We start from the raw sequence: 72089 nt of genomic DNA, 5'->3' as shown, positions 1-72089 counted from the left end.
TATACTGCAAAATGGACAAGTGCTGAAATCGCATGGTTACATACGTTGTGCAACCGCAAACTCAGTACTGGAGTATCAGCGTTTTCCACTGTATAATAAAGCTTGTACTGAAAAAAAATATTTTTTATCGAAAAGTCATATTCTGCAAAATGGACAAGTGCTGAAAGCGCATAGTTACATACGTTGTGCAACCGCAAACTCAGTACTGGAGTATCAGCGTTTTCCACTGTATAATAAAGCTTGTACTGAAAAAAAATATTTTTTATCGAAAAGTCATATACTGCAAAATGGCCAAGTGCTGAAAGCGCATAGTTACATACGTTGTGCAACCGCAAACTCAGTACTGGAGTATCAGCGTTTTCCACTGTATAATAAAGCTTGTGCAGAAAAAAAACTATTTTTTATCGAAAAGTCATATACTGCAAAATGGACAAGTGCTGAAATCGCATAGTTACATACGTTGTGCAACCGCAAAAGCAATACTGGAGTATCAGCGTTTTCCACTGTATAATAAAGTTTGTTCCAAAAAAAATATTTTTTACCGAAAAGTCATATACTGCAAAATGGACAAGTGCTGAAATCGCATGGTTACATACGTTGTGCAACCGCAAACTCAGTACTGGAGTATCAGCGTTTTCCACGGTATAATAAAGCTTGTACTGAAAATAATTATTTTTTATCGAAAAGTCATATACTGCAAAATGGACAAGTGCTGAAAGCGCATAGTTACATACGTTGTGCAACCGCAAACGCAAAACTGGAGTATCAGCGTTTTCCACTGTATAATAAAGCTTGTACTGAAAAAAAATATTTTTTACCGAAAAGTCGTATACTGCAAAATGGACAAGTGCTGAAATCGCATGGTTACATACGTTGTGCAACCGCAAACTCAGTACTGGAGTATCAGCGTTTTCCACTGTATAATAAAGCTTGTACTGAAAAAAAATATTTTTTATCGAAAAGTCATATACTGCAAAATGGACAAGTGCTGAAAGCGCATAGTTACATACGTTGTGCAACCGCAAACTCAGTACTGGAGTATCAGCGTTTTCCACTGTATAATAAAGCTTGTACAGAAAAAAAACTATTTTTTATCGAAAAGTCATATACTGCAAAATGGACAAGTGCTGAAATCGCATAGTTACATACGTTGTGCAACCGCAAAAGCAATACTGGAGTACCAGCGTTTTCCACTGTATAATAAAGTTTGTTCTAAAAAAAAATATTTTTTACCGAAAAGTCGTATTCTGCAAAATGGACAAGTGCTGAAATCGCATGGTTACATACGTTGTGCAACCGCAAACTCAGTACTGGAGTATCAGCGTTTTCCACTGTATAATAAAGCTCGTACTGAAAAAAAATATTTTTTATCGAAAAGTCATATACTGCAAAATGGACAAGTGCTGAAATCGCATAGTTACATACGTTGTGCAACCGCAAACTCAGTACTGGAGTATCAGCGTTTTCCACTGCATAATAAAGCTTGTACTGAAAAAAAATATTTTTTATCGAAAAGTCGTATACTGCAAAATGGACAAGTGCTGAAATCGCATAGTTACATACATTGTGCAACCGCAAACTCAGTACTGGAGTATCAGCGTTTTCCACTGTATAATAAAGCTTGTGCTGAAAAAAAATATTTTTTATCGAAAAGTCATATACTGCAAAATGGACAAGTGCTGAAATCGCATGGTTACATACGTTGTGCAACCGCAAACTCAGTACTGGAGTATCAGCGTTTTCCACTGTATAATAAAGCTTGTACTGAAAAAAAATATTTTTTATCGAAAAGTCATATTCTGCAAAATGGACAAGTGCTGAAAGCGCATAGTTACATACGTTGTGCAACCGCAAACTCAGTACTGGAGTATCAGCGTTTTCCACTGTATAATAAAGCTTGTACTGAAAAAAAATATTTTTTATCGAAAAGTCATATACTGCAAAATGGACAAGTGCTGAAATCGCATGGTTACATACGTTGTGCAACCGCAAACTCAGTACTGGAGTATCAGCGTTTTCCACGGTATAATAAAGCTTGTACTGAAAAAAAATATTTTTTATCGAAAAGTCATATACTGCAAAATGGACAAGTGCTGAAAGCGCATAGTTACATACGTTGTGCAACCGCAAACGCAAAACTGGAGTATCAGCGTTTTCCACTGCATAATAAAGCTTGTACTGAAAAAAAATATTTTTTACCGAAAAGTCGTATACTGCAAAATGGACAAGTGCTGAAATCGCATGGTTACATACGTTGTGCAACCGCAAACTCAGTACTGGAGTATCAGCGTTTTCCACTGTATAATAAAGCTTGCACTGAAAAAAAATATTTTTTATCGAAAAGTCATATACTGCAAAATGGACAAGTGCTGAAAGCGCATAGTTACATACGTTGTGCAACCGCAAACTCAGTACTGGAGTATCAGCGTTTTCCACTGTATAATAAAGTTTGTTCCAAAAAAAAATATTTTTTACCGAAAAGTCATATACTGCAAAATGGACAAGTTCTGAAATCGCATGGTTACATACGTTGTGCAACCGCAAACTCAGTACTGGAGTATCAGCGTTTTCCACTGTATAATAAAGCTCGTACTGAAAAAAAATATTTTTTATCGAAAAGTCATATACTGCAAAATGGACAAGTGCTGAAATCGCATAGTTACATATGTTGTGCAACCGCAAACTCAGTACTGGAGTATCAGCGTTTTCCACTGCATAATAAAGCTTGTACTGAAAAAAAATATTTTTTACCGAAAAGTCATATACTGCAAAATGGACAAGTGCTGAAATCGCATAGTTACATACGTTGTGCAACCGCAAACTCAGTACTGGAGTATCAGCGTTTTCCACTGCATAATAAAGCTTGTACTGAAAAAAAATATTTTTTATCGAAAAGTCATATACTGCAAAATGGACAAGTGCTGAAAGCGCATAGTTACATACGTTGTGCAACCGCAAACGCAAAACTGGAGTATCAGCGTTTTCCACTGTATAATAAAGCTTGTACTGAAATAAATATATTTTTTACCGAAAAGTCGTATACTGCAAAATGGACAAGTGCTGAAATCACATGGTTACATACGTTGTGCAACCGCAAACTCAGTACTGGAGTATCAGCGTTTTCCACTGTATAATAAAGCTTGTACTGAAAAAAAATATTTTTTATCGAAAAGTCATATACTGCAAAATGGACAAGTGCTGAAAGCGCATAGTTACATACGTTGTGCAACCGCAAACTCCGTACTGGAGTATCAGCGTTTTCCACTGTATAATAAAGCTTGTACTTAAAAAAAAATATTTTTTACCGAAAAGTCGTATACTGCAAAATGGACAAGTGCTGAAATCGCATGGTTACATACGTTGTGCAACCGCAAACTCAGTACTGGAGTATCAGCGTTTTCCACTGTATAATAAAGCTTGTACTGAAAAAAAATATTTTTTATCGAAAAGTCCTATACTGCAAAATGGACAAGTGCTGAAATCGCATGGTTACATACGTTGTGCAACCGCAAACGCAATACTGGAGTATCAGCCTTTTCCACTGCATAATAAAGCTTGTAATGAAAAAAAATATTTTTTATCGAAAAGTCATATACTGCAAAATGGACAAGTGCTGAAATCGCATAGTTACATACGTTGTGCAACCGCAAACTCAGTACTGGAGTATCTGCGTTTTCCACTGTATAATAAAGCTTGTACAGAAAAAAAACTATTTTTTGTCGAAAAGTCATATACTGCAAAATGGACAAGTGCTGAAAGCGCATAGTTACATACGTTGTGCAACCGCAAAAGCAATACTGGAGTACCAGCGTTTTCCACTGTATAATAAAGCTTGTACTGAAAAAAAATATTTTTTACCGAAAAGTCGTATACTGCAAAATGGACAAGTGCTGAAATCGCATGGTTACATACGTTGTGCAACTGCAAACTCATTACTGGAGTATCAGCGTTTTCCACTGTATACTAAAGCTTGTACTGAAAAAAATATTTTTTATCGAAAAGTCATATACTGCAAAATGGACAAGTGCTGAAATCGCATAGTTACATACGTTGTGCAACCGCAAACTCAGTACTGGAGTATCAGCGTTTTCCACTGTATAATAAAGCTTGTACAGAAAAAAAAACTATTTTTTATCGAAAAGTCATATACTGCAAAATGGACAAGTGCTGAAATCGCATAGTTACATACGTTGTGCAACCGCAAAAGCAATACTGGAGTACCAGCGTTTTCCACTGTATAATAAAGCTTGTACTAAAAATAAATATTTTTTACCGAAAAGTCGTATACTGCAAAATGAACAAGTATTGAAATCGCATGGTTACTTACGTTGTGCAAACGCAAACTCAGTACTGGAGTATCAGCGTTTTCCACTGTATAATAAAGCTTGTACTTAAAAAAAAATATTTTTTACCGAAAAGTCGTATACTGCAAAATGGACAAGTGCTGAAATCGCATGGTTACATACGTTGTGCAACCGCAAACTCAGTACTGGAGTATCAGCGTTTTCCACTGTATAATAAAGCTTGTACTGAAAAAAAATATTTTTTATCGAAAAGTCCTATACTGCAAAATGGACAAGTGCTGAAATCGCATGGTTACATACGTTGTGCAACCGCAAACGCAATACTGGAGTATCAGCCTTTTCCACTGCATAATAAAGCTTGTAATGAAAAAAAATATTTTTCATCGAAAAGTCATATACTGCAAAATGGACAAGTGCTGAAATCGCATAGTTACATACGTTGTGCAACCGCAAACTCAGTACTGGAGTATCTGCGTTTTCCACTGTATAATAAAGCTTGTACAGAAAAAAAACTATTTTTTGTCGAAAAGTCGTATACTGCAAAATGGACAAGTGCTGAAAGCGCATAGTTACATACGTTGTGCAACCGCAAAAGCAATACTGGAGTACCAGCGTTTTCCACTGTATAATAAAGCTTGTACTGAAAAAAAATATTTTTTACCGAAAAGTCGTATACTGCAAAATGGACAAGTGCTGAAATCGCATGGTTACATACGTTGTGCAACCGCAAACTCATTACTGGAGTATCAGCGTTTTCCACTGTATACTAAAGCTTGTACTGAAAAAAATATTTTTTATCGAAAAGTCATATACTGCAAAATGGACAAGTGCTGAAATCGCATAGTTACATACGTTGTGCAACCGCAAACTCAGTACTGGAGTATCAGCGTTTTCCACTGTATAATAAAGCTTGTACAGAAAAAAAACTATTTTTTATCGAAAAGTCATTTACTCCAAAATGGACAAGTGCTGAAATCGCATAGTTACATACGTTGTGCAACCGCAAAAGCAATACTGGAGTACCAGCGTTTTCCACTGTATAATAAAGCTTGTACTAAAAATAAATATTTTTTACCGAAAAGTCGTATACTGCAAAATGAACAAGTATTGAAATCGCATGGTTACTTACGTTGTGCAAACGCAAACTCAGTACTGGAGTATCAGCGTTTTCCACTGTATAATAAAGCTTGTACTGAAAAAAAATATTTTTTATCGAAAAGTCGTATACTGCAAAATGGACAAGTGCTGAAATCGCATAGTTACATACATTGTGCAACCGCAAACTCAGTACTGGAGTATCAGCGTTTTCCACTGTATAATAAAGCTTGTGCTGAAAAAAAATATTTTTTATCGAAAAGTCATATACTGCAAAATGGACAAGTGCTGAAATCGCATGGTTACATACGTTGTGCAACCGCAAACTCAGTACTGGAGTATCAGCGTTTTCCACTGTATAATAAAGCTTGTACTGAAAAAAAATATTTTTTATCGAAAAGTCATATACTGCAAAATGGACAAGTGCTGAAATCGCATAGTTACATACGTTGTGCAACCGCAAACTCAGTACTGGAGTATCAGAGTTTTCCACTGTATAATAAAGCTTGTACTGAAAAAAAATATTTTTTACCGAATAGTCGTATACTGCAAAATGGACAAGTGCTGAAATCGCATGGTTACATACGTTGTGCAACCGCAAACTCAGTACTGGAGTATCAGCGTTTTCCACTGTATAATAAAGCTTGTACTGAAAAAAAATATTTTTTATCGAAAAGTCATATACTGCAAAATGGACAAGTGCTGAAAGCGCATAGTTACATACGTTGTGCAACCGCAAACTCAGTACTGGAGTATCAGCGTTTTCCACTGTATAATAAAGCTTGTACTGAAAAAAAATATTTTTTATCGAAAAGTCATATACTGCAAAATGGACAAGTGCTGAAATCGCATGGTTACATACGTTGTGCAACCGCAAACTCAGTACTGGAGTATCAGCGTTTTCCACTGTATAATAAAGCTTGTACTGAAAAAAAATATTTTTTATCGAAAAGTCATATTCTGCAAAATGGACAAGTGCTGAAAGCGCATAGTTACATACGTTGTGCAACCGCAAACTCAGTACTGGAGTATCAGCGTTTTCCACTGTATAATAAAGCTTGTACTGAAAAAAAATATTTTTTATCGAAAAGTCATATACTGCAAAATGGCCAAGTGCTGAAAGCGCATAGTTACATACGTTGTGCAACCGCAAACTCAGTACTGGAGTATCAGCGTTTTCCACTGTATAATAAAGCTTGTGCAGAAAAAAAACTATTTTTTATCGAAAAGTCATATACTGCAAAATGGACAAGTGCTGAAATCGCATAGTTACATACGTTGTGCAACCGCAAAAGCAATACTGGAGTATCAGCGTTTTCCACTGTATAATAAAGTTTGTTCCAAAAAAAAATATTTTTTACCGAAAAGTCATATACTGCAAAATGGACAAGTGCTGAAATCGCATGGTTACATACGTTGTGCAACCGCAAACTCAGTACTGGAGTACCAGCGTTTTCCACTGTATAATAAAGCTTGTACTAAAAATAAATATTTTTTACCGAAAAGTCGTATACTGCAAAATGAACAAGTATTGAAATCGCATGGTTACTTACGTTGTGCAAACGCAAATTCAGTACTGGAGTATCAGCGTTTTCCACTGTATAATAAAGCTTGTACTGAAAAAAAATATTTTTTATCGAAAAGTCGTATACTGCAAAATGGACAAGTGCTGAAATCGCATAGTTACATACATTGTGCAACCGCAAACTCAGTACTGGAGTATCAGCGTTTTCCACTGTATAATAAAGCTTGTGCTGAAAAAAAATATTTTTTATCGAAAAGTCATATACTGCAAAATGGACAAGTGCTGAAATCGCATGGTTACATACGTTGTGCAACCGCAAACTCAGTACTGGAGTATCAGCGTTTTCCACTGTATAATAAAGCTTGTACTGAAAAAAAATATTTTTTATCGAAAAGTCATATACTGCAAAATGGACAAGTGCTGAAATCGCATAGTTACATACGTTGTGCAACCGCAAACTCAGTACTGGAGTATCAGAGTTTTCCACTGTATAATAAAGCTTGTACTGAAAAAAAATATTTTTTATCGAAAAGTCATATACTGCAAAATGGACAAGTGCTGAAAGCGTATAGTTACATACGTTGTGCAACCGCAAACGCAATACTGGAGTATCAGCGTTTTCCACTGTATAATAAAGCCCCATATACAACTTTATCAACCAGGCGCAAGGCAAATCCTTGGCTTACCAAAGGTATCCTGAAATCAATAAAACATAAAAATAAACTTTACAAAAAATACATCCAACAAAAAATCAATGCAATGAAATACAAATCATATTCAAGCAAGCTAAAATCAACCATACGAGCAGCAAAGAGAAACTACTACAAAGTCATGTTTGAACACAACAAATCAAGTCCAAAACAAACATGGAAACTTATCAATAAAGTAACTACAAACAACATCAAAGGGAAAACACACATATCACAAATTACTACAACAAATGGTACAGTGACAAATGACCCATTGATCATGGCAAATACGTTCAATACTTTTTTCACCAGCATTGGAAAAGATATGGCGCTTCTTGTCCCCCCAACATCTAAATCACCAGCAGAATACCTCACAAATGGCCCGTCATCATCATTCTTTTTTTACACCATAGAAATAAATGAAGTTTTCAATACTATTGTACAGTTAGATTCAAGTAAATCACCTGGTCCCTATGACATGCCCATAAAACTAGTAAAACTAGCAGCACCAGTCATCTCTCCAATTCTTTGCATGTTGTTTAATTGTTGCATTCAAACAGCAAGTTACCCAAGTTGCCTTAAACTGTCTCAAATATCACCATTGTTCAAGGGCGGGGACCAAAAAAATGTCAACAACTACAGACCGATATCGCTTATACCAGTTTTTGCCAAAATTTTTGAAATAATTATACACAAAAGAGTTACCGAGTACTTAACAAAATTTGACCTTCTGACCAAATTTCAAAATGGATTTAGGCCTGGCCATTCCACAGATTTGACAGTCGCACAAATTTATGAGCATATAGCTAATTCCACAGATCACAAAGAAAAAACATGCGCAATTTTCCTGGATTTATCAAAGGCATTTGATACCGTCAACCACGAAATCATCCTGCAAAAATTGGAGTTTTATGGATTCCGGGGAAAAATTAAAAGCTTTTTTGAAAACTACCTCACTGGCAGGCAACAATACACTAAAATTTGCAATTCCCGCTCCAATGTCTGTAACGTGGAATGTGGTGTGCCCCAGGGATCTCCTCTAGGACCACTTCTGTTTCTCATTTATGTAAATGATTTGCCTTGCGCCTCCTCATTCTGCACAAGATTATTCGCAGATGACACATGTCTCATCAAGTCGTGCAAAAATGTAAGTGATTTAGAAAAGGCTGCAAATATCGAACTAGATAAGGTTAATACATGGCTCAATTCGAACAAACTAACAGTTAACTGCAAAAAAACCACATTCATGCTCTTCGCAAACAGCAAACAGACAAACAATACTGATTTTACCCTTAAGATTAATGACACCACACTAGAGCAAGTCAAGACCACAAAGTACCTTGGTGTACATATTGATGATACACTGTCATGGGCCCCACATGTTAACTCAACCTGCAAAAAAATTGCAAAAAGCGTTGCAATTCTTTACAAGCTGAAGCACATCATAGGACAGTGTACATTACAAACAGTGTATCACGCACTTGTTCATTCGCATTTGTCTTATGGCCTTTTGGCGTGGGGTTTTGTTTGCCCATCATTGTTACATCCAGTGGTGGTCCTGCAAAATAGAGCGCTTCGCATAATAACAAACAGTCCCTTTCGCACCCACACCTATCAACTGTACATTAAAGCACAAATTCTTCCAGTCAATCTACAGCACAAGCTGCAACTTGGTAAATTTGCTTACAATTACAAAAATCATCGTCTACCCGCAGCCTTTAAGGACTACTTTACCCCATTAGCAAACATTCACACCCACATAACACGATGTCAAACCACACATCAATATTATCTCCCACGTGTTTTCACTGAACTAGGTAAAAAAACTATAAAATACCAAGGCGCAGAAGTATGGAATAACATCCCGCAAAACATTAAAAGCTTTAGCTTAAAAGGGTTTCTTAAAGCACTAAAATTACACTTTCTTCACTTATATGCCAATGCTGCACAGCTGTAGAGATGACCACGTGCGATGTAAACACCCGCAGGAATGTTTTGATGCGATAGGGCGCAATTTAGCAAAAAATCACAACGTCACTTCACCGCCGGCCTAATTGGTAATTGCCCTTGACATATGCAAAGGTTAAAATTCACAACGATTCATTCTTATTTATATTGTATCTTTTAGTTTTGTAACATGCGCAATACTTACTGATTGTCTTTTCTTTGTTTCGTGTTATTTTTGTACTTCCTTGTTTATTGTAATGCAGAATGATTGTTAATTAAATGTTCCTTGCCCCATCAATGTCATTGCGTACAACCGCGTAAATTTTTTGCAACCTCGAAACAACCCAGGGGCGGTTTCAAATAACCAATTGAGGTTTCTACCGTCCCTTCATCTAATCCCAACTGGATCATTCATTGTGTTTTACTGTTCCGCATTTTATTTTCGCGGATTATGATGTAAATAAACTGAATTGAATTGAATTGAATTGTACTAAAAAAAAAAAATTTTTTTACCGAATAGTCGTATACTGCAAAATGGACAAGTGCTGAAATCGCATGGTTACATACGTTGTGCAACCGCAAACTCAGTACTGGAGTATCAGCGTTTTCCACTATATAATAAAGCTTGTACTGAAAAAAAATATTTTTTATCGAAAAGTCATATACTGCAAAATGGACAAGTGCTGAAAGCGCATAGTTACATACGTTGTGCAACCGCAAACTCAGTACTGGAGTATCAGCGTTTTCCACTGTATAATAAAGCTTGTACTGAAAAAAAATATTTTTTATCGAAACGTCATATACTGCAAAATGGACAAGTGCTGAAATCGCATGGTTACATACGTTGTGCAACCGCAAACTCAGTACTGGAGTATCAGCGTTTTCCACTGTATAATAAAGCTTGTACTGAAAAAAAATATTTTTTATCGAAAAGTCATATTCTGCAAAATGGACAAGTGCTGAAAGCGCATAGTTACATACGTTGTGCAACCGCAAACTCAGTACTGGAGTATCAGCGTTTTCCACTGTATAATAAAGCTTGTACTGAAAAAAAATATTTTTTATCGAAAAGTCATATACTGCAAAATGGCCAAGTGCTGAAAGCGCATAGTTACATACGTTGTGCAACCGCAAACTCAGTACTGGAGTATCAGCGTTTTCCACTGTATAATAAAGCTTGTGCAGAAAAAAAACTATTTTTTATCGAAAAGTCATATACTGCAAAATGGACAAGTGCTGAAATCGCATAGTTACATACGTTGTGCAACCGCAAAAGCAATACTGGAGTATCAGCGTTTTCCACTGTATAATAAAGTTTGTTCCAAAAAAAAATATTTTTTACCGAAAAGTCATATACTGCAAAATGGACAAGTGCTGAAATCGCATGGTTACATACGTTGTGCAACCGCAAACTCAGTACTGGAGTATCAGCGTTTTCCACGGTATAATAAAGCTTGTACTGAAAAAAATTATTTTTTATCGAAAAGTCATATACTGCAAAATGGACAAGTGCTGAAAGCGCATAGTTACATACGTTGTGCAACCGCAAACGCAAAACTGGAGTATCAGCGTTTTCCACTGTATAATAAAGCTTGTACTGAAAAAAAATATTTTTTACCGAAAAGTCGTATACTGCAAAATGGACAAGTGCTGAAATCGCATGGTTACATACGTTGTGCAACCGCAAACTCAGTACTGGAGTATCAGCGTTTTCCACTGTATAATAAAGCTTGTACTGAAAAAAAATATTTTTTATCGAAAAGTCATATACTGCAAAATGGACAAGTGCTGAAAGCGCATAGTTACATACGTTGTGCAACCGCAAACTCAGTACTGGAGTATCAGCGTTTTCCACTGTATAATAAAGCTTGTACAGAAAAAAAACTATTTTTTATCGAAAAGTCATATACTGCAAAATGGACAAGTGCTGAAATCGCATAGTTACATACGTTGTGCAACCGCAAAAGCAATACTGGAGTACCAGCGTTTTCCACTGTATAATAAAGTTTGTTCTAAAAAAAAATATTTTTTACCGAAAAGTCGTATACTGCAAAATGGACAAGTGCTGAAATCGCATGGTTACATACGTTGTGCAACCGCAAACTCAGTACTGGAGTATCAGCGTTTTCCACTGTATAATAAAGCTCGTACTGAAAAAAAATATTTTTTATCGAAAAGTCATATACTGCAAAATGGACAAGTGCTGAAATCGCATAGTTACATACGTTGTGCAACCGCAAACTCAGTACTGGAGTATCAGCGTTTTCCACTGCATAATAAAGCTTGTACTGAAAAAAAATATTTTTTATCGAAAAGTCATATACTGCAAAATGGACAAGTGCTGAAAGCGCATAGTTACATACGTTGTGCAACCGCAAACGCAAAACTGGAGTATCAGCGTTTTCCACTGTATAATAAAGCTTGTACTGAAAAAAAATATTTTTTATCGAAAAGTCATATACTGCAAAATGGACAAGTGCTGAAATCGCATGGTTACATACGTTGTGCAACCGCAAACTCAGTACTGGAGTATCAGCGTTTTCCACTGCATAATAAAGCTTGTACTGAAAAAAAATATTTTTTATCGAAAAGTCATATACTGCAAAATGGACAAGTGCTGAAATCGCATGGTTACATACGTTGTGCAACCGCAAACTCAGTACTGGAGTATCAGCGTTTTCCACTGCATAATAAAGCTTGTACTGAAAAAAAATATTTTTTATCGAAAAGTCATATACTGCAAAATGGACAAGTGCTGAAATCGCTTAGTTACATACTTTGTGCAACGGCAAAAGCAACACTGGAGTACCAGCGTTTTCCACTGTATAATAAAGCTTGTATTGAAAAAAAATATTTTTTATCCAAAAGTCATATACTGCAAAATGGACAAGCGCCGAAATCACACAGTTACATACGTTGTGCAACCGAAAAAGCAATACCGGAGTACCAGCGTTTTCCAATGTATAATAAACCTTGTTGTAACGCCTACTTCAGTGCTCCTGGTGGGCACAGACGTCCACTCTGGTGCTTCTACGTAGATTCAAATACGCGCCTGCCAGGTCCCAACTACATGCATTCTTCCCACTAACACTCCAACAAAATTCCAACAGTTTATTGTATTAACAAAGCCCTTGTTGGCTTCAATTAGCGGGATGTAGTACTTCACGGGATTAGATTGATAAACTGGCGACGGTTTTCTAAAGGAAATATTAGGCCATAAGCACAATAGAAAAATGCCGGTTTCAACGATATAACATTCTTACCGAAACGTTTTGACCAGGACTTTAAAACAGTTATTTGTTGACGAGCATTCAAGTCAAACTGCAAGTAACAAAAAAAGTACACTTTAAACCAGACATATTGTCACAACAAAAGGTTTAACAATTCAAGACAATGGTTATTGACATAATGTTGACAAAGACACACATGCAAATAAAACAACACTTACCAAAACAACTGGGTCACTAATTACTGTGAGACTTGATGTGCACAGCAATAAAGAACAGGTTACTTAACTTGTTAAGAATAATTAACTTAATTTTCCTGCAAAACAAACGACACAAGATTCGTAGACCCACGAAACTAACTACAGCCGTTGTCAGCAAACTTGCCGAACACGAGGCGCGAAATTTTCCACATGAAGGCGCTGTTTATACAGAAATTTACCATTTGGGGAAACAGTAGACAAAAAACAGTAATTTACGATGTAACATCCTCCCCCACAAATGTACGGCTCAGAAGAGTACGTTTCCAATTCACAAACAAAAAATAACATCGTAAATCACACAAGTTACGGAGACGAAAAATTTGCCAATTTCAATTGGCTAGTTGCAGCAAAGTCTGTATGAATAAACATGCGTGGGTGTTAGCTCAACAGCATAGCGTTCATTTCTTCATGTCTTCCTTCAATTTAGAGCACCACGCTCAACACCAGTAGTGGACGACTAGTTGTCGGAGCCTGTCGAATGCACTTGGGAACCGCTAGCCTCGAAAACAAGGCACAACTTTGCAATTGGCCTTTTGATTATGTTTGATTTCGTTTTGACGTCGACTTGTCTGACAACTCCATGTTTGTCCGGATAGGTATTTATAACTCGACCAAGGTCCCAGCCTCGACGGGGCATAGATTCGTTAACAACGAGAACAATATCGCCGACTTCGATATTTTTTCTTCTGTCTGGCCACTTTTGCCGCAAAGCGATGGTTGGCAAGTACTCATTGGTCCATCGTCTCCAAAATTCGTCAGCTAAGAACGGCACTTGGCGCCAGCGACGGCGGGTGTAGTTGTCCTTTTCGTCACATTGCCCAGGTGCCATAATAGGGCTTGGCTTCTGTAACAGAATGTGATTAGGTGTCAAAGGAACGTCGTTGCTTGGACTAAACGTGACGGGCGTCAACGGTCTGGAGTTGAGTATATTTTCAACTTCCACCATCAACGTACGTAGGGTATCTTCACTAATAATCGGGGACTTGTGTAGCATCGAGTTCAGGATTTTTCGTATGGAACGGATTAATCTCTCCCATATGCCGCCCATGTGACTTGCTGCTGGGGGATTAAACGCCCATTTTATTCCTTTCTGTTGAAGATGAGCTTCCAGCTTCTCCTTGTTCAGCTCCTCCAGGGCTTCGCGTAAAACACGCTCTGCTCCCACAAAATTCGTTCCATTATCGCTATAAATTTCAACTGGCTGTCCTCTTCGGGCAATAAATCTTCTCAAGGCGTTTATGAACGAGTCGGTTGACAAATCTTCGGCAACTTCGATATGCACGGCACGCATCGTCATGCAGGTAAAAATGCAGCCATATCTCTTTACTTCGCTGCGGCCGCGCTTCACTAAAAAGGGACCGAAAAAATCGATTCCGGTGTACGAGAATGGTGGCTCGTTCGGCTTCAAGCGTGCTGGTGGTAGATCTGCCATCAGTTGCTGACTGCGGGGCACGTTGCGTTTGCGGCAAGGTATACAGTGAACGAGAGCACGACGGACAGCTGCACCACCCTTCACAATCCAGTACTTCTGGCGGATCGCCGTCCATGTATGTGCAGTCCCTGAATGACCGCCTTGCTCGTGGTAATGCGTAATAATTAGCTTTGTCAAATGGTGATTACTTGGTAAGATGATGGGATGTCTGGATTCAAAAGGAATGGGTGCGTTGTCCAATCTTCCTTATCAGTTGCGGGTTTAACTTGTTTAAGCACTTCGTTTGGTTAGACTTCTTCAACCAGCGACGACCCTTTTGATCTGTGCCTAAATTCGACAGAGCTTCAAATGCAATTGGAAACGCTGACCTTTGGACATACTTCACCAATTCCAGCTCTGCCTGCAAAAACAGTCAGTTTTCCCTTCTGAACAGTTTTCTTCGAATGCAGGTAGAGTTTGTACCGCAATATCCAGGCTACTGCCTTCTTCAACTTAAACAATGACGAAAACCTGTTTATTAAAGTGTCAACAGGATTGATTGTAGAACAGCAAGTTGCCATTGACTTTGCTATTTCAGTTTCAGGGATCCGGTCCAAAACTGCTTGGCTGTTTGAAATCCACTTTGTGAGACGAAAACCTCCCCTTTGTAGCAATTTACAAAGTTGGAAAACAGTCTTAATTGCTTCCTCTTCAGTTGGTGCAGATGCTAAACAATCATCTACATAAAAATTGTGCTTCACTATTTCAGACACATGTTTGTCAAACTCATGTCCAAATTCCTCAGTGGTGTGCTTCAAACAGAATGTAGCCATACATGGGGATGAGGTGGCTCCAAATATGTGGACTAACATTCGGTGAACTGTTGGCTTCTTTGTGAGATCACCTTCAGGCCACCATAAAAACCTCAGTAAATTGGAATCACTCTTCTTTACTCTAACTTGGTGGAACATAGCTTCCACATCACCAACAATTGCAATTTGATTCTTTCGGAAGCGGGTTAGCACACTGACCAGACTGTTAACAAGGTCAGGACCCTGCATGAGACTATCGTTTAAGGACACACCTTTTTGTGTTGCAGCGCAATCAAAGACGACTCGGACTTTGTCTGGTTTATGTGGGTGATAAACTGGATGGTGAGGAAGGTACCACGTGGGGTCACTTGTTTGTAGTTCTTCAGTTGGCACCTGTTCAGCATATCCTTTGTCTATGTACTCTTGAATTCTTTCCACATATCCTTTGCAAAGTAAGTCATCCTTTTGTAAGCGCCTTTGCAAATACAGCAATCTTTTTTGCGCTGAAACTAAATTGTCTCCAGGTAATTTTACGCTATTCCTCTTGGGTAAAGGTAGGACAAAATGTCCATCCACATGTTTAACTTCTTCCTTCATAAACTTTAAAACCTTTCTGTCTTCCTTAGATGTGGGGAATTGCAAATCTCCAGGTTCTTCACAAAAATCTTGGTACCATGACCTTTGTATTCTTTGATCCAGTTCCAATGTTCTGATTCGATTGGCTTGCACATACCCTTTATCTGGTGATGGACCAATCAACGACCACCCCAGTGGAGTTCTCGCAGCAAATGGCTCCTTTTTCCCTCCAGTTCGAATCTCCAGGGTGCGATGAGCATACGGTGTATCGGTACCAATTAACAGCATAATTTCCTCACTGTCAACCTTTGGCATCTCAAGACCTTTTAGATGAGGGAAGCTCTGTAGATCCTCGTCAGTTGGGTAGGAGTATGGACTTACTGGAATATGATCCACGGACATGGCTTCTTCAATGTTGATGACTTCATTGCCATCCATGGATAACACTTGTAAATCAACACCAATTCCTTCTAGCATCTTTGGCCTCCGCCCAAGTGTATCCATTTGAATGCGTTTAAACTTTCCCTTTTAACCAAGTTTTTCGATTAGCTTTGTATGACAAAACGTAGCATCGGACCCAATGTCAAGAAAGGCATAGGACTCGAATTCTCTGCCATTGGCAACAAACTTTACAGGTAGGACACTCATATATGCACTCCTTCCATTCTTTGATGTGTTGCAACAAACCTTCCCTGTACAAGGCACATCACTTACAGATGAACTTTCATTTCTTGCATCAGGATTTCTTATAGCTGATGCACTTCTTGTGGGCAAATGCAATAATGCATGGTGCTTTCTTCCACAACCTTCTACAGAACAAGTAACAGCTTCTTTGCACTGCTTTGCAATGTGACCAGGATTTAGGCAATTGAAACATAAATACTTCTCACGAAACCAGTTGGCTCTTTCTGAAACAGATTTTTTCTTCAAACTAGGGCAGTCAACAAAGGAGTGACTTTGGCTGCAGAACAAGCACTTCGAAACTGATTTTGTAAACCTGGTCTGTGTGGGCGCTCTATTCGCCTTGTTTACAACTGTGTGAACAGAACTCTTCTTGGGTGGCTTGTCCTGGGGCTTCCTTTCTTCTCTTTTGCGAGGTACCAGCAGTTTTGCAAAAACAGTGTTGGCAACCTCTGCTTCTTCTTCAACAAACTCCACTAAATGTTGGAAATTTGCTTCTTCGCCCTTTTCTCGGAGGATAGTAGCCGCACGACGTTTCCACAAATTCTGTGAGTTGTATGGTAACTTCAATACCAACTCAACCAACCTGTCAGTGGTGTTCAGATCACTAAAATTTCCCAAGCCTTTCAAAATCAAAAGACATTTGCGCAGTGAAGTAGCAAACTGCTGCAAACCATCAGAATCATCTGGTTTGAGATTTGGACCACTTGTAAGTTGGCGAACAAAGGCTCTTGACACTATGTATGGTTTTCCGAAATTGTCATATAGAATGCTTTGAGCTTGAACATATCCCAATTCAGGTGGCATAACTGTACAATGCTCAATTAATGAGTAAGCTTTTCCTTTGCAATAATTCATTAGATAGTTCATCTTTACTCGATCAGAAGGTGCCTTCTTTTCAATAGTGGCTTCGAAACTTCTGATAAATGGCCAATAATCCATTGGTTCTCCATGAAATTTCAGGGAATCTGTTTTTGGTGTAGACATTGCATCACCAACTGCAGCCATTATTCCACGCACAACAGCACTTTCAGGTTGTACAGTTTCTGCTTTAGATGGGTTTGCTGTGTCAGCTTTGTCCAGCGGAGAGGTGTACTTGGGCTTGCAGGGCTTCAACAATAGAACTTCATTTTCTTCAGCAAGACCATTATGAAAAGGTTTTGGAATATCGGTTTCATTTGATCTCATTTTCCCATCATCTGGAGACACATAAGAAGCTGCCTCCCAAATTTTAACTTCTGCTTCAGCTTCTTCAATTTCACACTGTGCTGCTAGTGTTTGCCTTTGAGCTTCAAGTTTTTGTTTTTCATGTTCAATTTGTTGTGTTTTCTCAACATGCCGTGATCTCACTTGAGCCTTTTCAAGACGAACCTTTGCTTCCAACCGCTTTACACTGGATGATGTACTTCCCTGTGTCTTTGTAGAGCTTCTTGAAAAATGGGTAGACTTGGAAGAGCTCGTCCTCGCACTTCGGGCCTGTTGCACAGCCGGAAAAGTACGAACAGCAACTGGAGATGTAAAGAATGACGAAGAACTAACATCAATGTTCTCTCCAACCTGAATTTTGAAATTCGTTTGAAACTGACCAATTCTTGCTTCCATTTCCTTCTTACATTGAATGACTTCCTGTAACTGTAGTTGAAAGTCATCATGCCTTTCACCTGATGGTACCCACTCTAAAAGCTTAAGAGTATGTGTTTATCAAGCGAGTTGAAACTTCTTCAATACGTTTTGAAACAGAATTAACCAATGAAATATCTTTGTACATGATTGCATTTTCAGCAGTCTTATACCAGTCATTCAGTAATTCTTTGTCATGCTTCAGTTGGATCATTGATGGTGCTGCATGTTTTTTCAGCACTACTTGGTGCCTAGATACTGGTGATGAAAAGGATTGACCTCCTTGTGCTTCCAGGCATAGCTTCACTTTAAATCAAAAACGTTTGTTTTGCAAACGTTTCGAAAACTTCGAATGTAACGCCTACTTCAGTGCTCCTGGTGGGCACAGACGTCCACTCTGGTGCTTCTACGTAGATTCAAAAACGCGCCTGCCAGGTCCCAACTACAGGCATTCTTCCCACTAACACTCCAACAAAATTCCAACAGTTTATTGTATTAACAAAGCCCTTGTTGGCTTCAATTAGCGGGATGTAGTACTTCACGGGATTAGATTGATAAACTGGCGGACGGTTTTCTAAAGGAAATATTAGGCCATAAGCACAATAGAAAAATGCCGGTTTCAACGATATAACATTCTTACCGAAACGTTTTGACCAGGACTTTAAAACAGTTATTTGTTGACGAGCATTCAAGTCAAACTGCAAGTAACAAACAAAGTACACTTTAAACCAGACATATTGTAACAACAAAAGGTTTAACAATTCAAGACAATGGTTATTGACATAATGTTGACAAAGACACACATGCAAACAAAACAACACTTACCAAAACAACTGGGTCACTAATTACTGCGAGACTTGATGTGCACAGCAATAAAGAACACGTTACTTAACTTGTTAAGAATAATTAACTTAATTTTCCTGCAAAACAAACGACACAAGATTCGTACACCCACGAAACATAGTTACATACGTTGGGCAACCGAAAAAGCAATACCGGAGTACCAGCGTTTTCCACGGCATAATAAAGCTTGTACTGCAAAAAAATATTTATTGTCGATTAGTCATATACCGCAAAATGGACAAGCGCTGAAATCGCATAGTTACATACGTTGTGCAACCGCAAAAGCAATACCGGAGTACCAGCGTTTTCCAATGTATAATAAACCTTGTACTGAAAAAAAATATTTTTATAGAAAAGTCACATACTGCAAAATGGACAAGTGCTGAAATCGCACAGTTATATACGTTGTGCAACCGCAAAAGCAATACTGGAGTACCAGCGTTTTCCACTGTATAATAAAGCTTGTTCTGAAAAAAAATATTTTTTATCGAAAAGTCATATACTGCAAAATGGACAAGTGCTGAAATCGAACAGTTATATACGTTATGCAACAGCCAAAGCAATACTGGAGGTCCACTGGAAAAAAAAAACTTTGGGGAGAAAAAAATATTTTTATCGAAAAGTCATATACTGCAAAATGGACAAGTACTGAAATCGCACAGTTACATAGGTTGTGCAACCGCCAAAGCAATACTGGAGTACCAGTGTTCTCCACTGCACAAAAAAACCTGTGCTGAAAAAAATGTTTTTATCGAAAAGTCATATACTGCAAAATGGACAAGTGCTGAAATCGCACAGTTACATAGGTTGTGCAACCGCAAATGCAATACTGGAGTACCAGTGTTTTCCACTGAACAAAAAAACCTGTGCTGAAAAAAAATATTTTTATCGAAAAGTCATATACTGCAAAATGGACAAGTACTGAAATCGAACAGTTACATACTTTATGCAACCGCCAAAGCAATACTGGAGTACCAGTGTTTTCCACTGTACAATAAAACTTGTACTGAAAAAAAATATTTTTTATCGAAAAGTCATATACTGCAAAATGGACAAGTGCTGAAATCGCTTAGTTACATACTTTGTGCAACGGCAAAAGCAACACTGGAGTACCAGCGTTTTCCAATGCATAATAAAGCTAATATTGAAAAAAAATATTTTTTATCGAAAAGTCATATACTGCAAAATGGACAAGCGCTGAAATCGAACATTTACATACGTTATGCAACCGCCAAAGCAATACTGGAGTACCACTGATTTCCTCTGCAAAAAAAAAACTTTGGGGAGAAAAAAATATTTTTTATCGAAAAGTCATATACTGCAAAATAGACAAGTGCTGAAATCGAACAGTTACATACGTTATGCAACCGCCAAAGCAATACTGAGTAGCAATGTTTTCCACTGTACAACAAAACTTGTACTGAAAAAAAATATTGTTTTTTTAAATTCGTCTACTGCAAAATGGACAAGTGCTGAAATGGCGCAGTTACATACGTTGTGCAACCGCAAAAGCAATACTGGAGAACCAGTGTTTTCCACTGTACAAAAAAAACATGTGCTGAAAAAAAATCTTTTTATCGAAAAGTCATATACTGCAAAATGGACAAGTGCTGAAATCGCACAGTAACATACGTTGTGCAACCGCAAAAGCAATACTGGAGAACCAGTGTTTTCCACTGTACAAAAAAACCTGTGCTGAAAAAAAATATTTTTATCGAAAAGTCTTATACGGCAAAATGGACAAGTGCTGAAATCGAACAGTTACATACGTTGCACAACCGCAAAAGAAATACTGGAGTACCAGTGTTTTCCATTGAATAATAAAACTTGAATCGGAAAAAAATATTTTTTATCAAAAAGTCATATACTGCAAAATGGAAAAGTGCTGAAATGGCACAGTTACATACGTTGTGCAACCGCAAAAGAAATACTGGAGTACCAGTGTTTTCCATTGTATCATAAAACTTGAATCGGAAAAAAATATTTTTTATCAAAAAGTCATATACTGCAAAATGGAAAAGTGCTGAAATGGCACAGTTACATACGTTGTGCAACCGCAAAAGCAATACTGGAGTACCAGTGTTTTCCACTGTATAATAAAACTTGAACCGCAAAAAATATTTCTTTCATCGAAAAGTCATATACTGCAAAATCGACAAGTGCTGAAATCGCACAGTTACATACGTTGTGCAACCGCAAAAGCAATACTGGAGAACCAGTGTTTTCCACTGAATAATAAAACTTGAACCGGAAAAAAATATTTTTTATCAAAAAGTCATATACTGCAAAATGGAAAAGTGCTGAAATGGCACAGTTACATACGTTGTGCAACCGCAAAAGCAATACTGAGTAGCAATGTTTTCCACTGTATAATAAAACTTGTACAAAAAAAAATATTGTTTTTGAAAATTCGTATACTGCAAAACGGACAAGTGCTGAAATGGCGCAGTTACATACGTTGTGCAACCGCATTAGCAAAACTATGGAATACCAGTGTTTTCCACTCCAAAATAAAACTTGTACCAAAACAATTATTTTCATCGAAAAGTCATATACGGCAAAATGGACAAGAGCTTAAATCGCACAGTTACATACATTGTGCAACTGCAAAAGCAATACTGGAGTACCAATGTCTTCCACTGAATAATAAAACTTGCACCAAAAAAAAATATTTTTATCGATAATTCTTATGCTGCAAATACGTTGTGCAACCGCAAAAGCAATACTGAGTACCAATGTTTTCCACTGTATAATAAAATTTGTACTGAAAAAAAAATATTTTTATCGAAAAGTCATATACGGCAAAATGGACAAGTGCTGAAATCGAACAGTTACATACGTTATGCAACTGCAAAAGCAATACTGGAGTACCAATGTTTTCCACTGTATAATAAAACTTGTTCTAAAAAAAAAATATTTTTGTCGATAATTCTTATGCTGCAAATACGTTGTGCAACCGCAAAAGCAATACTGAGTAGCAATGTTTTCCACTGTATAATAAAACTTGTACTGAAAAAAAAATATTTTTATCGAAAAGTCATATACGGCAAAATGGACAAGTGCTGAAATCGAACAGTTACATACGTTGTGCAACCGCAAAAGCAATACTGGAGTACCAGCGTTTTCCACTGTATAATAAAGCTTGTTCTGAAAAAAAATATTTTTTATCGAAAAGTCATATACTGCAAAATGGACAAGTGCTGAAATCGAACAGTTATATACGTTATGCAACAGCCAAAGCAATACTGGAGGTCCACTGCAAAAAAAAAACTTTGGGGAGAAAAAATTATTTTTATCGAAAAGTCATATACTGCAAAATGGACAAGTGCTGAAATCGCACAGTTACATACGTTGTGCAACCGCCAAAGCAATACTGGAGTACCAGTGTTCTCCACTGCACAAAAAAACCTGTGCTGAAAAATATGTTTTTATCGAAAAGTCATATACTGCAAAATGGACAAGTGCTGAAATCGCACAGTTACATAGGTTGTGCAACCGCAAAAGCAATACTAGAGTACCAGTGTTTTCCACTGTACAAAAAAACCTGTGCTGAAAAAAAATATTTTTATCGAAAAGTCATATACTGCAAAATGGACAAGTACTGAAATCGAACAGTTACATACTTTATGCAACCGCCAAAGCAATACTGCAGTACCAGTGTTTTCCACTGTACAATAAAACTTGTACTGAAAAAAAATATTTTTTATCGAAAAGTCATATACTGCAAAATGGACAAGTGCTGAAATCGCTTAGTTACATACTTTGTGCAACGGCAAAAGCAACACTGGAGTACCAGCGTTTTCCAATGCATAATAAAGCTAATATTGAAAAAAAATATTTTTTATCGAAAAGTCATATACTGCAAAATGGACAAGCGCTGAAATCGAACATTTACATACGTTATGCAACCGCCAAAGCAATACTGGAGTACCACTGATTTCCTCTGTAAAAAAAAAATTTGGGGAGAAAAAAATATTTTTTATCGAAAAGTCATATACTGCAAAATGGACAAGTGCTGAAATCGAAAAGTTACATACGTTATGCAACCGCCAAAGCAATAATGAGTAGCAATGTTTTCCACTGAACAATAAAACTTGTACTTAAAAAAATATTTTTTTTTTGAATTCGTCTACTGCAAAATGGACAAGTGCTGAAATGGAGCAGTTACATACGTTGTGCAACCGCAAAAGCAATACTGGAGAACCAGTGTTTTCCACTGTACAAAAAAACCTGTGCTGAAAAAAAATATTTTATCGAAAAGTCATATACGGCAAAATGGACAAGTGCTGAAATCGAACAGTTACATACGTTGTGCAACCGCAAAAGCAATACTGGAGTACCAGTGTTTTCCACTGTATAATAAAACTTGTACTGAAAAAAAATATTGTTTATCGAAAAGTCATATACTGCAAAATGGACAAGTGCTGAAATCGCACAGTAACATACGTTGTGCAACCGCAAAAGCAATACTGGAGTACCAGTGTTTTCCACTGTACAAAAAAACCTGTGCTGAAAAAAAATATTTTTATCGAAAAGTCTTATACGGCAAAATGGACAAGTGCTGAAATCGCGCAGTTGCATACGTTGTGCAACCGCAAATGCAATACTGGAGAACCAGTGTTTTCCACTGTACAAAAAAACCTGTGCTGAAAAAAAAATATTTTTATCGAAAAGTCATATACGGCAAAATGGACAAGTGCTGAAATCGAACAGTTACATACGTTGTGCAACCGCAAAAGCAATACTGGAGTACCAGCGTTTTCCACTGTATAATAAAGCTTGTTCTGAAAAAAAATATTTTTTATCGAAAAGTCATATACTGCAAAATGGACAAGTGCTGAAATCGAACAGTTATATACGTTATGCAACAGCCAAAGCAATACTGGAGGTCCACTGCAAAAAAAAAACTTTGGGGAGAAAAAATTATTTTTATCGAAAAGTCATATACTGCAAAATGGACAAGTGCTGAAATCGCACAGTTACATACGTTGTGCAACCGCCAAAGCAATACTGGAGTACCAGTGTTCTCCACTGCACAAAAAAACCTGTGCTGAAAAATATGTTTTTATCGAAAAGTCATATACTGCAAAATGGACAAGTGCTGAAATCGCACAGTTACATAGGTTGTGCAACCGCAAAAGCAATACTAGAGTACCAGTGTTTTCCACTGTACAAAAAAACCTGTGCTGAAAAAAAATATTTTTATCGAAAAGTCATATACTGCAAAATGGACAAGTACTGAAATCGAACAGTTACATACTTTATGCAACCGCCAAAGCAATACTGCAGTACCAGTGTTTTCCACTGTACAATAAAACTTGTACTGAAAAAAAATATTTTTTATCGAAAAGTCATATACTGCAAAATGGACAAGTGCTGAAATCGCTTAGTTACATACTTTGTGCAACGGCAAAAGCAACACTGGAGTACCAGCGTTTTCCAATGCATAATAAAGCTAATATTGAAAAAAAATATTTTTTATCGAAAAGTCATATACTGCAAAATGGACAAGCGCTGAAATCGAACATTTACATACGTTATGCAACCGCCAAAGCAATACTGGAGTACCACTGATTTCCTCTGTAAAAAAAAAATTTGGGGAGAAAAAAATATTTTTTATCGAAAAGTCATATACTGCAAAATGGACAAGTGCTGAAATCGAAAAGTTACATACGTTATGCAACCGCCAAAGCAATAATGAGTAGCAATGTTTTCCACTGAACAATAAAACTTGTACTTAAAAAAATATTTTTTTTTTGAATTCGTCTACTGCAAAATGGACAAGTGCTGAAATGGAGCAGTTACATACGTTGTGCAACCGCAAAAGCAATACTGGAGAACCAGTGTTTTCCACTGTACAAAAAAACCTGTGCTGAAAAAAAATATTTTATCGAAAAGTCATATACGGCAAAATGGACAAGTGCTGAAATCGAACAGTTACATACGTTGTGCAACCGCAAAAGCAATACTGGAGTACCAGTGTTTTCCACTGTATAATAAAACTTGTACTGAAAAAAAATATTGTTTATCGAAAAGTCATATACTGCAAAATGGACAAGTGCTGAAATCGCACAGTAACATACGTTGTGCAACCGCAAAAGCAATACTGGAGTACCAGTGTTTTCCACTGTACAAAAAAACCTGTGCTGAAAAAAAATATTTTTATCGAAAAGTCTTATTCGGCAAAATGGACAAGTGCTGAAATCGCACAGTTACATACGTTGTACAACCGCAAAAGAAATACTGGAGTACCAGTGTTTTCCATTGTATAATAAAACTTGAATCGGAAAAAAATATTTTTTATCAAAAAGTCATATACTGCAAAATGGAAAAGTGCTGAAATGGCACAGTTACATACGTTGTGCAACCGCAAAAGAAATACTGGAGTACCAGTGTTTTCCATTGTATAATAAAACTTGAATCGGAAAAAAATATTTTTTATCAAAAAGTCATATACTGCAAAATGGAAAAGTGCTGAAATGGCACAGTTACATACTTTGTGCAACGGCAAAAGCAACACTGGAGTACCAGCGTTTTCCAATGCATAATAAAGCTAATATTGAAAAAAAATATTTTTTATCGAAAAGTCATATACTGCAAAATGGACAAGCGCTGAAATCGAACATTTACATACGTTATGCAACCGCCAAAGCAATACTGGAGTACCACTGATTTCCTCTGTAAAAAAAAAACTTTGGGGAGAAAAAAATATTTTTTATCGAAAAGTCATATACTGCAAAATGGACAAGTGCTGAAATCGAACAGTTACATACGTTATGCAACCGCCAAAGCAATACTGAGTAGCAATGTTTTCCACTGTACAATAAAACTTGTACTGAAAAAAAATATTTTTTTTTTTAATTCGTCTACTGCATAATGGACAAGTGCTGAAATGGCGCAGTTATATACGTTGTGCAACCGCAAAAGCAATACTGGAGAACCAGTGTTTTCCACTGTACAAAAAAACCTGTGCTGAAAAAAAATCTTTTTATCGAAAAGTCATATACGGCAAAATGGACAAGTGCTGAAATCGAACAGTTACATACGTTGTGCAACCGCAAAAGCAATACTGGAGTACCAGTGTTTTCCATTGTATAACAAAACTTGAACCGGAAAAAATATTTCTTTCATCGAAAAGGCATATACTGCAAAATCGACAAGTGCTGAAATCGCACAGTTACATACGTTGTGCAACCGCAAAAGAAATACTGGAGTGCCAGTGTTTTCCACTCCATAATAAAACTTGAACCGGAAAAAAATATTTCTTTCATCCTAAAGGCATATACTGCAAAATCGACAAGTGCTGAAATCGCACAGTTACATACGTTGTGCAACCGCAAAAGCAATACTGGAGTACCAGTGTTTTCCATTGTATAATAAAACTTGAACCGGAAAAAATATTTCTTTCATCGAAAAGGCATATACCGCAAAACCGACAAGTGCTGAAATCGAACAGTTACATACGTTGTGCAACCGCAAAAGCAATACTGGAGTACCAGTGTTTTCCACTGCACAAAAAAACCTGTGCTGAAAAAAATGTTTGTATCGAAAAGTCATATACTGCAAAATGGACAAGTGCTGAAATCGCACAGTTACATACGTTGTGCAACCGCAAATGCAATACTGGAGTACCAGTGTTTTCCATTGTATAACAAAACTTGAACCGGAAAAAATATTTCTTTCATCGAAAAGGCATATACTGCAAAATCGACAAGTGCTGAAATCGCACAGTTACATACGTTGTGCAACTGCAAAAGCAATACTGGAGTACCAGTGTTTTCCATTGTATAATAAAACTTGAACCGGAAAAAATATTTCTTTCATCGAAAAGGCATATACTGCAAAATCGACAAGTGCTGAAATCGCACAGTTACATACGTTGTGCAACCGCAAAAGAAATACTGGAGTGCCAGTGTTTTCCACTGTATAATAAAACTTGAACCGGAAAAAAATATTTTTTATCAAAAAGTCATATACTGCAAAATGGAAAAGTGCTGAAATGGCACAGTTACATACGTTGTGCAACCGCCAAAGCAATACTGGAGTACCAGTGTTCTCCACTGCACAAAAAAACCTGTGCTGAAAAAAATGTTTTTATCGAAAAGTCATATACTGCAAAATGGAAAAGTGCTGAAATCGCACAGTTACATACGTTGTGCAACCGCAAATGCAATACTAGAGTACCAGTGTTTTCCACTGTACAAAAAAACCTGTGCTGAAAAAAAATATTTTTATCGAAAAGTCATATACTGCAAAATGGACAAGTGCTGAAATCGCACAGTAACATACGTTGTGCAACCGCAAAAGCAATACTGGAGAACCAGTGTTTTCCACTGTACAAAAAAACCTGTGCTGAAAAAAAATATTTTTATCGAAAAGTCTTATACGGCAAAATGGACAAGTGCTGAAATCGAACAGTTACATACGTTGCACAACCGCAAAAGAAATACTGGAGTACCAGTGTTTTCCATTGAATAATAAAACTTGAATCGGAAAAAAATATTTTTTATCAAAAAGTCATATACTGCAAAATGGAAAAGTGCTGAAATGGCACAGTTACATACGTTGTGCAACCGCAAAAGAAATACTGGAGTACCAGTGTTTTCCACTGTATAACAAAACTTGAACCGCAAAAAATATTTCTTTCATCGAAAAGTCATATACTGCAAAATCGACAAGTGCTGAAATCGCACAGTTACATACGTTGTGCAACCGCAAAAGCAATACTGGAGTGCCAGTGTTTTCCACTGAATAATAAAACTTGAACCGGAAAAAAATATTTTTTATCAAAAAGTCATATACTGCAAAATGGAAAAGTGCTGAAATGGCACAGTTACATACGTTGTGCAACCGCAAAAGCAATACTGAGTAGCAATGTTTTCCACTGTATAATAAAACTTGTACAAAAAAAAATATTGTTTTTGAAAATTCGTATACTGCAAAACGGACAAGTGCTGAAATGGCGCAGTTACATACGTTGTGCAACCGCAAAAGCAATACTGGAGTACCAGTGTTTTCCATTGTATAATAAAACTTGAACCGGAAAAAATATTTCTTTCATCGAAAAGGCATATACCGCAAAACCGACAAGTGCTGAAATCGAACAGTTACATACGTTGTGCAACCGCAAAAGCAATACTGGAGTACCAGTGTTTTCCACTGCACAAAAAAACCTGTGCTGAAAAAAATGTTTGTATCGAAAAGTCATATACTGCAAAATGGACAAGTGCTGAAATCGCACAGTTACATACGTTGTGCAACCGCAAATGCAATACTGGAGTACCAGTGTTTTCCATTGTATAACAAAACTTGAACCGGAAAAAATATTTCTTTCATCGAAAAGGCATATACTGCAAAATCGACAAGTGCTGAAATCGCACAGTTACATACGTTGTGCAACTGCAAAAGCAACACTGGAGTACCAGCGTTTTCCAATGCATAATAAAGCTAATATTGAAAAAAAATATTTTTTATCGAAAAGTCATATACTGCAAAATGGACAAGCGCTGAAATCGAACATTTACATACGTTATGCAACCGCCAAAGCAATACTGGAGTACCACTGATTTCCTCTGTAAAAAAAAAACTTCGGGGAGAAAAAATATTTTTTATCGAAAAGTCATATACTGCAAAATGGACAAGTGCTGAAATCGAACAGTTACATACGTTATGCAACCGCCAAAGCAATACTGAGTAGCAATGTTTTCCACTGTACAATAAAACTTGTACTGAAAAAAAATATTTTTTTTTTTAATTCGTCTACTGCATAATGGACAAGTGCTGAAATGGCGCAGTTACATACGTTGTGCAACCGCAAAAGCAATACTGGAGTACCAGTGTTTTCCACTGCATAATAAAACTTGAACCGGAAAAAAATATTTCTTTCATCGCAAAGGCATATACTGCAAAATCGACAAGTGCTGAAATCGCACAGTTACATACGTTGTGCAACCGCAAAAGCAATACTGGAGTACCAGTGTTTTCCATTGTATAATAAAACTTGAACCGGAAAAAATATTTCTTTCGTCGAAAATTCATATACCGCAAAACCGACAAGTGCTGAAATCGCACAGTTACATACGTTGTGCAACCGCAAAAGCAATACTGGAGTACCAGTGTTTTCCATTGTATAACAAAACTTGAACCGGAAAAAATATTTCTTTCATCGAAAAGGCATATACTGCAAAATCGACAAGTGCTGAAATCGCACAGTTACATACGTTGTGCAACCGCAAAAGAAATACTGGGGTGCCAGTGTTTTCCACTCCATAATAAAACTTGAACCGGAAAAAAATATTTCTTTCATCGAAAAGGCATATACTGCAAAATCGACAAGTGCTGAAATCGCACAGTTACATACGTTGTGCAACCGCAAAAGCAATACTGGAGTACCAGTGTTTTCCATTGTATAATAAAACTTGAACCGGAAAAAATATTTCTTTCATCGAAAAGGCATATACCGCAAAACCGACAAGTGCTGAAATTGAACAGTTACATACGTTGTGCAACCGCAAAAGCAATACTGGAGTACCAGTGTTTTCCACTGCACAAAAAAACCTGTGCTGAAAAAAATGTTTGTATCGAAAAGTCATATACTGCAAAATGGACAAGTGCTGAAATCGCACAGTTACATACGTTGTGCAACCGCAAATGCAATACTGGAGTACCAGTGTTTTCCATTGTATAACAAAACTTGAACCGGAAAAAATATTTCTTTCATCGAAAAGGCATATACTGCAAAATCGACAAGTGCTGAAATCGCACAGTTACATACGTTGTGCAACTGCAAAAGCAATACTGGAGTACCAGTGTTTTCCATTGTATAATAAAACTTGAACCGGAAAAAATATTTCTTTCATCGAAAAGGCATATACTGCAAAATCGACAAGTGCTGAAATCGCACAGTTACATACGTTGTGCAACCGCAAAAGAAATACTGGAGTGCCAGTGTTTTCCACTGTATAATAAAACTTGAACCGGAAAAAAATATTTTTTATCAAAAAGTCATATACTGCAAAATGGAAAAGTGCTGAAATGGCACAGTTACATACGTTGTGCAACCGCCAAAGCAATACTGGAGTACCAGTGTTCTCCACTGCACAAAAAAACCTGTGCTGAAAAAAAATATTTTTATCGAAAAGTCTTATACGGCAAAATGGACAAGTGCTGAAATCGAACAGTTACATACGTTGCACAACCGCAAAAGAAATACTGGAGTACCAGTGTTTTCCATTGAATAATAAAACTTGAATCGGAAAAAAATATTTTTTATCAAAAAGTCATATACTGCAAAATGGAAAAGTGCTGAAATGGCACAGTTACATACGTTGTGCAACCGCAAAAGAAATACTGGAGTACCAGTGTTTTCCACTGTATAATAAAACTTGAACCGCAAAAAATATTTCTTTCATCGAAAAGTCATATACTGCAAAATCGACAAGTCCTGAAATCGCACAGTTACATACGTTGTGCAACCGCAAAAGCAATACTGGAGTGCCAGTGTTTTCCACTGAATAATAAAACTTGAACCGGAAAAAAATATTTTTTATCAAAAAGTCATATACTGCAAAATGGAAAAGTGCTGAAATGGCACAGTTACATACGTTGTGCAACCGCAAAAGCAATACTGAGTAGCAATGTTTTCCACTGTATAATAAAACTTGTACAAAAAAAAATATTGTTTTTGAAAATTCGTATACTGCAAAACGGACAAGTGCTGAAATGGCGCAGTTACATACGTTGTGCAACCGCAAAAGCAATACTGGAGTACCAGTGTTTTCCATTGTATAATAAAACTTGAACCGGAAAAAATATTTCTTTCATCGAAAAGGCATATACCGCAAAACCGACAAGTGCTGAAATCGAACAGTTACATACCTTGTGCAACCGCAAAAGCAATACTGGAGTACCAGTGTTTTCCACTGCACAAAAAAACCTGTGCTGAAAAAAATGTTTGTATCGAAAAGTCATATACTGCAAAATGGACAAGTGCTGAAATCGCACAGTTACATACGTTGTGCAACCGCAAATGCAATACTGGAGTACCAGTGTTTTCCATTGTATAACAAAACTTGAACCGGAAAAAATATTTCTTTCATCGAAAAGGCATATACTGCAAAATCGACAAGTGCTGAAATCGCACAGTTACATACGTTGTGCAACTGCAAAAGCAACACTGGAGTACCAGCGTTTTCCAATGCATAATAAAGCTAATATTGAAAAAAAATATTTTTTATCGAAAAGTCATATACTGCAAAATGGACAAGCGCTGAAATCGAACATTTACATACGTTATGCAACCGCCAAAGCAATACTGGAGTACCACTGATTTCCTCTGTAAAAAAAAAACTTCGGGGAGAAAAAAATATTTTTTATCGAAAAGTCATATACTGCAAAATGGACAAGTGCTGAAATCGAACAGTTACATACGTTATGCAACCGCCAAAGCAATACTGAGTAGCAATGTTTTCCACTGTACAATAAAACTTGTACTGAAAAAAAATATTTTTTTTTTTAATTCGTCTACTGCATAATGGACAAGTGCTGAAATGGCGCAGTTACATACGTTGTGCAACCGCAAAAGCAATACTGGAGAACCAGTGTTTTCCACTGTACAAAAAAACCTGTGCTGAAAAAAAATCTTTTTATCGAAAAGTCATATACGGCAAAATGGACAAGTGCTGAAATCGAACAGTTACATACGTTGTGCAACCGCAAAAGCAATACTGGAGTACCAGTGTTTTCCACTGCATAATAAAACTTGAACCGGAAAAAAATATTTCTTTCATCGCAAAGGCATATACTGCAAAATCGACAAGTGCTGAAATCGCACAGTTACATACGTTGTGCAACCGCAAAAGCAATACTGGAGTACCAGTGTTTTCCATTGTATAATAAAACTTGAACCGGAAAAAATATTTCTTTCGTCGAAAATTCATATACCGCAAAACCGACAAGTGCTGAAATCGCACAGTTACATACGTTGTGCAACCGCAAAAGCAATACTGGAGTACCAGTGTTTTCCATTGTATAACAAAACTTGAACCGGAAAAAATATTTCTTTCATCGAAAAGGCATATACTGCAAAATCGACAAGTGCTGAAATCGCACAGTTACATACGTTGTGCAACCGCAAAAGAAATACTGGGGTGCCAGTGTTTTCCACTCCATAATAAAACTTGAACCGGAAAAAAATATTTCTTTCATCGAAAAGGCATATACTGCAAAATCGACAAGTGCTGAAATCGCACAGTTACATACGTTGTGCAACCGCAAAAGCAATACTGGAGTACCAGTGTTTTCCATTGTATAACAAAACTTGAACCGGAAAAAATATTTCTTTCATCGAAAAGGCATATACCGCAAAACCGACAAGTGCTGAAATTGAACAGTTACATACGTTGTGCAACCGCAAAAGCAATACTGGAGTACCAGTGTTTTCCACTGCACAAAAAAACCTGTGCTGAAAAAAATGTTTGTATCGAAAAGTCATATACTGCAAAATGGACAAGTGCTGAAATCGCACAGTTACATACGTTGTGCAACCGCAAATGCAATACTGGAGTACCAGTGTTTTCCATTGTATAACAAAACTTGAACCGGAAAAAATATTTCTTTCATCGAAAAGGCATATACTGCAAAATCGACAAGTGCTGAAATCGCACAGTTACATACGTTGTGCAACTGCAAAAGCAATACTGGAGTACCAGTGTTTTCCATTGAATAATAAAACTTGAACCGGAAACAATATTTCTTTCATCGAAAAGGCATATACTGCAAAATCGACAAGTGCTGAAATCGCACAGTTACATACGTTGTGCAACCGCAAAAGAAATACTGGAGTGCCAGTGTTTTCCACTGCATAAAAAAACTTGAACCGGAAAAAAATATTTTTTATCAAAAAGTCATATACTGCAAAATGGAAAAGTGCTGAAATGGCACAGTTACATACGTTGTGCAACCGCCAAAGCAATACTGGAGTACCAGTGTTCTCCACTGCACAAAAAAACCTGTGCTGAAAAAAATGTTTTTATCGAAAAGTCATATACTGCAAAATGGACAAGTGCTGAAATCGCACAGTTACATAGGTTGTGCAACCGCAAATGCAATACTAGAGTACCAGTGTTTTCCACTGTACAAAAAAACCTGTGCTGAAAAAAAATATTTTTATCGAAAAGTCATATACTGCAAAATGGACAAGTGCTGAAATCGCACAGTAACATACGTTGTGCAACCGCAAAAGCAATACTGGAGAACCAGTGTTTTCCACTGTACAAAAAAACCTGTGCTGAAAAAAAATATTTTTATCGAAAAGTCTTATACGGCACAATGGACAAGTGCTGAAATCGAACAGTTACATACGTTGCACAACCGCAAAAGAAATACTGGAGTACCAGTGTTTTCCATTGAATAATAAAACTTGAATCGGAAAAAAATATTTTTTATCAAAAAGTCATATACTGCAAAATGGAAAAGTGCTGAAATGGCACAGTTACATACGTTGTGCAACCGCCAAAGCAATACTGGAGTACCAGTGTTCTCCACTGCACAAAAAAACCTGTGCTGAAAAAAATGTTTTTATCGAAAAGTCATATATTGCTGTAACATCGAAAATCACTCATGCACAACCCCTGCGTCACACAGTAAACATATAATTCAATTTCCACACAATATCAATTTTGCCTTGTATGTGACATCATAGTGCAAGAGAACTTTTTTCCTTCTGCCATGCTTCATAAAACTGAGTTGTTAGGGACCACGTGTAGCGTGCTGAATTTAATGTCAAGTTTATTTTACTAAAGCTAGAGTTGCCTTGATTCTATTTGAATAAGTTGCTGTAAAATATATTAATCGGCTTGGTGTGTTGATGTTTCGTGTGATCTGGCTCAAAACTCCGGTAAGGGTATTTTTTATTAACATTGCTTAACTGGAATCTTAGTGTACGTTTTCTTCACAGAAAACCGTGTTCGTGTTCGTGTTCTTGCTCGTATCCGTGTACGTGCTCGTGTTCGTGTTCTTGCACGTGTACCTCGTACGTGTTGTCAAGTGCCTGTGCCCGTGTGGCAAATACACGCGTTTTTGGAAATTGACATTTCTTCTTGGTGTGACGACGGCGCGGTGCCAGACGCGCAAATTCTGCCGTTACATTAAAGTTTTCGGAGTCTTTCTGAAACAAAGTTTCCAAGAAGTTCTACTTTTTGACGATCTGTGAAGAAATGAATGAGACTATATCTCCGCTTGAATCGCCGGAGCCTACACGGTTGAGACCTCTCGCCGCTCATGTCGTACTGTCCCATGACGAGATACACCGCCATGTCGACAAGCTCAACAGTTGGTATGCAGTGGCTGAGACAGGTATTTTAAATAAGGACCACTCTCTACTGCAAGTAGCTAAGTTCCAAATTAACGAATGCTACTCACAATTGCAAAATATGTACGGAATGTATATTGCCTCTTGCGAAGACTCAGAGAACCGCGTTGTATGCGAGGACGAGTTGAAGTCCGTCGAACAATGTAAGAAGGAGTTCGAAACCAGAATTGCGGAGTTAACGCCATTCGAACTACCAAATGCATTGCCCGAACTTGTGCTACGCCCACAGCATAGGGCACCAACTGTGGCTTCAAGCCACAGATCCTCACGGTCCAGCCGCTCACGTTCGTCTGTGACGAGCTCATCTGCGACAGAAAGAAGTCGTCTAGAGGCAAAGGTGGAGCGAGAGTTGGCATTGATTCGTCTAAAACAGGTCGAGGAAGAAAACGATCTAATTCAAGTGCAACAGAAGGCAGATTTGGAAAAGGTTGCTTTAGAAGCAGAAAGGCGGAAGTTAAAGGCAAAATACGATTTCCAGGCTGCCGATGCAAGGGCAAGAATATTGAATGAAGAACCCAATGATCTGACATCGCCGGACAAGGGGCCCAACCATGGTCAGAGCCCAGAAGTTGAATTGACTTCCTCGGTGCTGGCTGTCGAAGAAGTTCCGACGACGCCTTCTGCTGCCAGAGATTGTGCGTCCCATATCCAAAATGGGGAAGTATCGCGTGACAACGTTAGTCCTCTTGTACGTGCTCCTGTATTAAATACACAATCGGACTTGGAAATGAAAGAGAGCCCAGCTGTATTACCGTGCATCGTAAAGGCAGTTGGAGAAGGCATGAGTATGCCGAAGCCCGACCACATGACGTTCTCGGGAAAACCTACGGATTATTGGATGTTTGTACGTTACTTTGAATCGAATCTCGAATGCAAGACTCGAAGTGACGATATGCGCCTGACATTGCTTGTCAATCAATGCAAAGGAAAGGCGAGGTCTCTGATTGAACACTGTTCTGTCCTGGAGACAAAGGAAGGCTATCCAGAGGCAAGAAACATTCTCTACGAGAACTTCGGTAAGCCTTATATAGTCGCTAGAGCTTTCGTAGAGGAGTTGACTAATGGCCCTAACTTGAAACCTGATGATGCAGCCGGTATACGCGCCTATGCACAGACTATGAAAAAATGCTTGTTGGTACTCCGCCAACTTGGAAATTTTGCTGACTTAAACACTATAGATCGTTTGGTGGCTTTGGCGAACAAGCTGCCATATGAGTCGCAAAGGCTTTGGCGCCGCCGAGTTGCGCAGATTGTAAGAAAAACTGGCAGGGAGGCAGATTTCGCAGATCTTGTTGAATTTGTCGAAGAAGAATCTGCCGTAGTGAACACTTTACCTGGCCAGTTGTGTGTGTCCCGGAAAATTGAAGAAAAGAAACGTGCTGGTAAACCCAGTGGAAGAAATGTTACCTGCGCCACTGTGACAACAAATCCAAGTTCGTCGCCTACCCCAATTTTGAGCTGTCCATGCTGCAAACGTAATCACGTATTGGAAAGATGTGAGGCGTTTGGTAAAAAATCCAAGGTTCAAAGAAGAGAGTTTCTAAGGGATAAATTTATGTGCTATAACTGTTTTGGTTATCGACACACGTCGAAGTTTTGCACAAGGCCAAGTGCATGTGCTGTTCGGGGCTGCACCCTCGCGCACCACACATTGCTGCACGAAGATATGCCAAATCCTGTACGTTCGAGGACATACGTGCCTGCGTCGGAAAATTATAATAGAATTCCGCGCAGCGAACCCCCCAGGAGCCAGACTAACAATTCTACAGCCAGGTGCAATGTGATAAAGAATGGCCATTCAGCGTACTTTTCGGTTATTCCGGTGAAAATTCGAGCCAATGGTCGAGAGGTCAAGACGTACGCTTTCCTCGACCAGGGATCCGATACAAGTTTTTACGACAAAAGGTTAGCAGATCTACTTTCGATAGACGGAAGTCCGAGACAAGTTACCATGTCCAGCGTCGGGAGAAGGCCCGAAAATTACAGCGGAATCAGCGCAAATTTTCGCGTTTTGTCGTTAAGCGAAGATGAAGAAATCAGTGTAGACAATGCCTTGTCTATTGACTCTATTCCAGTCGAGCCTAATCCAACCCCGAGAAATACGGAACTGAATGGTCTTCCACACCTTCAGGGATTGGAATTTCCTCAGTTGTGTAATGGTGAGGTGCTACTACTTATTGGCACTGACGTTCCGTATGCCCATAGAGTAATGGAGATGAGAACAGGAGGCCGCAAACAACCATTTGCTGCGAGAACACCGCTGGGGTGGTCTCTCGTCGGCCCGTCAATCTGTTATCCTGCCGTTGATAATATTTCAGTTAACTTCCTTAAATGTGAATCATGGAGAGAGGAATTCCAGCAAGAGCCTGATGACATTCCATTCCCAACGTCAGTTGAGGATAGAAAAGTGCTCAACATGATGAAGGACTCGGTTAAACATACCGATGGACATTTCTATTTGCCGCTTCCATGGCGAAGTGAAGTTAGTCTGCCACAGGACAGCCGTTCTATGGCTGAGCGACGGCTTTGGTCGCTGAAGAAACGCTTGTCGCGCGACCTCGTGTTAAAAGACAAGTACGTAGAGAATATTCAATGTTACATCGACAAGGGCTACGCAGAGGAGCTCAAAGAAGAAGGACGTTTCCCTGGCAATGTGCATTGGTACTTGCCGCACCACCCGGTTCGGCATCCACGAAAGCCTGAAAAGGTACGCATCGTTTTTGATTGCGCAGCGCAGCATAAGGGACTGTCGCTTAACGACGCGTTGCTGCAAGGACCCGACTTAGTAAACAGTTTAATCGGCGTTCTGGAGAGATTCCGTATGAACAGTATCGCTTTAGTGGCGGACGTGGAAGCAATGTTCCACCAGGTCCGCGTTCAAAAACAGGACATTGATGCCTTGAGATTTTTGTGGTGGCCGGGGGGAGACTTATCTAAAACTCCTACGGTTCACCGAATGCTGGTGCACATTTTTGGCGCCACGTCGTCGCCTAGCTGTGCCACATTTTGCTTGCGGGAGACGGCCGAAAAATTCGGTGGCAGATTTGACAGAGACGTTGGGGACATCGTTCGCAACGATTTTTATGTTGACGACTGTTTGACTTCAACCGATACAGTCGAACACGCTGTTGGAATTGTCGCGCAGCTATGTGACTTGCTAAAAATGGGAGGATTCCGCCTCACTAAGTGGATGTCTAACAGTCAAAACGTCTTGGATCAAATTCCCGAGACAGAAAGGGCTAAATCGGTAACTGATGTAAATTTGGACGCCTCCGTGAAAGAGCGTGTGCTTGGCGTCTACTGGAGTGTAAAGAATGATGAATTTGGGTTCAGCATAGCTGATACAATGCAAGGCAAGAAATTCACACGTCGCAATATTTTATCTGCTGTTAATACGCTGTATGACCCGTTGGGTTTTGCGGCACCCGTTACTTTGATTGCTAAGGTGTTGCAGCAGGAAATAATTCGACAGAAATTGGGATGGGATGATGAGCTGCCAGAAAATGATGTTGAGGAATGGAGACGCTGGCTATCCCAGCTGCCGGAGCTCGAAAAGCTAACACTCCCCCGCTGTTTCAAGCCGGCGACGTTCGGCTCAGTGGCGAAGTCCGAGATGCATCACTTTTCGGATGCGTCTACTCAAGGATACGGAACCGTATCATACCTCCGGTTGGTAAACGTTAATGGTAAGGTACATTGCTCGTTTTTATTTGGCAAGGCAAAGGTAACACCACCTAAAACCGAGAGCATTCCCAGGCTTGAACTGGCCGCTGCTGTTCTAGCGGTGAAGGCCGACAAGTGGCTTCGACGCCAATTGAAGTTGGATAACTGTACGTCCGTTTTTTGGACGGACTCGTGCGCCGTCCGGCAGAGCATATACAACCAAAGTAAACGTTTTGGTACATTTGTTGCAAACAGGTTGGCTAAAATTCATCGACAGACAAACCCTGAACAATGGAGACATGTTGGGTCACAGCAGAATCCCGCGGACGATGCTTCGCGTGGTTTGTCGGTACGTAAGCTTATCAGCTCTCGATGGCTGACAGGTCCGAAGTTTCTCTGGCAGAAAGAAGATCAATGGCCCACCCCACCAGAAATGAAAACACAGCTGCCACAGGAGTTCAAGCCAGCTGAGAGGAAAAGAATTGTCGTCAACGTTTCCACACAGTCGGAGTCAACCGATCGACTGATGAATCACTATTCATCTCTTCATAAATTAAAGACATCGGTCGCGTGGCTGTTACGATTCAAGTCATTCCTGCTTTCAAAGGTTTCAGTGAACACTGGCAAATTGACAGTGGATGAGTTAAAGAAAGCGGAATTGGAAATAATCAAGTACGTACAACGTCAGTGCTTCGCTCCCGTGATTGACATTTTGTCACAGGTCGGAAAGTCTGAAAGGGAGTTGCAGAAGAAACTGAAGAAGTCAAAATATGCCAGTTCGTTGACAAAGCTTAACCCCCAGCTGTTTGATGAAGTTCTGCGGATTGGGGGGAGATTGGAGAAGGCGCCGATTGCCTTCGAGGCGAAACACCCGATCATACTGCCGTATGATCACCACTTGACAGCACTTATTATCTTGCGCCACCATCACAAGGTTGGCCACTGCGGGACTGGCCACACATGGACTTCGCTGCGTCAGCGCTTTTGGATCATAAAGGGTGGTGCCGCAGTGAGGAAGGAACTCAGCAAATGTATGCTGTGTCGCAAAAGGAATGTTCGACGTGGACAACAACAAATGGCTGACTTGCCATTTGCCCGACTGAAGCCCGACGAGCCGCCGTTTACATACGTCGGCATCGACTACTTTGGTCCATTCATGGTGAAACGAGGAAGAAGTGAGACAAAGAGCTACGGGTGCATTTTCACCTGCTTGACTATGCGAGCCGTACACATTGAGGTGTCGCCCGACTTGTCTACGGACGCGTTTATTAACGCATTGCGTCGCTTTATTGCAAGAAGAGGCCGACCAAAAGAAATATACAGCGATAATGGAACCAACTTTGTAGGTGCCGAAAGGGTCCTACGTGAAGGACTACAAGGACTCCAGCAATCCCGCCTAGAGTCATACTTCAAACGACAAGAAATTAAGTGGAACTTTAATTGTCCTGCTGCTTCACATATGGGAGGTTCGTGGGAGAGAATGATCAGATCGATTCGTCGCATTTTAAACACAATGCTTACAAGGAACCCAACGATTGGCGGGGACATGCTGCAAACCCTGATGATCGAAGTGGAAGGCATTTTAAATTCGAGGCCGCTAACGCCGATCAGTTTCACCTGTACAGAAGATGAGCCACTTACGCCCAATCATCTGTTGTTGGGTCGTGCTTGCGACAGCATTCCAGTCGGGCTTATCAATCCCAAAGATTGCTACAGTCGAAGGCGGTGGAAACACATTCAATACCTCGCCGACGAATTTTGGAGAAGATGGTCACGAGAATATTTGCCCACAATTGCCTTGCGTCAGAAGTGGCCCGACCGACAACGCAATTTTCAAACCGGAGATGTGGTGATGATCGTAGATGAGACACAACCCCGACGTCGTTGGGAGATGGGACGGGTTCTGCGTGCGTTCCCGGACGGTCACGGTGTTGTCCGTCAGGTCGAAGTTAAAACGCAATCTGGCTCCACATACAAACGGCCGATTGCAAAATTGTGCTTGCTTTGTGAGGCGAGCACGACGAACGAATAAGTGCATCCGACGCATTCAGGCCACGCAGTCGTCGAACTGACCCTGAATTGCGGTGCACAGGATCCAACACTGATGAAGATAGATCATGGACGCTATGTCGATCTTGTTTGCCGCTTTATAAATGCGGAATATTGCAAATGCCAGGCTGGAGCTTGCTCGCCGGCGGCACGCATGTTGCTTTCTTAACTTCGTTGTTTCGTGATTTCAATGTTTTCTTTGTATATTTGTAAATGTGTTTGCAGTGAACCACACATTTAAGGGGGAGAATGTAACATCGAAAATCACTCATGCACAACCCCTGCGTCACACAGTAAACATATAATTCAATTTCCACACAATATCAATTTTGCCTTGTATGTGACATCATAGTGCAAGAGAACTTTTTTCCTTCTGCCATGCTTCATAAAACTGAGTTGTTAGGGACCACGTGTAGCGTGCTGAATTTAATGTCAAGTTTATTTTACTAAAGCTAGAGTTGCCTTGATTCTATTTGAATAAGTTGCTGTAAAATATATTAATCGGCTTGGTGTGTTGATGTTTCGTGTGATCTGGCTCAAAACTCCGGTAAGGGTATTTTTTATTAACATTGCTTAACTGGAATCTTAGTGTACGTTTTCTTCACAGAAAACCGTGTTCGTGTTCGTGTTCTTGCTCGTATCCGTGTACGTGTTCGTGTTCTTGCACGTGTACCTCGTACGTGTTGTCAAGTGCCTGTGCCCGTGTGGCAAATACACGCGTTTTTGGAAATTGACATTTCTTCTTGGTGTGACGACGGCGCGGTGCCAGACGCGCAAATTCTGCCGTTACAATTGCAAAATGGACAAGTGCTGAAATCGCACAGTTACATAGGTTGTGCAACCGCAAATGCAATACTAGAGTACCAGTGTTTTCCACTGAACAAAAAAACCTGTGCTGAAAAAAAATATTTTTATCGAAAAGTCATATACTGCAAAATGGACAAGTGCTGAAATCGCACAGTAACATACGTTGTGCAACCGCAAAAGCAATACTGGAGAACCAGTGTTTTCCACTGTACAAAAAAACCTGTGCTGAAAAAAAATATTTTTATCGAAAAGTCTTATACGGCAAAATGGACAAGTGCTGAAATCGAACAGTTACATACGTTGCACAACCGCAAAAGAAATACTGGAGTACCAGTGTTTTCCATTGAATAATGAAACTTGAATCGGAAAAAAATATTTTTTATCAAAAAGTCATATACTGCAAAATGGAAAAGTGCTGAAATGGCACAGTTACATACGTTGTGCAACCGCAAAAGAAATACTGGAGTACCAGTGTTTTCCATTGTATCATAAAACTTGAATCGGAAAAAAATATTTTTTATCAAAAAGTCATATACTGCAAAATGGAAAAGTGCTGAAATGGCACAGTTACATACGTTGTGCAACCGCAAAAGCAATACTGGAGTACCAGTGTTTTCCACTGTATAATAAAACTTGAACCGCAAAAAATATTTCTTTCATCGAAAAGTCATATACTGCAAAATCGACAAGTGCTGAAATCGCACAGTTACATACGTTGTGCAACCGCAAAAGCAATACTGGAGTGCCAGTGTTTTCCACTGAATAATAAAACTTGAACCGGAAAAAAATATTTTTTATAAAAAAGTCATATACTGCAAAATGGAAAAGTGCTGAAATGGCACAGTTACATACGTTGTGCAACCGCAAAAGCAATACTGAGTAGCAATGTTTTCCACTGTATAATAAAACTTGTACAAAAAAAAATATTGTTTTTGAAAATTCGTATACTGCAAAACGGACAAGTGCTGAAATGGCGCAGTTACATACGTTGTGCAACCGCATTAGCAAAACTATGGAATACCAGTGTTTTCCACTCCAAAATAAAACTTGTACTAAAAAACAATTATTTTCATCGAAAAGTCATATACTGCAAAATGGACAAGAGCTTAAATCGCACAGTTACATACATTGTGCAACTGCAAAAGCAATACTGGAGTACCAATGTTTTCCACTGAATAATAAAACTTGCACCAAAAAAAAATATTTTTATCGATAATTCTTATGCTGCAAATACGTTGTGCAACCGCAAAAGCAATACTGAGTACCAATGTTTTCCACTGTATAATAAAACTTGTACTGAAAAAAAAATATTTTTATCGAAAAGTCATATACGGCAAAATGGACAAGTGCTGAAATCGAACAGTTACATACGTTATGCAACTGCAAAAGCAATACTGGAGTACCAATGTTTTCCACTGTATAATAAAACTTGTTCTAAAAAAAAAATATTTTTGTCGATAATTCTTATGCTGCAAATACGTTGTGCAACCGCAAAAGCAATACTGAGTAGCAATGTTTTCCACTGTATAATAAAACTTGTACTGAAAAAAAAATATTTTTATCGAAAAGTCATATACGGTAAAATGGACAAGTGCTGAAATCGAACAGTTACATACGTTATGCAACCGCAAAAGCAATACTGGAGTACCAGTGTTTTCCAATGTATAATAAAACTTGTACTGAAAAAAACATATTCTTATCGATAATTCATATACTGCAAAATGGACAAGGGCTGAAATCGAACAGTTACATACGTTGTGCAACCGCAAAAGCAATACTGGAGTACCAGTGTTTTCCACTGCACAAAAAAACCTGTGCTGAAAAAAATGTTTGTATCGAAAAGTCATATACTGCAAAATGGACAAGTGCTGAAATCGCACAGTTACATACGTTGTGCAACCGCAAATGCAATACTGGAGTACCAGTGTTTTCCACTGTACAAAAAAACCTGTGCTGAAAAAAAATATTGTTTATCGAAAAGTCATATACTGCAAAATGGACAAATGCTGAAATCGCACAGTTACATACGTTGTGCAACCGCAAAAGCAATACTGAGTAGCGATGTTTTCCACTGCACAATAAAGCTTGTACTAAAAAAAAAATATTTTTGTCGATAATTCTTATGCTGCAAATACGTTGTGCAACGGCAAAAGCAATACTGAGAAGCAATGTTTTCCACTGTATAATAAAACTTGTACTGAAAAAAGATATTTTTTATGAAAATTCGTATACTGCAAAATGGACAAGTGCTGAAATGGCGCAGTTGCATACGTTGTGCATCCGCAAATGCAATACTGGAGAACCAGTGTTTTCCACTGTACAAAAAAACCTGTGCTGAAAAAAAAATATTTTTATCGAAAAGTCATATACGGCAAAATCGACAAGTGCTGAAATCGAACAGTTACATACGTTGTGCAACCGCAAAAGCAATACTGGAGTACCAGCGTTTTCCACTGTATAATAAAGCTTGTTCTGAAAAAAAATATTTTTTATCGAAAAGTCATATACTGCAAAATGGACAAGTGCTGAAATCGAACAGTTATATACGTTATGCAACAGCCAAAGCAATACTGGAGGTCCACTGCAAAAAAAAAACTTTGGGGAGAAAAAAATATTTTTATCGAAAAGTCATATACTGCAAAATGGACAAGTGCTGAAATCGCACAGTTACATACGTTGTGCAACCGCCAAAGCAATACTGGAGTACCAGTGTTCTCCACTGCACAAAAAAACCTGTGCTGAAAAATATGTTTTTATCGAAAAGTCATATACTGCAAAATGGACAAGTGCTGAAATCGCACAGTTACATAGGTTGTGCAACCGCAAAAGCAATACTAGAGTACCAGTGTTTTCCACTGTCCAAAAAAACCTGTGCTGAAAAAAAATATTTTTATCGAAAAGTCATATACTGCAAAATGGACAAGTACTGAAATCGAACAGTTACATACTTTATGCAACCGCCAAAGCAATACTGGAGTACCAGTGTTTTCCACTGTACAATAAAACTTGTACTGAAAAAAAATATTTTTTATCGAAAAGTCATATACTGCAAAATGGACAAGTGCTGAAATCGCTTAGTTACATACTTTGTGCAACGGCAAAAGCAACACTGGAGTACCAGCGTTTTCCAATGCATAATAAAGCTAATATTGAAAAAAAATATTTTTTATCGAAAAGTCATATACTGCAAAATGGACAAGCGCTGAAATCGAACATTTACATACGTTATGCAACCGCCAAAGCAATACTGGAGTACCACTGATTTCCTCTGTAAAAAAAAAACTTTGGGGAGAAAAAAATATTTTTTATCGAAAAGTCATATACTGCAAAATGGACAAGTGCTGAAATCGAACAGTTACATACGTTATGCAACCGCCAAAGCAATAATGAGTAGCAATGTTTTCCACTGAACAATAAAACTTGTACTTAAAAAAATATTTTTTTTTTGAATTCGTCTACTGCAAAATGGACAAGTGCTGAAATGGAGCAGTTACATACGTTGTGCAACCGCAAAAGCAATACTGGAGAACCAGTGTTTTCCACTGTACAAAAAAACCTGTGCTGAAAAAAATGTTTGTATCGAAAAGTCATATACTGCAAAATGGACAAGTGCTGAAATCGCACAGTTACATACGTTGTGCAACCGCAAATGCAATACTGGAGTACCAGTGTTTTCCATTGTATAACAAAACTTGAACCGGAAAAAATATTTCTTTCATCGAAAAGGCATATACTGCAAAATCGACAAGTGCTGAAATCGCACAGTTACATACGTTGTGCAACTGCAAAAGCAATACTGGAGTACCAGTGTTTTCCATTGAATAATAAAACTTGAACCGGAAACAATATTTCTTTCATCGAAAAGGCATATACTGCAAAATCGACAAGTGCTGAAATCGCACAGTTACATACGTTGTGCAACCGCAAAAGAAATACTGGAGTGCCAGTGTTTTCCACTGTATAATAAAGCTTGTTCTGAAAAAAAATATTTTTTATCGAAAAGTCATATACTGCAAAATGGACAAGTGCTGAAATCGAACAGTTATATACGTTATGCAACAGCCAAAGCAATACTGGAGGTCCACTGCAAAAAAAAAACTTTGGGGAGAAAAAAATATTTTTATCGAAAAGTCATATACTGCAAAATGGACAAGTGCTGAAATCGCACAGTTACATACGTTGTGCAACCGCCAAAGCAATACTGGAGTACCAGTGTTCTCCACTGCACAAAAAAACCTGTGCTGAAAAATATGTTTTTATCGAAAAGTCATATACTGCAAAATGGACAAGTGCTGAAATCGCACAGTTACATAGGTTGTGCAACCGCAAAAGCAATACTAGAGTACCAGTGTTTTCCACTGTCCAAAAAAACCTGTGCTGAAAAAAAATATTTTTATCGAAAAGTCATATACTGCAAAATGGACAAGTACTGAAATCGAACAGTTACATACTTTATGCAACCGCCAAAGCAATACTGGAGTACCAGTGTTTTCCACTGTACAATAAAACTTGTACTGAAAAAAAATATTTTTTATCGAAAAGTCATATACTGCAAAATGGACAAGTGCTGAAATCGCTTAGTTACATACTTTGTGCAACGGCAAAAGCAACACTGGAGTACCAGCGTTTTCCAATGCATAATAAAGCTAATATTGAAAAAAAATATTTTTTATCGAAAAGTCATATACTGCAAAATGGACAAGCGCTGAAATCGAACATTTACATACGTTATGCAACCGCCAAAGCAATACTGGAGTACCACTGATTTCCTCTGTAAAAAAAAAACTTTGGGGAGAAAAAAATATTTTTTATCGAAAAGTCATATACTGCAAAATGGACAAGTGCTGAAATCGAACAGTTACATACGTTATGCAACCGCCAAAGCAATAATGAGTAGCAATGTTTTCCACTGAACAATAAAACTTGTACTTAAAAAAATATTTTTTTTTTGAATTCGTCTACTGCAAAATGGACAAGTGCTGAAATGGAGCAGTTACATACGTTGTGCAACCGCAAAAGCAATACTGGAGAACCAGTGTTTTCCACTGTACAAAAAAACCTGTGCTGAAAAAAAATCTTTTTATCGAAAAGTCATATACGGCAAAATGGACAAGTGCTGAAATCGAACAGTTACATACGTTGTGCAACCGCAAAAGCAATACTGGAGTATCAGTGTTTTCCACTGTATAATAAAACTTGTACTGAAAAAAAATATTGTTTATCGAAAAGTCATATACTGCAAAATGGACAAGTGCTGAAATCGCACAGTAACATACGTTGTGCAACCGCAAAAGCAATACTGGAGAACCAGTGTTTTCCACTGTACAAAAAAACCTGTGCTGAAAAAAAATATTTTTATCGAAAAGTCTTATACGGCAAAATGGACAAGTGCTGAAATCGCACAGTTACATACGTTGTACAACCGCAAAAGAAATACTGGAGTACCAGTGTTTTCCATTGTATAATAAAACTTGAATCGGAAAAAAATATTTTTTATCAAAAAGTCATATACTGCAAAATGGAAAAGTGCTGAAATGGCACAGTTACATACTTTGTGCAACGGCAAAAGCAACACTGGAGTACCAGCGTTTTCCAATGCATAATAAAGCTAATATTGAAAAAAAATATTTTTTATCGAAAAGTCATATACTGCAAAATGGACAAGCGCTGAAATCGAACATTTACATACGTTATGCAACCGCCAAAGCAATACTGGAGTACCACTGATTTCCTCTGTAAAAAAAAAACTTTGGGGAGAAAAAAAAAATTTTTATCGAAAAGTCATATACTGCAAAATGGACAAGTGCTGAAATCGAACAGTTACATACGTTATGCAACCGCCAAAGCAATACTGAGTAGCAATGTTTTCCACTGTACAATAAAACTTGTACTGAAAAAAAATATTTTTTTTTTTAATTCGTCTACTGCATAATGGACAAGTGCTGAAATGGCGCAGTTACATACGTTGTGCAACCGCAAAAGCAATACTGGAGAACCAGTGTTTTCCACTGTACAAAAAAACCTGTGCTGAAAAAAAATCTTTTTATCGAAAAGTCATATACGGCAAAATGGACAAGTGCTGAAATCGAACAGTTACATACGTTGTGCAACCGCAAAAGCAATACTGGAGTACCAGTGTTTTCCACTGTATAATAAAACTTGTACTGAAAAAAAATATTGTTTATCGAAAAGTCATATACTGCAAAATGGACAAGTGCTGAAATCGCACAGTAACATACGTTGTGCAACCGCAAAAGCAATACTGGAGAACCAGTGTTTTCCACTGTACAAAAAAACCTGTGCTGAAAAAAAATATTTTTATCGAAAAGTCTTATACGGCAAAATGGACAAGTGCTGAAATCGCACAGTTACATACGTTGTACAACCGCAAAAGAAATACTGGAGTACCAGTGTTTTCCATTGTATAATAAAACTTGAATCGGAAAAAAATATTTTTTATCAAAAAGTCATATACTGCAAAATGGAAAAGTGCTGAAATGGCACAGTTACATACGTTGTGCAACCGCAAAAGAAATACTGGAGTACCAGTGTTTTCCATTGTATAATAAAACTTGAATCGGAAAAAAATATTTTTTATCAAAAAGTCATATACTGCAAAATGGAAAAGTGCTGAAATGGCACAGTTACATACTTTGTGCAACGGCAAAAGCAACACTGGAGTACCAGCGTTTTCCAATGCATAATAAAGCTAATATTGAAAAAAAATATTTTTTATCGAAAAGTCATATACTGCAAAATGGACAAGCGCTGAAATCGAACATTTACATACGTTATGCAACCGCCAAAGCAATACTGGAGTACCACTGATTTCCTCTGTAAAAAAAAAACTTTGGGGAGAAAAAAATATTTTTTATCGAAAAGTCATATACTGCAAAATGGACAAGTGCTGAAATCGAACAGTTACATACGTTATGCAACCGCCAAAGCAATACTGAGTAGCAATGTTTTCCACTGTACAATAAAACTTGTACTGAAAAAAAATATTTTTTTTTTAATTCGTCTACTGCATAATGGACAAGTGCTGAAATGGCGCAGTTACATACGTTGTGCAACCGCAAAAGCAATACTGGAGAACCAGTGTTTTCCACTGTACAAAAAAACCTGTGCTGAAAAAAAATCTTTTTATCGAAAAGTCATATACGGCAAAATGGACAAGTGCTGAAATCGAACAGTTACATACGTTGTGCAACCGCAAAAGCAATACTGGAGTACCAGTGTTTTCCACTGCATAATAAAACTTGAACCGGAAAAAAATATTTCTTTCATCGCAAAGGCATATACTGCAAAATCGACAAGTTCTGAAATCGCACAGTTACATACGTTGTGCAACCGCAAAAGCAATACTGGAGTACCAGTGTTTTCCATTGTATAATAAAACTTGAACCGGAAAAAATATTTCTTTCGTCGAAAATTCATATACCGCAAAACCGACAAGTGCTGAAATCGCACAGTTACATACGTTGTGCAACCGCAAAAGCAATACTGGAGTACCAGTGTTTTCCATTGTATAACAAAACTCGAACCGGAAAAAATATTTCTTTCATCGAAAAGGCATATACTGCAAAATCGACAAGTGCTGAAATCGCACAGTTACATACGTTGTGCAACCGCAAAAGAAATACTGGGGTGCCAGTGTTTTCCACTCCATAATAAAACTTGAACCGGAAAAAAATATTTCTTTCATCGAAAAGGCATATACTGCAAAATCGACAAGTGCTGAAATCGCACAGTTACATATGTTGTGCAACCGCAAAAGCAATACTGGAGTACCAGTGTTTTCCATTGTATAATAAAACTTGAACCGGAAAAAATATTTCTTTCATCGAAAAGGCATATACCGCAAAACCGACAAGTGCTGAAATCGAACAGTTACATACGTTGTGCAACCGCAAAAGCAATACTGGAGTACCAGTGTTTTCCACTGCACAAAAAAACCTGTGCTGAAAAAAATGTTTGTATCGAAAAGTCATATACTGCAAAATGGACAAGTGCTGAAATCGCACAGTTACATACGTTGTGCAACCGCAAATGCAATACTGGAGTACCAGTGTTTTCCATTGTATAACAAAACTTGAACCGGAAAAAATATTTCTTTCATCGAAAAGGCATATACTGCAAAATCGACAAGTGCTGAAATCGCACAGTTACATACGTTGTGCAACTGCAAAAGCAATACTGGAGTACCAGTGTTTTCCATTGTGTAATAAAACTTGAACCGGAAAAAATATTTCTTTCATCGAAAAGGCATATACTGCAAAATCGACAAGTGCTGAAATCGCACAGTTACATACGTTGTGCAACCGCAAAAGAAATACTGGAGTGCCAGTGTTTTCCACTGTATAATAAAACTTGAACCGGAAAAAAATATTTTTTATCAAAAAGTCATATACTGCAAAATGGAAAAGTGCTGAAATGGCACAGTTACATACGTTGTGCAACCGCCAAAGCAATACTGGAGTACCAGTGTTCTCCACTGCACAAAAAAACCTGTGCTGAAAAAAATGTTTTTATCGAAAAGTCATATACTGCAAAATGGACAAGTGCTGAAATCGCACAGTTACATAGGTTGTGCAACCGCAAATGCAATACTAGAGTACCAGTGTTTTCCACTGTACAAAAAAACCTGTGCTGAAAAAAAATATTTTTATCGAAAAGTCATATACTGCAAAATGGACAAGTACTGAAATCGAACAGTTACATACTTTATGCAACCGGCAAAGCAATACTGGAGTACCAGTGTTTTCCACTGTACAATAAAACTTGTACTGAAAAAAAATATTTTTTATCGAAAAGTCATATACTGCAAAATGGACAAGTGCTGAAATCGCTTAGTTACATACTTTGTGCAACGGCAAAAGCAACACTGGAGTACCAGCGTTTTCCAATGCATAATAAAGCTAATATTGAAAAAAAATATTTTTTATCGAAAAGTCATATACTGCAAAATGGACAAGCGCTGAAATCGAACATTTACATACGTTATGCAACCGCCAAAGCAATACTGGAGTACCACTGATTTCCTCTGTAAAAAAAAAACTTTGGGGAGAAAAAAATATTTTTTATCGAAAAGTCATATACTGCAAAATGGACAAGTGCTGAAATCGAACAGTTACATACGTTATGCAACCGCCAAAGCAATAATGAGTAGCAATGTTTTCCACTGAACAATAAAACTTGTACTTAAAAAAATATTTTTTTTTTTAATTCGTCTACTGCAAAATGGACAAGTGCTGAAATGGAGCAGTTACATACGTTGTGCAACCGCAAAAGCAATACTGGAGAACCAGTGTTTTCCACTGTACAAAAAAACCTGTGCTGAAAAAAAATCTTTTTATCGAAAAGTCATATACGGCAAAATGGACAAGTGCTGAAATCGAACAGTTACATACGTTGTGCAACCGCAAAAGCAATACTGGAGTACCAGTGTTTTCCACTGTATAATAAAACTTGTACTGAAAAAAAATATTGTTTATCGAAAAGTCATATACTGCAAAATGGACAAGTGCTGAAATCGCACAGTAACATACGTTGTGCAACCGCAAAAGCAATACTGGAGAACCAGTGTTTTCCACTGTACAAAAAAACCTGTGCTGAAAAAAAATATTTTTATCGAAAAGTCTTATACGGCAAAATGGACAAGTGCTGAAATCGCACAGTTACATACGTTGTACAACCGCAAAAGAAATACTGGAGTACCAGTGTTTTCCATTGTATAATAAAACTTGAATCGGAAAAAAATATTTTTTATCAAAAAGTCATATACTGCAAAATGGAAAAGTGCTGAAATGGCACAGTTACATACGTTGTGCAACCGCAAAAGAAATACTGGAGTACCAATGTTTTCCATTGTATAATAAAACTTGAATCGGAAAAAAATATTTTTTATCAAAAAGTCATATACTGCAAAATGGAAAAGTGCTGAAATGGCACAGTTACATACTTTGTGCAACGGCAAAAGCAACACTGGAGTACCAGCGTTTTCCAATGCATAATAAAGCTAATATTGAAAAAAAATATTTTTTATCGAAAAGTCATATACTGCAAAATGGACAAGCGCTGAAATCGAACATTTACATACGTTGTGCAACCGCCAAAGCAATACTGGAGTACCACTGATTTCCTCTGTAAAAAAAAAACTTTGGGGAGAAAAAAATATTTTTTATCGAAAAGTCATATACTGCAAAATGGACAAGTGCTGAAATCGAACAGTTACATACGTTATGCAACCGCCAAAGCAATACTGAGTAGCAATGTTTTCCACTGTACAATAAAACTTGTACTGAAAAAAAATATTTTTTTTTTAATTCGTCTACTGCATAATGGACAAGTGCTGAAATGGCGCAGTTACATACGTTGTGCAACCGCAAAAGCAATACTGGAGAACCAGTGTTTTCCACTGTACAAAAAAACCTGTGCTGAAAAAAAATCTTTTTATCGAAAAGTCATATACGGCAAAATGGACAAGTGCTGAAATCGAACAGTTACATACGTTGTGCAACCGCAAAAGCAATACTGGAGTACCAGTGTTTTCCACTGCATAATAAAACTTGAACCGGAAAAAAATATTTCTTTCATCGCAAAGGCATATACTGCAAAATCGACAAGTTCTGAAATCGCACAGTTACATACGTTGTGCAACCGCAAAAGCAATACTGGAGTACCAGTGTTTTCCATTGTATAATAAAACTTGAACCGGAAAAAATATTTCTTTCGTCGAAAATTCATATACCGCAAAACCGACAAGTGCTGAAATCGCACAGTTACATACGTTGTGCAACCGCAAAAGCAATACTGGAGTACCAGTGTTTTCCATTGTATAACAAAACTCGAACCGGAAAAAATATTTCTTTCATCGAAAAGGCATATACTGCAAAATCGACAAGTGCTGAAATAGCACAGTTACATACGTTGTGCAACCGCAAAAGAAATACTGGGGTGCCAGTGTTTTCCACTCCATAATAAAACTTGAACCGGAAAAAAATATTTCTTTCATCGAAAAGGCATATACTGCAAAATCGACAAGTGCTGAAATCGCACAGTTACATACGTTGTGCAACCGCAAAAGCAATACTGGAGTACCAGTGTTTTCCATTGTATAATAAAACTTGAACCGGAAAAAATATTTCTTTCATCGAAAAGGCATATACCGCAAAACCGACAAGTGCTGAAATCGAACAGTTACATACGTTGTGCAACCGCAAAAGCAATACTGGAGTACCAGTGTTTTCCACTGCACAAAAAAACCTGTGCTGAAAAAAATGTTTGTATCGAAAAGTCATATACTGCAAAATGGACAAGTGCTGAAATCGCACAGTTACATACGTTGTGCAACCGCAAATGCAATACTGGAGTACCAGTGTTTTCCTATGTATAACAAAACTTGAACCGGAAAAAATATTTCTTTCATCGAAAAGGCATATACTGCAAAATCGACAAGTGCTGAAATCGCTTAGTTACATACGTTGTGCAACTGCAAAAGCAATACTGGAGTACCAGTGTTTTCCATTGTGTAATAAAACTTGAACCGGAAAAAATATTTCTTTCATCGAAAAGGCATATACTGCAAAATCGACAAGTGCTGAAATCGCACAGTTACATACGTTGTGCAACCGCAAAAGAAATACTGGAGTGCCAGTGTTTTCCACTGTATAATAAAACTTGAACCGGAAAAAAATATTTTTTATCAAAAAGTCATATACTGCAAAATGGAAAAGTGCTGAAATGGCACAGTTACATACGTTGTGCAACCGCCAAAGCAATACTGGAGTACCAGTGTTCTCCACTGCACAAAAAAACCTGTGCTGAAAAAAATGTTTTTATCGAAAAGTCATATACTGCAAAATGGACAAGTGCTGAAATCGCACAGTTACATAGGTTGTGCAACCGCAAATGCAATACTAGAGTACCAGTGTTTTCCACTGTACAAAAAAACCTGTGCTGAAAAAAAATATTTTTATCGAAAAGTCATATACTGCAAAATGGACAAGTACTGAAATCGAACAGTTACATACTTTATGCAACCGGCAAAGCAATACTGGAGTACCAGTGTTTTCCACTGTACAATAAAACTTGTACTGAAAAAAAATATTTTTTATCGAAAAGTCATATACTGCAAAATGGACAAGTGCTGAAATCGCTTAGTTACATACTTTGTGCAACGGCAAAAGCAACACTGGAGTACCAGCGTTTTCCAATGCATAATAAAGCTAATATTGAAAAAAAATATTTTTTATCGAAAAGTCATATACTGCAAAATGGACAAGCGCTGAAATCGAACATTTACATACGTTATGCAACCGCCAAAGCAATACTGGAGTACCACTGATTTCCTCTGTAAAAAAAAAACTTTGGGGAGAAAAAAATATTTTTTATCGAAAAGTCATATACTGCAAAATGGACAAGCGCTGAAATCGAACAGTTACATACGTTATGCAACCGCCAAAGCAATACTGAGTAGCAATGTTTTCCACTGAACAATAAAACTTGTTCTTAAAAAAATATTTTTTTTTTAATTCGTCTACTGCAAAATGGACAAGTGCTGAAATGGAGCAGTTACATACGTTGTGCAACCGCAAAAGCAATACTGGAGAACCAGTGTTTTCCACTTTACAAAAAAACCTGTGCTGAAAAAAAATCTTTTTATCGAAAAGTCATATACGGCAAAATGGACAAGTGCTGAAATCGAACAGTTACATACGTTGTGCAACCGCAAAAGCAATACTGGAGTACCAGTGTTTTCCACTGTATAATAAAACTTGTGCTGAAAAAAAATATTGTTTATCGAAAAGTCATATACTGCAAAATGGACAAGTGCTGAAATCGCACAGTAACATACGTTGTGCAACCGCAAAAGCAATACTGGAGAACCAGTGTTTTCCACTGTACAAAAAAACCTGTGCTGAAAAAAAATATTTTTATCGAAAAGTCTTATACGGCAAAATGGACAAGTGCTGAAATCGAACAGTTACATACGTTATGCAACCGCAAAAGCAATACTGAGTAGCAATGTTTTCCACTGTATAATAAAACTTGTACTGAAAAAAACATATTTTTATCGATAATTCATATACGGCAAAATGAACAAGTGCTGAAATCGAACAGTTACATACGTTGTGCAACCGCAAAAGCAATACTGGAGTACCAGTGTTTTCCACTGCATAATAAAACTTGTACTGAAAAAAACATATTTTTATCGAAAAGTCACATACTGCAAAATGGACAAGTGCTGATATCGTACAGTTACATACGTTGTGCAACCGCAAAAGCAATACTGAGTAGCAATGTTTTCCACTGCATAATAAAACTTGTACTGAAAAAAAATATTTTTTTTGAAAATTCGTATACTGCAAAATGGACAAGTGCTGAAATGGCGCAGTTACATACGTTGTGCAACCGCAAAAGCAATACTGGAAAACCAGTGTTTTCCACTGCACAAAAAAACCTGTGCTGAAAAAAAATATTTTTATCGAAAAGTCTTATACGGCAAAATGGACAAGTGCTGAAATCGAACAGTTACATACGTTGTGCAACCGCAAAAGCAATACTGGGGTACCAGTGTTTTCCACTGCATAATAAAACTTGAACCGGAAAAAAATATTTCTTTCATCGAAAAGGCATATACTGCAAAATCGACAAGTGCTGAAATCGCACAGTTACATACGTTGTGCAACCGCAAAAGCAATACTGGAGTACCAGTGTTTTCCATTGTATAATAAAACTTGAACCGGAAAAAATATTTCTTTCGTCGAAAATTCATATACCGCAAAACCGACAAATCGAACATTTACATACGTTATGCAACCGCCAAAGCAATACTGGAGTACCACTGATTTCCTCTGTAAAAAAAAAACTTTGGGGAGAAAAAAATATTTTTTATCGAAAAGTCATATACTGCAAAATGGACAAGTGCTGAAATCGAACAGTTACATACGTTATGCAACCGCCAAAGCAATACTGAGTAGCAATGTTTTCCATTGTATAACAAAACTTGAACCGGAAAAAATATTTCTTTCATCGAAAAGGCATATACGGCAAAATGGACAAGTGCTGAAATCGAACAGTTACATACGTTGTACAACCGCAAAAGAAATACTGGAGTACCAGTGTTTTCCATTGTATAATAAAACTTGAATCGGAAAAAAATATTTTTTATCAAAAAGTCATATACTGCAAAATGGAAAAGTGCTGAAATCGCACAGTTACATACGTTGTGCAACCGCAAAAGCAATACTGGAGTACCAGTGTTTTCCATTGTATAACAAAACTTGAACCGGAAAAAATATTTCTTTCATCGAAAAGTCATATACTGCAAAATGGACAAGTGCTGAAATCGCACAGTAACATACGTTGTGCAACCGCAAAAGCAATACTGGAGAACCAGTGTTTTCCACTGTACAAAAAAACCTGTGCTGAAAAAAAATATTTTTATCGAAAAGTCTTATACGGCAAAATGGACAAGTGCTGAAATCGAACAGTTACATACGTTGTACAACCGCAAAAGAAATACTGGAGTACCAGTGTTTTCCATTGTATAATAAAACTTGAATCGGAAAAAAATATTTTTTATCAAAAAGTCATATACTGCAAAATGGAAAAGTGCTGAAATCGCACAGTTACATACGTTGTGCAACCACAAAAGCAATACTGGAGTGCCAGTGTTTTCCACTGTATAATAAAACTTGAACCGGAAAAAAATATTTTTTATCAAAAAGTCATACACGGCAAAATGGAAAAGTGCTGAAATGGCACAGTTACATACGCTGTGCAACCGCAAAAGCAATACTGAGCAGCAATGTTTTCCACTGTATAATAAAACTTGTACAAAAAAAAAATATTGTTTTTGAAAATTCGTATACTGCAAAACGGACAAGTGCTGAAATGGCGCAGTTACATACGTTGTGCAACCGCATTAGCAAAACTATGGAATACCAGTGTTTTCCACTCTAAAAAAAACTTGTACAAAAAAAAACAATTATATTCATCGAAAAGTCATATACTGCAAAATGGACAAGAGCTGAAATCGCACAGTTACATACATTGTGCAACTGCAAAAGCAATACTGGAGTACCAATGTTTTCCACTGTATAATAAAACTTGCACTAAAAAAATATATTTTTATCGATAATTCTTATGCTGCAAATACGTTGTGCAACCGCAAAAGCAATACTGAGTAGCAATGTTTTCCACTGTATAATAAAACTTGTACTGAAAAAAAAATATTTTTATCGAAAATTCATATACGGCAAAATGGACAAGTGCTGAAATCGAACAGTTACATACGTTATGCAACTGCAAAAGCAATACTGGAGTACCAATGTTTTCCACTGTATAATAAAACTTGTACTAAAAAAAAAATATTTTTATCGATAATTCTTATGCTGCAAATACGTTGTGCAACCGCAAAAGCAATACTGAGTAGCAATGTTTTCCACTGTATAATAAAACTTGTACTGAAAAAAAAATATTTTTATCGAAAAGTCATATACGGCAAAATGGACAAGTGCTGAAATCGAACAGTTACATACGTTATGCAACCGCAAAAGCAATACTGGAGTACCAGTGTTTTCCAATGTATAATAAAACTTGTACTGAAAAAAACATATTCTTATCGATAATTCATATACTGCAAAATGGACAAGTGCTGAAATCGAACAGTTACATACGTTGTGCAACCGCAAAAGCAATACTGGAGTACCAGTGTTTTCCACTGCACAAAAAAACCTGTGCTGAAAAAAATGTTTGTATCGAAAAGTCATATACTGCAAAATGGACAAGTGCTGAAATCGCACAGTTACATACGTTGTGCAACCGCAAATGCAATACTGGAGTACCAGTGTTTTCCACTGTACAAAAAAACCTGTGCTGAAAAAAAATATTGTTTATCGAAAAGTCATATACTGCAAAATGGACAAATGCTGAAATCGCACAGTTACATACGTTGTGCAACCGCAAAAGCAATACTGAGTAGCAATGTTTTCCACTGTATAATAAAACTTGTACTAAAAAAAAAATATTTTTGTCGATAATTCTTATGCTGCAAATACGTTGTGCAACCGCAAAAGCAATACTGAGTAGCAATGTTTTCCACTGCATAATAAAACTTGTACTGAAAAAAGATATTTTTTATGAAAATTCGTATACTGCAAAATGGACAAGTGCTGAAATGGCGCAGTTGCATACGTTGTGCAACCGCAAATGCAATACTGGAGAACCAGTGTTTTCCACTGTACAAAAAAACCTGTGCTGAAAAAAAAATATTTTTATCGAAAAGTCATATACGGCAAAATGGACAAGTGCTGAAATCGAACAGTTACATACGTTATGCAACCGCAAAAGCAATACTGAGTAGCAATGTTTTCCACTGTATAATAAAACTTGTACTGAAAAAAACATATTTTTATCGATAATTCATATACGGCAAAATGGACAAGTGCTGAAATCGAACAGTTACATACGTTGTGCAACCGCAAAAGCAATACTGGAGTACCAGTGTTTTCCACTGTGTAATAAAACTTGTACTGAAAAAACATATTTTTATCGAAAAGTCAGATACTGCAAAATGGACAAGTGCTGATATCGTACAGTTACATACGTTGTGCAACCGCAAAAACAATACTGGAGTACCAGTGTTTTCCACTGGATAATAAAACTTGTACTGAAAAAACATATTTTTATCGAAAAGTCATATACTGCAAAATGGACAAGTGCTGATATCGTACAGTTACATACGTTGTGCAACCGCAAAAACAATACTGGAGTACCAATGTTTTCCACTGTATAATAATGTTGAACCGGAAAAATTTTTTTCTTTCATCAAAAAGTCATATACTGCAAAATGGACAAGTGCTGAAACCGCACAGTTACATACGTTGTGCAACCGCAAAAGCAATACTGGAGTACCAGTGTTTTCCACTGGATAATAAAACTTAAATCGGATAAAAATATTTTTTATCGAAAAGTCATATACTGCAAAATGGACAAGTGCTGAAATGGCACAGTTACATACGTTGTGCAACTGCAAAAGCAATACTGAGTAGCAATGTTTTCCACTGCATAATAAAACTTGTACTGAAAAAAAATATTTTTTTTGAAAATTCGTATACTGCAAAATGGACAAGTGCTGAAATGGCGCAGTTACATACGTTGTGCAACCGCAAAAGCAATACTGGAAAACCAGTGTTTTCCACTGTACAAGAAAACCCGGTGCTGAAAAAAAATATTTTTATCGAAAAGTCTTATACGGCAAAATGGACAAGTGCTGAAATCGAACAGTTACATACGTTGTGCAACCGCAAAAGCAATACTGGAGTACCAGTGTTTTCCACTGTATAATAAAACTTGAACCGGAAAAAAATATTTCTTTCATCGAAAAGGCATATACTGCAAAATCGACAAGTGCTGAAATCGCACAGTTACATACGTTGTGCAACCGCAAAAGCAATAGTGGAGTACCAGTGTTTTCCACTGTATAATAAAACTTGAACCGGAAAAAAATATTTCTTTCATCGAAAAGGCATATACTGCAAAATCGACAAGTGCTGAAATCGCACAGTTACATACGTTGTGCAACCGCAAAAGCAATACTGGAGTACCAGTGTTTTCCATTGTATAATAAAACTTGAACCGGAAAAAAATATTTTTTATCAAAAAGTCATATACTGCAAAATGGAAAAGTGCTGAAATGGCACAGTTACATACCTTGTGCAACCGCAAAAGTAATACTGAGTAGCAATGTTTTCCACTGTATAATAAAACTCTTTCTGAAAAAAAATATTTTTTTTGAAAATTCGTATACTGCAAAACGGACAAGTGCTGAAATGGCGCAGTTACATACGTTGTGCAACCGCAAAAGCAATACTATGGAGTACCAGTGTTTTCCACTCTATAATAAAACTTGTACTAAAAAACAATTATTTTCATCGAAAAGTCATCTACTGCAAAATGGACAAGAGCTGAAATCGAACAGTTACATACGTTATGCAACCGCCAAAGCAATACTGGAGTACCAGTGTTTTCCACTGTACAACAAAAATTTTACTGAGAAAAAATTTTTTTTATCGAAAAGTCATATACTGCAAAATGGACAAGTGCTGAAATCGCACAGTTACATACGTTATGCAACCGCAAAAGCAATACTGAGTAGCAATGTTTTCCACTGTATAATAAAACTTGTACTGAAAAAAACATATTTTTATCGATAATTCATATACGGCAAAATGGACAAGTGCTGAAATCGAACAGTTACATACGTTGTGCAACCGCAAAAGCAATACTAGAGTACCAGTGTTTTCCACTGCATAATAAAACTTGTACTGAAAAAAACATATTTTTATCGAAAAGTCATATACTGCAAAATGGACAAGTGCTGATATCGTACAGTTACATACGTTGTGCAACCGCAAAAACAATACTGGAGTGCCAATGTTTTCCACTGTATAATAATGTTGAACCGGAAAAATTTTTTTTCTTTCATCTAAAAGTCATATACTGCAAAATCGACAAGTGCTGAAATCGCACAGTTACATACGTTGTGCAACCGCAAAAGCAATACTGAGTAGCAATGTTTTCCACTGCATAATAAAACTTGTACTGAAAAAAAATATTTTTTTTGAAAATTCGTATACTGCAAAATGGACAAGTGCTGAAATGGCGCAGTTACATACGTTGTGCAACCGCAAAAGCAATACTGGAAAACCAGTGTTTTCCACTGTACAAAAAAACCTGTGCTGAAAAAAAATATTTTTATCGAAAAGTCTTATACGGCAAAATGGACAAGTGCTGAAATCGAACAGTTACATACGTTGTGCAACCGCAAAAGCAATACTGGAGTACCAGTGTTTTCCACTGCATAATAAAACTTGAACCGGAAAAAAATATTTCTTTCATCGAAAAGGCATATACTGCAAAATCGACAAGTGCTGAAATCGCACAGTTACATACGTTGTGCAACCGCAAAAGCAATACTGGAGTACCAGTGTTTTCCATTGTATAATAAAACTTGAACCGGAAAAAATATTTCTTTCGTCGAAAATTCATATACTGCAAAATCGACAAGTGCTGAAATCGCACAGTTACATACGTTGTGCAACCGCAAAAGCAATACTGGAGTACCAGTGTTTTCCATTGTACAATAAAACTTGAACCGAAAAAAATATTTCTTTTATCGAAAAGGCATATACTGCAAAATCGACAAGTGCTGAAATCGCACAGTTACATACGTTGTGCAACTGCAAAAGCAATACTGGAGTACCAGTGTTTTCCATTGTATAATAAAACTTGAACCGGAAAAAATATTTCTTTCATCGAAAAGGCATATACTGCAAAATCGACAAGTGCTGAAATCGCACAGTTACATACGTTGTGCAACTGCAAAAGCAATACTGGAGTACCAGTGTTTTCCATTTTATAATAAAACTTGAACCGGAAAAAATATTTCTTTCATCGAAAAGGCATATACTGCAAAATCGACAAGTGCTGAAATCGCACAGTTACATACGTTGTGCAACCGCAAAAGAAATACTGGAGTACCAGTGTTTTCCATTGTATAATAAAACTTGAACCGGAAAAAATATTTCTTTCATCGAAAAGGCATATACTGCAAAACCGACAAGTGCTGAAATCGCACAGTTACATACGTTGTGCAACCGCAAAAGCAATACTGGAGTACCAGTGTTTTCCATTGTATAATAAAACTTGAACCGGAAAAAATATTTCTTTCATCGAAAAGGCATATACTGCAAAATCGACAAGTGCTGAAATCGCACAGTTACATACGTTGTGCAACTGCAAAAGCAATACTGGAGTACCAGTGTTTTCCATTGTATAATAAAACTTGAACCGGAAAAAATATTTCTTTCATCGAAAAGGCATATACTGCAAAATCGACAAGTGCTGAAATCGCACAGTTACATACGTTGTGCAACTGCAAAAGCAATACTGGAGTACCAGTGTTTTCCATTGTATAATAAAACTTGAACCGGAAAAAATATTTCTTTCATCGAAAAGGCATATACTGCAAAATCGACAAGTGCTGAAATCGCACAGTTACATACGTTGTGCAACCGCAAAAGCAATACTGGAGTACCAGTGTTTTCCATTGTATAATAAAACTTGAACCGGAAAAAATATTTCTTTCATCGAAAAGGCATATACTGCAAAATCGACAAGTGCTGAAATCGCACAGTTACATACGTTGTGCAACTGCAAAAGCAATACTGGAGTACCAGTGCTTTCCATTGTATAATAAAACTTGAACCGGAAAAAATATTTCTTTCATCGAAAAGGCATATACTGCAAAATCGACAAGTGCTGAAATCGCACAGTTACATACGTTGTGCAACCGCAAAAGAAATACTGGAGTGCCAGTGTTTTCCACTGTATAATAAAACTTGAACCGGAAAAAAATATTTTTTATCAAAAAGTCATATACTGCAAAATGGAAAAGTGCTGAAATGGCACAGTTACATACCTTGTGCAACCGCAAAAGCAATACTGAGTAGCAATGTTTTCCACTGTATAATAAAACTTCTACTGAAAAAAAATTATTTTCATCGAAAAGTCATATACTGCAAAATGGACAAGAGCTGAAATCGAACAGTTACATACTTTATGCAACCGCCAAAGCAATACTGGAGTACCAGTGTTTTCCACTGTACAACAAAAATTTTACTGAAAAAAAATATTTTTTATCGAAAAGTCATATACTGCAAAATGGACAAGTGCTGAAATCGCACAGTTACATACATTGTGCAACTGCAAATGCAATACTGGAGTACCAGTGTTTTCCACTGTACAAAAAAACCTGTGCTGAAAAAAAATATTTTTATCGAAAAGTCATATACTGCAAAATGGACAAGTGCTGAAATCGCACAGTTACATCATTGTGCAACTGCAAAAGCAATACTGGAGTAGCAATGTTTTCCACTGTATAATAAAACTTCTACTGAAAAAAAATTATTTTCATCGAAAAGTCATATACTGCAAAATGAACAAGAGCTGAAATCGAACAGTTACATACGTTATGCAACCGCCAAAGCAATACTGGAGTACCAGTGTTTTCCACTGTACAACAAAAATTTTACTGAAAAAAAATATTTTTTATCGAAAAGTCATATACTGCAAAATTGGCAAGTGCTGAAATCGAACAGTTACATACGTTATGCAACCGCCAAAGCAATACTGGAGTAACAGTGTTTTCCACTGTACAATAAAACTTGTACTGAAAAAAAATATTTTTTATCGAAAAGTCATATACTGCAAAATGGACAAGTGCTGAAATCGCACAGTTACATCATTGTGCAACTGCAAAAGCAATACTGGAGTAGCAATGTTTTCCACTGTATAATAAAACTTGTACTGAAAAAAGATATTTTTTATGAAAATTCGTATGCTGCAAAATGGACAAGTGTTGAAATGGCGCAGTTACATAGCCTACGTTGTGCAACCGCAAAAGCAATACTATGGATTACCAGTGTTTTCCACTTTATAATTAAAACTTGTACTAAAAAACAATTATTTTTATCGAATAGTCATATACTGCAAAATTTACAAGTGCTAAAATCGCACAGTTACATACGTTATGCAACCGCCAAAGCAATACTGGAGTACCAGTGTTTTCCACTGTACAAAAAAACCTGTGCTAAAAAAAATATTTTTTATCGAAAAGTCATATACTGCAAAATGGACAAGTGCTTAAATCGCCCAGTTACATACGTTGTGCAACCGCAAATGCAATACTGGAGTACCAGTGTTTTCCACTGTACAAAAAAACCTGTTCTGAAAAAAAATATTTTTATCGAAAAGTCATATACTGCAAAATGGACAAGTGCTGAAATCGCACAGTTACATACATTGTGCAACTGCAAAAGCAATACTGGAGTACGAATGTTTTCCACTGTATAATAAAACTTGTACTAAAAAAAAATATTTTTAGCGATAATTCTTATGCTGCAAATACGTTGTGCAACCGCAAAAGCAATACTGAGTAGCAATGTTTTCCACTGTATAATAAAACTTGTACTGACAGAAGATATTTTTTATGAAAATTCGTATACTGCAAAATGGACTAGTGCTGAAATGGCGCAGTTACATACGTTGTGCAACCGCAAAAGCAATACTATGGAGTACCAGTGTTTTCCACTGTATAATAAAACTTGTACTAAAAAACAATTATTTTTATCGAACAGTCATATACTGCAAAATTTACAAGTGCCAAAATCGCGCAGTTACATACGTTGTGCAACCGCAAATGCAATACTGGAGTACCAGTGTTTTCCACTGTACAAAAAAAACTGTGCTGAAAAAAATATTTTTGTCGAAAAGTCATATACGGCAAAATGGTCAAGTGCTGAAATCGAACAGTTACATGCGTTATGCAACCGACAAAGCAACACTGAAGTACCAGTGTTTTCCACTGTACAATAAAACTTATACTGAAAAAAAATATTTTTTATCGAAAAGTCATATACTGCAAAATGGACAAGTGCTGAAATCGCGCAGTTACATACATTGTGCAACTGCAAAAGCAATACTGGAGTAGCAATGTTTTCCACTATATAATAAAACTTGTGTTACATCTTATTTGCCAGCAATTGCCTGATTTCTATTTATGTGCCTTTTTTCTTTTTACTGCTATAATTGTTGTTGCAGTTTGTGACGTAACAGTTAACGGGTAGTTTTGTTGTTGATCTGAATACGTGGTTAATTCCCTTTTTGTGTCTGACTGCTGTGGAGCACGGTTCTATGTCGCAAAGGGCTTAATGATCGGTGAGTTGCTTATGCGTACAGGATAAACTGTATTATCGTTAACCATGATTGCTATTTGAACGCAATGGCGTAAGATGCCATTCGTTGTACCTGCAGCAAGACTTAATATTATTCGTTGTGTTTGCCATTCGTTGTACCTGCAGCAAAACTTAATATTATTCGTTGTGTTTATTGTGTGTATTTAAATTCCGTACAAGCGCATCTGGCATTGTAGGTTACGACAGATGGGTTAATCTCGAACATATGTGCTAATCGGGTTTTGGTTTTAATTTCACATTCACATTTTATTATAATCCGTCCATATTCGCATTTTTTCTCATTTCAATGATGTTATAAATACGCCTCGGCCTTAAGCTAAAAAAAAAGAGAGAACGGGGGAGACCGAATGAGAGAACGAATTACGCGCATACTAAGAAACATTGTTGGGAAAAAGTTGCATTGATTACTTACGTGTATTGAACCAAGGTATGTCTGTTTAGCGTTTTATGTTTTAATTAAAAAGTCGCAAAGGTAGTTTTTTTGGCAGATGATTTTAATAGTCTTAGGAGTCAAATAGACGAAGTGTTTCGTTCTGCAAACTTAGGTCCCTGCATACCTTGGGAAGTAAATGTGTCAAGACAAGTTACTTACACTGCTTTGTTAATTCTTAGAGTGTTCGTGCCATTTAATCAAGCGGTGTTTGTGGTTTGTTGTCACAACAATTGGTAAGCATTGTGTGTAACGTCGTAACGGGAATTTGTGACTATACATTGCTTCTTTGTTTAGGTGTAACACTGAACCAGCAATTTATACGTTTGCATGCCGGTTCCGAAAACAGTTGGTGAGCCTATATTGTATTTGTACATTGAAGTGCATTTGTTGATGTGATGCATTTTGTATAGAAACCGTCTTCTTTGTCCGAATAAAAAACTGCGAATATTTTAGGAGGAAGTTCAGGAGGCGCGTTTTAACCTTTCCCTCGTCGCTCCACGAACCGGGGAGCATCTGACGGGCGTTACACTCCCCTTTGTGTTGACTTTAATTTGATGAATCCAACATTTCTAGTTACGAACTATATTGCGAAAAATACATTAGTGGTTGACTGTGGCGAATTAAATAAATCATTTATGACGCGAACTCGTAGGTAACGCTACTGTCGGGTAAAAAGTGGTACTGACAGAATAACAGTGTTGTGTTGCATAATCAGCTAATTTGGTCGGTTTTTGCTAGCCTCAAAATTCAATTAATCTACTTCTATCTTTTGCTGTGAATGGACAAAAAGACAATGCTAAATTGACGGTTTGCTGTAAGAATTGGCGTGTTGTTTGTTTGTTGATTACGTGTTCGGCTGCGGCTGCGTTTCCCTGACTCCTCTTTGGTAGCGAACCAGACTTGGGTTTGTTTGTTTATTTGTCACCAGAATACGAACGAAACTTGTGTGCAGAACAGACGATTGATCCTACACAAGGCAAGCCAAAAATGTAGAATGAATCTCACCACAAAATATATACACACTTAATAACAACCAAGTATGCAATCGCGTGAGCCACGATACTGTCATTATGTCATTACGATCAATTTTCTCTGACATCTTATACTTAACTCAGGGAGTTCCGAGAAATGGTGTTATTACCTGGTCGATAAAAAATAGCAAGTCATTCCATAACATTACATAAGTTTGAAAAGCACATTACCTCAAAGTTTGAAACACACATTACGTCATAGCACGTTACACTAGCCTCACCCCAAAAAGTGTTTTACATAAACAGGCAAAAGAACCACGATGGAAAAGAGAAAAAAACGAGAAGAAACAAACAATAGTAGAAAACGAAAATAACACACACACGACAATGACACCAAATTGGAATAGAACATAGTACGTGACAACACGGAAAAAAAAGTAATATGGCACATCGGAATTAGTGTGTTAGGGACCATCTATGTTTTCGTTTGTTTTATATATTTTTTTTTTTCGGTTTTTCTGAGATTTTGGCATTTTTTTGTTTTTTATTTAACACCACTAAATGCAATCATTCCTCAACTTTCAATCCAAATTTGGATAAATTTGGCTTACATTGGAAGTAGGAACTACACACACATCCGTTCTAGCATCAGGTCCGTTATTGTTAGCCATAGGATAGGCGTTTACTTTTCCCCGGGCCATTTGAAGTCCGATTGGCACATAAAGTTTAAGAGCCCAGAATGTTAGAATTCCACCCCATATAAGAGCCAAAAAAAATAAGTATAAAAAAAATATTTATTTTTTAAATATTTACTCTTATAAAAGATCTGGTTATGTTACTAATGGCGGCAATAAAAACATTAGTTACTACGTTTTCTGCCGTTCTTAGTGACAAAACCCACATCAGCGTCGACATTACTCTTTAAGTTAGAGTTTATGTAATGATATAGCTTACCATGTGTAAGTCGAGCCTGTGACAGAGCCATTAACATGCTTGTCATGTCATCTAGGCCAGTGGAAGGTCTAGGGAATTCATTCATGATAGATTGATAGTCGAAAGTATGTAGGGTATAGTGAACGGGTGCTAATTGGGGAGTAAGATAATGCACCTGTGAGTTAACATGGGCTAAAGTGTAATAAACATCTCCCACTTTAAGGGACACAATTCTTCCCGGAATATAAGTCTCAAGGAACTTAACATTTTTGTAAACATAGCCATCGCGATAGTATTGTCCAATAATAGAGCGATTACTACTGGGGTCTTTAAATTGAATAAGAGGCCTAGTGGCAAATAAATTACCATGGCGCAGGTTACGTATAACAATTCCCGAAACTGGCTCACAAGTTATCGCGGCAACTACATCACTAATGGTAATGGCGGCTTTAGGCAATGCAAGGAGCTTACTTAGGGTCTCTCCTGGATATTGGCGAGCCAACAAGGAGTAAATAGTAGTAAGCAAAGACGTTAATTGGCATTCCAAATAATGTATATCAGCGGTCACATTAACGAACCCTTCACTCATTGTATCGCTCAATTCGGTCAAAAATAGGCCCATAGGATCCGAACTAGACGCAGAGCTACTATCATTAGAAAGAGGTTTCCTCGATTCAAAAAGGGGGGGAGAAAATCACGGAGAATTGTAGCTTCTTCAAGCGCTACAATTCTCCGTGACCAAAATCAACCCTCCAGGTGCACAAAAAGGAATATCGCTATAACAATCACCAACATTAGGCTGGCATTTTACACTGTCATGAATACTCATACCGAGATCTCTAATTTCCATTCGATAAGGGGCCGGCTTCCCTTTCTGAAAGTGGATAAGTAGATCATGAGTACCCAAAGGTGTTGCAACAGGACAATCAATGCAATGTGGAACTGTCCACACGTAAGAACGCATCCCGACAGTGCATGCGCCACGATGAATATTACAATTCGATAAAATTCCAAGGGCACTTTTCATTACCTTATTTATGTGATCATAAAGAACAATAGATTCGGTAAGAATAGCATTTCTGACACTACCATGCGCTGAAGTTGGCCAATGGTATTTAATTTCAAGCTTATTGCGAGTTGACCATGAGGACTTAGTTAAAGGAACCAAATTACCCATAGAGGTGGTTGTTCACAAGTGAAACAACCGAGAAACACAACAACAAGAAAGCACTGTAAAAGCAGCATGACCTTAGTCTCTGTATCTCAAAGGTTTCCTGATTTCTCGTCCTCTTCTTGTTTGTCTAATTGGTTCAACTGGCACGTCAGGAAGAGCCGAATCGGTCTCTCTTTTGACGGAACGTAGGGTCCTCCGACGACGCGATGATCCAATTCTGAAGTCCGTAGATATCCTCCGACGATCCGTAAAGGCGTAAAAAATCCGTCCGATAAAATATAGTCCAATTGAAGGAGATGTTTGTATATCCAATAGCGAAAGTGTACGGGAAAGATGGAAAGCGCACGCACACGAATAAATCCAAACGCTGAGGGTAGCAAAACGATGAAATCCGAGCGTACTCGAAAGAAACTCCGACGCTGAAGGTGGTGAAACGATGAAATCCGTGCGTACGCGACAGAACTCCGACGACCAAGGAAAGGGAACGATGAAGGTATTGAGCTCAATTGAATTGTCAGAGCTCACGTTGTTGAAACCTCAGGAAAGCACTCGTGAATGGAGAGAGAAAGGAACCGTTGGTGAATCCAGAGAGATTGATGGCAGGCAAATGGTCCAAGCAATGGAACAAAGGAACCCTGAAATTCTTAGCAAGATTTGAGAGGTTTTGCGCGTCAATTTGCGACTTGCGCAATCCAAGAAGACAGCGAAATACAAGCTGGAACGTGTGCTTGATTCGTATTCAATCAGAAGGTTATTTTGTTGAAAGATTATCAATAGAATCCTCGTGGCAGTTAGATGATGAAAGAATTTCGACCAAAAGTACAACTGAAGTGGTACTCACAGTCAAAGATTGTCGTTCGTCTCGAAAGAATGTCTTCACTCTTCTTGAATCTTGATTTTCAGGAAACTTCGCAGTGTCGGGGTCGCCAAATTGTAAGAATTGGCGTGTTGTTTGTTTGTTGATTACGTGTTCGGCTGCGGCTGCGTTTCCCTGACTCCTCGTGGCCGGGTAATGCAGCAATTTGTGGTGCGATTTACCATCGCATCCGTTGACAAAACAACTTTGACTGGAATCACAGTCACCAGCACGGTGGCCAGCCTTTAAACACTTAAAACACAAACCCATTGAACGCACGAACCTGCGTCGATCATTTCACGACATTTTCTTAAACTGGACACATGCGTCAAGAGAATGGCTCCCGTTGCACAGCAAACACTTCATTTGTACGTGTGTTTTGTCCTTACTTTTCGGCGCAGAAGTCGCCACAGTGCTGTGCGCAATTGCCTTCGGCCGGCGGCTTCCTTTGTTGTCTTCCTTCGATGAATACAGCGCCTTACCAAAAATCGAGTTTGCAACCTTGCTTTTTGGTGCTATAAACTGTGTAAGAGTCGCAAAGGTAGCTCTTTTTTCAGTGTCATGCTCAATCTGTGCGGACATCGAAGCCCAGTCCTTTCTCATGCTAAACGGGAGTTTCCTAATAACAGCCAACATGACATCCATGGAATCAACACTAGAAGCATGTCTTATATCACCATGTAGTGCCGTACAGCATTTGTCCAACAGCACAGATAATTTCATGAGACCATCGGGGTCGTTGTCTTTGACAACAGGAGCTGCCATCAGCTGTTCTTCGCATCTTTGTGCGATAATGTGAGGTTGGCCATATTCGTCATACAAGGTATGCCAGGCCAGCCTGTACCCTTCGGCTGGATCTTTCGCGTTAAAGCGTTAATTTTTTTCACGAATATGGGGCTTACAGTGCTGTACCAAATACAACAGCCGCATCTCATCATTGTGGGCCTTCTTAGCAATGTAGGTATCAAACTGTCGTACGAATAGCCAGTAATTTAGTGAATCACCATCAAAAACATCAGGACTCGGGAAGTTTACATGGTATGCGTCCTGATACGTCTTTGGTAGTGGCGAGATATTTTGGGGACTAGGGCAACATCTATTTGCGTCTGCACGATGGATTTCATCAAACGTACCAGTCCTGTGTTGAGCATTTGACCTAATTTGTGGACACGAGCGCCGTACAGCATTTGACTGCTATTGTGAGCTCGTATGCTGAAAAACATTTGACAGTAATTGTGGGCGAGGGATAGAAATTGAACTACCTTTTGTAACAGACGCCAGGCCTGAATTGCCGGTAGACTCTTCCTCCCATGCCTCCATTTCAGCTTCAGCGAGTTGCAAATCGTGGCGCCTTTGCGCCGCGTGCTTCTCCGCTGATGCGCCGGGCTTCATTCTCTGCCTCACGTCGAATTCGTTCTGCCTCCAGCTCGGCCGTACGACGTGCACGATCTGCTTCCAGCTCAGCCGTACGACGTAATCTATCTGCTTCTTCTGAGGCCCTTCGTACATTTTCGGCTTCTTGGGCACTTGCGAATTTCGCAAGCTTTAGTTTCACTGCGTCGAATTTCACTTCGTATATAACTCGAGGTTGAATTTCTACTCGAGTGAACAGACAACGCGTCGACTGGTGACAATGGTAGGGGAACGGATCTAGGCTGCGGGTCATGCAGCTTCGATATCCACGTTGCGACCCTTTCATCGAATTCTTGTTTGTCTCGGCAATATCTTAGGTAGTTTATCACTATCCGACATATTTGAGTGAAGTTCAATTAGCTTATCAAAGTTTGCATTTGCTTGGGGCAGGAACTCACGTAGCGCTGAAAGATCTTGCGGCATTTTCATAAGACTCTCCGCGCAAGCGTAGCAATCTTGTAGAGCCTTTAAAGCCTCTACTATTTCGTTTTCTTGATCTTCCGTCATACGGTTTACTTGTGATGCAATTGCACGGCGTGATTGGTGACCAAATCAATCGTCGATCCTTTGCTTGTTGACGATTCCAAATTCGTTAACGATGTAACACGGCTAACTTAACAGGCCCCACGGCCAGCTAACCTTGTCACAGGGGTTTGACCGCACCGACAGGAAAGAACAGTATCCTTTTATTCTGCGGCACAGTTAACGAACTGTGACCCGTTCACTAAACAAACAAACACATATTAGCGAACAGTCACACATGCAACATGACATATGGTATTTAACTCACCAATACAAGATGCAAAAACGACCGATTTCGAATCGCATTCGGTTGCACCATACGTTATTCAGTTTCTATTCAGGTTACCAACTTGAGTCAATTCACTGCAATTCACAACAGATATTTTCATTTAACCACAAAAAAACAGTTTACTGCACGCGGACAAGTTCAACACGTGGCAAACATTAAGACTGCTGGCACCAAAGTCCATTTCTATGACTCTGGCTGGCACTAGCCTTGCATCGTACAGTTGGTAGGGGCATTATGACGTTTCTATTGTTGTGAAATTACATCACATGGAAAGTTACGCGCACAGAAATCTTACAACATCATAGCGCGTTACATTGTCCTGGTCGTGTTTTTAAAAGTTCATGCATCACGTTAGCGATCATAAATGCTGTAACAACAAGAACACCATGTCCCAATAACTGTTTTATTATTTCACAACTAAATAAGATATAATAGGTCGAAACAGTGGCCATCTCTCTGTAGCTCAAATTAACATCAAAATCCGTTTGTTGCGCTTGTTCACTAGTTCACTTGTTTACCTACGCACAAGGATTGCTGCCAGCACTCTCACGACCAAAGCGCCTTCTATGACGTCACGTAACAATAGTCTCGCTTTCGCAGGATTTCGTGCTCAGCGGTAAAAATGCGACTTTGATCAGCTTTATCTCAGTTGCCGTATCAACCTACTTTTTAGAAAAAAATGTTATAAAGTTATGAACATCTCGTAGTTTATTTATTGACATGTTTCATTTTTCCGTGTCACATGCACTTTAAAGGGGTGTGGAAGTGCAGCTAATTTCCCGCTACGCAGGAACGAACACTACAACCAAGTGTTTGTCTCGCAGCTGCTTTGTTTTTCGGTCGCGCGCTGCATTCATGCGGCGATGACCGCTTATGAAACAATTGTTTGTTGTGCCATTGGTCAATAACTCATCAACAAAACAGTTTTCAAAAGCGCGATCTTATAAGCTTATTCATTTCTGCTACAATTTTTTACAGAAGCTGCAAGCTGTAAGAGTTATAACTGTTTGACAAGGTTTCACAAAAATATATGCAACTAAACGAGGATTTTGTATTTCGTCTGTTCTTAATATATTTCCAAATTTAGTGGTGCAAGACCACGTCCTAGACCATTACAGGTTTGTTTTTAATAGGCACAGTTAAAAACGATCCCACCGCAATACTTGTTACTCGTCGAGGATACAGATGCAATCGCATTGTTTCGTAATATAGGGTGTGTTTTTGCGTTTTTCATTAAACTGGACGCATATGCACAAAAGCAACTAAAAAGTTTTGTGTTTCGCAGAAGTTGTTCGATATTTTGCTGAACTGCTGTATTGCGCTACCTGTTTTTTGAAGCTGAATTTGCATGGTAAATGTCCGGAAAAAAATTGTAACCGCATATAACGGCTTTATTTATTAGGCACCGAAACCGAACACCCCCTCACATTTTTTCTAAATCCGCCACTTTATAGCTTCATCGTAATGACGCCTTTCTTCATGTTGCTTGGACATGGATGCACAGATTTTGCGCCGCGGTTTGAGCATATAGGCGTAGTTTATCGTCGCAAAACTGCTTTAAAATGGGTAAAGTATAACTGGAGAAGACTCGAAAGAGTAAACTGTCTTTCAACAAAAAGCAAAGGTGGTAATTCTAGGCTAGGTTGGCTATACGCATGTCAGTAAACAATCTGGCCAAATCATTAAAAACTATACATAGAATATGTACCAACACCGTCACGTGCTTCAACTTGCGCTACTTCTTTCAAGTCTCCTTTGTCGCGTAATCGCAGCAATTATTACTTTGTTTCTGCGTT

General features: G+C 37.9%; 2 protein-coding genes and 1 pseudogene across 2 annotated transcripts; 1 reads left to right on the top strand and 2 right to left on the bottom strand.

Moving 5' to 3' along the window:
- Window positions 1-13504: 13504 nt before the first annotated feature.
- LOC145895619 (uncharacterized) lies at window positions 13505-16323 on the bottom strand. The gene is made up of 2 exons (XM_082984419.1): window positions 14848-16323; window positions 13505-14647 (listed from the first exon to the last, which is right to left on the bottom strand). Exons 1-2 carry the CDS (start codon window positions 16321-16323, stop codon window positions 13505-13507), a joined length of 2619 nt encoding a protein of 872 aa, XP_082840545.1.
- A 17882-nt stretch (window positions 16324-34205) lies between these two features.
- LOC145895618 (uncharacterized) lies at window positions 34206-40055 on the top strand. The gene has a single exon (XM_082984418.1). It carries the CDS (start codon window positions 34206-34208, stop codon window positions 40053-40055), a length of 5850 nt encoding a protein of 1949 aa, XP_082840544.1.
- A 25632-nt stretch (window positions 40056-65687) lies between these two features.
- Window positions 65688-67219, bottom strand: LOC145895617 (uncharacterized; annotated as a pseudogene).
- Between the last annotated feature and the right edge of the window lie 4870 nt (window positions 67220-72089).

The sequence above is a fragment of the Ascidia mentula genome, chromosome 3 (assembly GCF_947561715.1).
Source record: "Ascidia mentula chromosome 3, kaAscMent1.1, whole genome shotgun sequence".
Taxonomy (NCBI): domain Eukaryota; kingdom Metazoa; phylum Chordata; class Ascidiacea; order Phlebobranchia; family Ascidiidae; genus Ascidia; species Ascidia mentula.
This window is presented reverse-complemented; position numbering and strand designations above follow the sequence as displayed.

What these genes read in the sequence shown, in the direction of transcription:
- LOC145895619 (XM_082984419.1), bottom strand. Translation starts at nt 16,323, where the DNA reads ATGCTAGAAGGAATTGGTGTTGATTTACAAGTGTTATCCATGGATGGC. An exon ending in TTGGTGAAGTATGTCCAAAG is followed by an intron (nt 14,648 to 14,847) that starts GTCAGCGTTTCC and finishes CATTTGACAAAG; the next exon opens with CTAATTATTACGCATTACCA.
- LOC145895618 (XM_082984418.1), top strand. Translation starts at nt 34,206, where the DNA reads ATGAATGAGACTATATCTCCGCTTGAATCGCCGGAGCCTACACGGTTG.